Raw genomic sequence first — 72,089 nt, forward strand, 5'->3', positions numbered from 1 at the left:
ATCAGCTGTGTCCAATCACAGCTGATCAAATGTAAACAGGGAAATGCCGGTTATCGGCATTTCTCTCCTCTCGAGCTGTCAGCTCGAGAGGAGAGGAAGAGCCGGAAATCGGCATTCCGCGGAGGGGACATGTACACTGATCATCAGGGCACTGATGATCAGTGTGCCTTGATGATCAGTGTGGCCCCAGAAGTGCCACCTGTCAGTGTCCATCAGTGCCAGGTGTCAGTGCTGAACAGTGCCACGTGCCAGTGCCCATCAGTGCCACATCAATGCCACATATCAGTCCCTACCACTGCACATCAATGCCACATATTGGTGCCCATCTGAGCTGCCTTTCAGTGTCACCCATCAGTGCCAGTCAGTGCCACCTATCAATGCCAATCAGTGCATCCTATCAGTGCTACAATCAGTGCCACCTATCAGTGCCAGTCAGTGCCGCCTATCAGTGCCCATCAGTGCTGCCTAACAGTGCCAGTCAGTGCCACCTAACAGTCCCAGTCAGTGTCACCTATCAGTGCCATATATCAGTGGCATATATCAGTGCTGCCTTTCAGTGTCCATCAGTGATGCCTGTCAAGGCCCATCATGTGCCACCTACCAGTGCCTCCTCATCAGTGCCCATCAGTGCCACCTATCTGTGTCCATCAGTGCAGTCTATCAGTGCCCATCACTGCAGCCTCATTAGCGCACATCAGTGAAGAAGAAAAATCAACTTATTTACAAAATTGTATAGCACAAACTAAGAAAAAAAATTTTTTTTCAAAATTTTCTGTGGTTTTTGGTTTGTTTAAGAGAAAATAAAAAACCCAGAGGTGATTAAATACCACTAAAATAAAGCTCTATCTGTCACAAAAAAATGATAACATTTTCATATGGGTACAATGTTGCATGACCGCGCAATTGGCATTCAAAGTGTGACAGCGCTGAGAGCTGGAAAATGGCCTGGGCAGGAAGGGGGCATAAGTGCCCTGTAGGCGAGGGGTTAGTATTGGTGCTGGTGGCATCTTTTGGCTCTTATTATTGCAAATGAAAAGAAATTGAGCAGTTTCTTGTTTAGTTGATTTAGTATTTTTTACTGTTTTCAAATCATATTTTTTTTGGGGGGGGAGGGCACAAGTAGCTGGTCTTGCCTAGGGTGCAAAATAGTCAAGCATCGGCCCTGATTCTATTAGAACACACGCATGAGAAACCTCCAGAAACCTGCGATGGGGGCCTCAGAATTTTGACTACCTAGGGGCCTCCACAAACCTTAATCCGGTACTACTTGTGAATTTTAATGAAATGTTCAAAGTATGAATCTTTATGATCTAGAGAACAGTACTCTGAGACAATAAGAGGTATAAATAAGTGATATAGAGAAGAACTAAATCAAGATAACAATGGGCACGTTATGTTCCGAAGGCACATTATTTTATCAACGTTCAGTCTGAGGTCAGTGTAAAGTTCTACTTGACTTACTAATAGGTATGATTAAAGAACTGTGTTTTAAATTGACTGCGCTGTATTTTTCCAGGCATGAAAGTGGATTAAATTACATTTGACATTTCTTTTACTTAAATACAAAAAAATTGCTAAATCAGATTTCTTTCATTGCCTAAGTCATTTTATCTAGAAGAAAATACCTTTCACAGATTTCAGGACCTTTAACCTTGAATTAAAGTGCATATAAAAGCTGACAATGAACTTCTCGTTTATCATCCATTTATTCTTTTAAATATACCATTGAAAATAATTTGTAAAATCCTGTTCTGTAAAAAAACAGCAAAAAAAAACTGTTGATTCTAACAGAAATCTTGCACATTGAGACCTTCCTGTGTCTGCTGCTATCAGTTACAGTCCATTATTCCCAAGTATCTTTTTGAACTATAAAACACCTGGTGTCATTGTTATGGAGGTGGGGGGAGTAAGGTGTACTGTAGTATCTAAACATGCTTCCTATGTTTTGTTTAGATACATATATTACTATAAAATCATTAAAGAACAACTTACGCCAAATTGTTTTTTATCAGTTTTGGATAAAAAGTTGAAAGGTTAAAGACTTTATCTTTTCTATTGCTGCCTTTTTGCCCATTTGGGAAATTTTACCACACTTTCTGTCAATTTGAAGGATGTTAAAAGAGGAAGAGAGGGGAAATCTCCCCAATTTCTGTCTTTTTGATGGGTGTCAGATGAGGAAGTGAAGGGGGGGTTGAATCTCCCCAATTCCTGTTTTCTTGATGGATGTCATAGAACAGGAAGTGAGGGGACATCTCCCCAGTTCTTGCCTTTTTGATAGGTGTCAGAAGAAGTGATGGTAGTGGTGGTAAAAATCCCCAATTTCAGTCTTTTTGATAGGTGTCTTTAAGCGATGGGAAATTTCACCACCAGGAACACAGACAGCAATAAAAATAAAGTGTCATTAAATCCAGGCTATGAAAAACTCTCATTACTTGCAATAAAACAGAGTGTGCATACTCACAAAGTCACTAAGGCATGTGTAGAGTGTAATTTGTATAGAATGAAATATACCTGGTTGATCCTGCCTTCAGCTGTCCCTCCCATCTTCTCTGTGTCACCACTGCAGGTTGGGATTGTGCAGACCAGCTGTTGTCATCTACTGAGAATGCTCCAGTTTCAATTCTCTTTTAAATTTTTATTTCCTCCTTTGACTTATCTGTGCAGCCCATGTGATTATAGAGTCACACAGGTGGGTATATACACAATGGTAAATGACACTCCCCTCCCTCTATCCTCCTTTATATCCCTATCCCTATTGCTAAACACAGTGTAGGCGGGATATAGTATGCTGATTGATTACATTCACTAAGCAACTTACAAACAAGCTTAGTTTTATTTATAAATCAGTATTAAATATATCAAATGTGATTGCTAACACTTGTAAAAAATAGCCTTGGATAAAGATGCCATCTGAACAAAATAAAAGATAGTGGCAATCATCTTACCTTAACCCTTAATACACCATATTAATGCACAAAAAATACACATTTGTTGTATGAGATTTATAGGGAGCTGATTATTTTGACTTTGATATCAACATTATTTAACCACTTGCCCTTCAGAGGATTTATCCCCCTTCCTGACCAGGCTTTTTTTTTTTAGATACGGCGCAGTGTTGCTTTAATTGACAATTGTGTGGTCGTTCAACACTGCACCCAAATGAAGTTTATGTTCTTTTTTTTCCCACAAATAGAGCTTTCTTTCGTTGGTAATTGACTGCCTCTGTGTTTTTTATTTTTTGTGCTATAAACAAAAAAGGACCGACAATTTTGAAAAAAAAAACCAAATATTTTTGACTTTTTGCTATAAAACATCCAGAAAAAAAAGTAAAACAAATTTCGTCATACATTTAGGCCAAAATGTATTCTGCTCCATGTCTTTGCTAAAAAAAATCCCAATACATGTAAATTAATTGGTTTACGTGAAAGTTATATCACCTACAAATGACGGTACAAATACTGGATTTATTATTTTTTTTATGCTAGTAATGGTGGCGATCAGCAACTTATAGCAGGACTGCGGGACTGAGGCGGGCGTTCTAACACTTGGGGGAACTGACTAACTGCCACTGACATCCCAATGACACTAACACAGTGATCAGTGCTAATAAAAAGCACTGACACTGTACTAATGACACTGGGTAGGAAGGGGTTAACATCTGGGGCAATCAAAGGGTTAACTGTGTGCTGTTTTACTGTGTGTGCTTTACTAGGGAAACATGCTGCTGTGTATAAGAATTATTATTATTATTTTACAGGATTTACACAGCAGCATGTTACTGCTGGCAGGAGAGAGACCTGTACCTGCAAAAAAAATGTGTATTTATCATTTTTTACTAAAAGGTGAACTTATCCTTTAACATATTTTATATATGTTATTTACCTGTAAAAGCCTACTGTCAGATGTCTGTGATAGTGAGCATTTGTAGATTGCCAAAATCAGGGGTTCCCCAGGGCGTGAAGTCCCAGCCTTTTTCTTCACCAGGACAGCCGATGGTGGGGATGGCCTTGAAGCAAGCTGAAACCAGGTCGTAGCCCCCCGGGTACACCCAACTGAGGATGCAGAGACCACTCGTGTGTGCAAAGTACAAATGGAAGGCGATTCAGAGCAAAAATCCAAGAACAGGGTGGATAGCAGGCAAGCACAGATGGTACACGAAGCCAGGGTTGGTACACAGGAAGTCAGACACAGAATAAATGGAATGGTAAGCAAACAGGAGCTAAGAGAACTGGGAAGTTGCTCAGGCAACATAGGCTGCACGGAGCATGTCTTATATAGGGAAGCAAAATGGGAGGTGGGCCACAAAGTGATGGAAAGGAAATATAAACCAACAGCAGGGACAGCATAGATGAGCACTGAAACCAAACATGTGAAAGGAATAAGGTCTAACAGAGGCACTGCAGCAATGAGGTAAGAATGACACAGGCAGGAAATCTTACCTTGCAGGATAAATCATGACACCTCCCTTGTGTAGGTATCCTAAAGCCCTGAGACAGCTGTTGGGTGCCACCATCTTGGATGTGATGTCAGCAGACTCAGGGCTGTTATTCTGTCCTTCCCTGGCAGCAACTTTAAAGGTTATGTCAGGAGGTGAAGATAGAGGAAGAGGAGTTGGGCCAGCACAGATTCCAGAAGATGAGGCAGTCATGAAATCCAAGGAAGGAGGGGGCTGTGCTAGGGAATTGACTCCTCCTGAAGTAGTCAAATTTTCTAGCAGGTTCAAAAGCACATTGCAAGTAAATAACAAAAATATTTTTTTGAAAAGAAAAATCAAGTATTTCAAATGCAAACTAAGCAAACTAATTGGGAATAGATAATCTCCTGCATCCAGAAAATTACAGTAACTGTAAGTATATAGATGCATACCAGTATGGAAGTATTATAAACTTTCTATGACAAAAGATTAGTAATAGTACATACATCAACTATACAAACATATGAACCCAACAGAAACCCTGATGGAGTCAGTCTATCTACATTGCTTCTTAGTTCCTAAACTACCATGCAAATGGGTCTCCAACTACCTATGATCATCAGGTGCCTATTCTGGCTCTACTGTATGAGCCCTGAGTCAGGGCTGAATTTTTACCGCTCCCCCCCACACCAACTTCTGCCCTTTGAAGGAAGGGATGGAGGGATGGAAGGAAGGAAGGTAGGAAGGGTAGGTGGAAGGAAGAAAGGAAGGGTAGGTGGAAAGAAGGAAGGAAAGGGTGGATTGGAGGAAGGAAGGGAGGGGTGGGTGAAAAGAAGGAAGGGGTGGATGGAAAGAAGGAAGGGGTGGATGGAAGGAAGGGGTGGATGGAAGGAAGGGAGGGGTGGGTGGAAAGAAGGAAGGAAGGGGTGGATAGAAGGAAGAAAGGGAGGGGTGGGTGGAAGAAGGAAGGAAGGGGTGGGTGGAAGAAGGAAGGAAGGGGTGGATGGAAGGAAGGGAGGGGTGGGTTGAAGGAAGGAAGGAGTGAATGGAAGGGAGGGGTGGGTGGAAGGAAGGAAGGGGTGGATGGAAGGAAGGCAGGGAGGGGAGGGTGTGTGAAAAGAAGGAAGGAAGGGGTGGATGGAAGGAAGGAAGGGGTAGGTGGAAGGAAGGAAGGGGTGGATGATAGGAAGGGGTGGATGGAAGGAAGGTTGGAAGGAAGGGAGGGAGGGAGGGGTGGAAGAAGGAAGGGTGGGTGGAAGTAAGGGGTGGGTGGAAGAAAGGGAGGGGTGGGTGGTAGGCAGGGTGGAAGGAAAGGAGGAGTGGGTGGAAGGAAGGGAGGTGTGGGTGGAAAGAAGGGAGAGTGGGTGGCTGGAAGGAGAGGAAGAAGGGAGTGGTTGGTGGAAAGAGGGGAGGGGAGGGGTGGGTGGGTGGAAGGAAGGAAGGGAGGGGTCAACAGGATTAGTGTCCCCATTGGAGGATTTCCCCACTATTAGTGTTTTGATGTCAACCCAATAGTTGGCGTTCTCTTTTACTTTCACTTTACATGATAAAAGTAAAGGCCTCTTGCACACGGTACTGATGTTTGAGCATCTGCTTTTTTGGATGTAATTTCAGGTGTTTGTATTTGTGCGCATGTGACCATCCGCGCAAATACACAATATATTTTTTTGAAAATTAATTATAATTTATGCTCATATGCACGTATTTGTGCGCATTTGCGTGCACGCGGGGTAAATTACTGACCAAAAATGCAGATTTCCGTATTTTTTTTTCACTGAGGAATACGTGGCGCTTGTTTATGTTCCTGTGTACAAAGGCACATTGGAAATAATGGGCTACATTTTACCTCAAAAAAAAAAAAAAAAAGCTCTACTGAGCTTTTTTAAGCTGCAGTGTGAAAGAGGCCTAACAGGAGCAAAATACAGCAACAAAAGCTGACAGGTGTTCCAATCCCTCTCCACTCTATTTGAAAATAAACCAAAACATTTTGCATTTAGTTACTTTAATTGTGCCTAAACAGTACCCTGAAAATCAACCTTTTATCTTGAATTCCCCATGAAAAATAGCAGAGCACTTCCTGGCATGTGAAAGTGAATACGCCCTACTGTGCCTTTTGCCTCATGGGTGATTATCTGCAGTGTGAGATCTAAGGCATTGCTATTCTCAGGAGATTTGCAGTGAGATTTGGTGATGTCACTACTATGTGGCTCACTGTTCTCCTTGCTGGAGTGAAAGCTGCACCTGAGGATCTGCAGTGCAAGCATCTCCCTGATTCTGCTTTAATAATTCTGTGGATCTGTGCCTCCTCCACCTTTTCTGTTTCTTGAATATCCTTCCACCAGTCATCAAACTACCGATCACCAGGAGGGCAACCCTGACTTGAGGAAGCCAAGCCCTGCCTCTAATATGGCATGGTAAGCCAGTAAAGACAGACATGGAGTAAAATAAAATAAAATTTGAACTTAGGACTGGGGTTAAAAGGGAATTCCTATGAGTTTTAATTAAAATAAGTTGGAGGAGACTTACTTGATTGGTGTCCAGGTTAGGAACGGATGGAGCTCGGGTGGTCTGACAGAGTGTGGCAGGGGGTCTTCTATTGGAAGGCAGGTCAGTTGTGGGAAACTTCCCTCCCGCCTGCCCCTCTTTCCCTTTGTTGTTGGGTGAGTTTGGTTGTTCAAGTGTTTGTTGTCATACAGCCACTGAAGTACAACGTTCTTGTAGATTAGTATGGACACAGATGTACTCTGTAGGGACCCATCTGAGCTATGGCTCCCTGTTGTTTGGATGGTTGTATATGCAATTTGTTGTCATCGAGTCTGGAGGCCTAATTTAAGTTGGATGCAGGAGCTTTCTTCTCTTGATGCCTACAAGGACCTTGAAGTTCCACATACTGTGTTTATATTGTTATTTTGGCCATTTAACTCCAGCTTGTTGTCATGTGTGGCTATTTACGGGCGGTAAAAGGCAAGTGATGGTCAGTGCAGACTGGAGACAAGACATCTTTAGTACCCTAGTTATGGGGATATGATAAGGAGCTTACAGGTAATACTGGTGACAAGCCCTCTGCCTGCCTTTTTGGTAATGGTAATTGGGGGAGTTTGTTCAACCTAGAAAACGCAAGGTGGCTGTAATGATAGATTTCGCATTCTTTGCTAAATTCCCCTTGTGTGACTTTCTCTGAAGCTACAGATTTTACATTCTGATTCAACCTTGTGTCAGGGTAAGTAATGATGATTAAAATAACTTCTGGAAAGTTTGCAATTTTTTGGTGAGCTATCAAAGTAGAAGCAGCCGGTTGGGCTCAGATCAGGAAGCTTGTTGTGTGTGTTCTGCTGCACGTTCCTCTGATACTTGCATACCACAATAAATGTGAGATTACAGCATCTCTCTGACAAAGACTGTAGACCAGCGCTGAACCTGTACACAATTAGCTTCTAAAATGTCTTATAGTTGTGCGCAAACTGGTTTATGATTCTGGTTGATGTATTTTGATATAATACTCTGGTGGCTTTAAAAGTTTTACGGATGTTACATGTGGACCCTGGGGCACTGGGAAAATTCTATGCACATTCCCTATTTAAAACGGCAATCATTTACTGAAACTAAAGTTTTAAGGGATAGGGGAGGACGATACCTCCTGGTGAAGGGTCATTTAGGGGATAAGATGGTGTCTTTTCTTATTTACTATGACCCCCAAGATGAACCAGGTGGCCTTTTTCTGTTCTCTGTTCAAATCTGTTTAAAGAACTAGAGAGAGATGTGATTTTGGCAGGGGACTCAAATCTAGCTTTAGACCATATACTCGAAAAATCCCATGTAATTAAACTTAAATCACCTTCTAAACAAAGCCGTGATTTTGCACGTCTTTTTTATCACTATGACCTCATTGATGTGTGGAAGGAGGCCAATCCCACCTCTAAAGACTACTCTTACTTTTCAAGGGCTCATAGACATTATTCTTGTATAGATCATGTTTTCCTTCGCTCGGATATGATCACTAAGTTACATTCAGCTAAAATTATATCGACTCCTTGGTCAGACCACGACCCTGTACTTTTAACACTCTCTAATTTGACGGTTAAAATGGTTAAACCACACTGGCAATTAAACGAGTCCTTACTAAGTGATGAAGCCTGTTGCTTGGAAGTGGGTGAACATCACAAGTACTATTTAGCAATTAACAAAGCGGAGGATACGAATCCCTCCATTAATTGGGCAGCCCATAAAGCATTTGTTCTAGGTTTTTTATCCAGCTTTTCTCCAGAATTAAAAAATCCCAAGAAGAGTTGAGATAATCCAGAGAATATGAATCGTGCATGGTCTGTGCATACCATCAAGGAACATAAAGAAGATGACCTCTGCACACCTGTGGGACATCATTTCGCACAACCAGACCACACAATGGGAGACCTCAATATCTTAGTTCTTAAAGGAAATTTCAAATCCATTCAGGAAAGAAAAACGTTTGCACTAAGAATGATAATTCTATTTGACACAAGAGATAACGGCCTGAATTTGGACATGGGATTCCTCAATCATTATCCAACAGTTTTATGACTATCAGCTCAAGCTTGACTCCCTCTGTGATGTGAGTGTTGTCTTACCCCCCTCCCCCCCCACCCTTTGCTTTTGCTGTGTCATATCTGTAGCCTTTTTTTTTTTTCCATCTCTTCTAACATTCTGCTAAAACTTTGTGATTTGTATAGTACTGCTTGGACCTTGAAGAAGGGGACACTCCCTGAAAGCTTGTCCTCAAAATTGTATGTTAGTGCAAATTAAAAAAGTATCATGGACAGTACTCAATGGTTTCTGTCACAAATGCACTAATACGGCTACAATCACCTGACACATATACATGTAAGCAGAGCATTCACAGATATACAGAGTTCACCGTGCAGCTGATATTTTTTTATGACATTAGCAATACCACATTTTTGATGCAACACAGTGGATGGCAAGGCATGGATTTGACACTGTGTGACCCAAAAAAAGAAAATTGTCTCGTCGTTTTGGCGCATAGGAAAAAGCTAGCTGAAACAATACATGGAGATTGATAAGACATGAAACTACAAAATGCAGACACAACCCATCATTACAAGGTAGGTAAAACAAACAAGCAGCACAGGGAATATAATAAAACCAATACCTAGTTAAAACAAAAAAAAAAAAAACATTTGAAAGAGTACAACACCTTTAAGAACAGTATGAAATTTATTTTAAATATTGACATGATTACAATGTGTTTGTCATAACTCATGACTACATTGCATCCAAATTAAATTTGAATTACATTTGTGACTTGTGCAACAAAAATAGGTAATATACAAGTTAAAAGGATATAGTGCAGAAAGTGATGTGACCTCCCAGAATTCTCTGGTGTTGGATAGTATATATAACCACATGCTGTGTGATTCAGGGAGCATTCCAGATCAACCTTCATGTGTCCCCATGATGAAGTTGCAGTCTTCCCGGTTCACGCTGTGTAGAAGATCATTTCAGCATGTTTAATGATGGTAAATTCTGCTGATTGTTAAAAGAAAATGTCTCTGAAATTGTTGATATTAAGAAAAGGGCTTCTGTTGCATCTTTGTACAAAATACATCTACAGAGGACGCCGGATTATTGAAATATGCTGACTGCGAATCGACAAACTCAGCGTGTCATTTTGTGCTGATATTTTAATGCTCACACAGCTTCATACAAAACCAAGCTTGACTATATTGCTGTTGTGTGCGCCTCTAGAATAAATCTGATTAAACTGAACTCAAGGCAAAACAGCTAAATACACAGATGGACAGACTATATACACTCACATGAACTTTAATGACATCCCAGTCTTAGTCCATAGGGTTCAGTATTAAGTTGACCCATCCTTTGCAGCTATAACAGCTTCAGCTCTTCTGGGAAGGCTGTCCAAAAGGTTTAGAAGTGTGTTTATGTCATACGAGAAGGCCTACCTTGCAGTCTCCGCTCTAATTCATCCCAAAGGTGTTCTATCAGGTTGAGGTCAGGTCTCTCTGCAGGCCCCTCAAGTTCCTCCACCCCAAACTCGCTCAGCCATGTCTATATGGACCTTGCTTTGTGCACTGGTGCGCAGTCATGTTGGAACAGGAAGGGGCCATCCCCAAACTGTTCCCACAAAATGGAGTGCATGAAATTTTCTAAAATGTCTTGGTATGCTGACGCTCCCTTCACAGGAACAAGCCCAACTCCTAAACAACAACCCCACATCATAATCCCTCTTCACCAAACTTTACAATTGGCAAACTGCAGTCAGGCAAGTACCGTTCTCCTGCCAACAGCCAAACTCAGACACGTCCATCGGATTTCCAGATAGAGAAGCATGATTGGTCACTCCAGAGAACACGTCTCCACTGCTCTAGAGTCCAGTGGCAGCATGCTTTACACCACTGCATCCGACACTTTGCATTGCACTTGATGATGTAAGGCTTGGATGCAGCTGCTCAGCCATGGAAACCTTTTCCATGAAGCTCTGTACGCACTGCTGTTGTGCTAATCTGTAGGCCACATGAGGTTTGGAGGTCTTTAACTATTGACTCTGCAGACAGTTGGCGACTTCTGTGCACTGTGCACTTCAGCATGCGCTGACCCCGCTCTGTCATTTTAGTGGCCTACCACTTTGTTGCTGAGTTGTTGTTGTTGCCAATTTACGGATGGACTTATTACACAGGTAACAACCTATCACGGTACCATGCTTGAATTCATGAAGCTCCTGAGAGCGACCCATTCTTTCACAAATGTTTGTAGAAGCAGTCTGCATGCCTAGGTGCTTGATTTTATACACCAGTGGTTATGAATGTGATTGGAACACCTGAATCCACTGATTTGGAGGGGTGTCCCAATACTTTTGGCAATATAGTGTATATACAAAGAGAGAGAGAGAGAGAAAGAGAGAAAGAGAGAGAGAAACGCACACACTGATCATCCATAACATAATGACCACCCACCATGACAATATGACCACCTATCTAATATTGGGTATGTAGCCCAGTGCTGGCTAGACTGCTCGTGTCATCGTGAGACATTCTCAGCAAAGACTGCTTTGAGTTTGTTTCCTTCTAGCATTCAGCCTAACCATTGTGACATCACTTCCTGGAAACAGAGGGAGAGATAGACCACTTCTGAGAGTAGGGGATCATGGGACATGTAGTCCAGACAGCCAGGTTTTACATGGAGCCAGTGTTGCCGCAAACTCCAAGTTCCATCTGGCTGGGGAGAGAAGGAGGAATGCTGGGAGAAAATGTAAATAGTCCAGCCTGGGAAAAGTTTGCTCTCTTGGGACCATGGCCTTTATCTGAGAGGAGGAACCTCGCGGCCCGGACAGCGGGGAGAGTCTTCAGTGAGTGTGTCATACACCTGCAGGAAGATCCTTCAGCTCCATGTTGACTGCATGACTGTCGAGTGGAACAGTGTTGCCAATCTACCAGATTGAAATTCACTGATACGATACCCAAGTTTTAATGGCAATGACACAAGTTTTTACTGGCATTTCCAAATGTTAGAAATCAACAGTTGTAATTGCAAATTTCAGTATTTAAGCTACGAACAAGTGCAATATACAATTAGCAATGTGATGTAAGGTAGATATTAAGGCAAAATGAAGTTTTATTTTCAATATCCTGAGTTCTATCCTGAACTCAGCGGCAATACTCGTCCACCTTACCAACCACTCCATATCCGCCACCCCCCTCTGTCATTCCCTCCACTGGCTTCCGATTGCCCAACGCATAAAATTCAAACTACTAACATTGACGTACAAAGCTATTCATAATACTGCCCCAAACTACCTCACCGACCTGATATCCAAATACCACCCAACACGTACTCTCCGCTCCTCACAAGACCTCCTATTATCTAGCTCCCTGGTCTCCTCCTCCAATGCCCGACTCCAGGACTTCTCCAGGTCTTCCTCCATCCTCTGGAACTCACTACCCCAATCCATCAGACTGTCACCTACCCTCCTCACCTTTAGGCGCACCCTGAAAACCCATCTCTTCAGTGAAGCCTACCCCGCCCTCACCTAACAGCCGATCTCCTCCACTCCTCCTACCACTCCATCCCCCACAGCCATTTCTTCCTGTACCACTATCCCCTACCTCCTAGATTGTAAGCTCCAATGAGCAGTGCCCTCTAACCCCTCGTGTACTGTATTGTTACTGTATTGTCTCATGTACTGTCTCCCACTATAATGTACAGCACTGAGCAAACTTTTTGGCGCTATATAAATTCTGTATAATAATAATATAGTAAGTAGCTCAGGAACAGGACTCAGGAGGGCAAGAAATTGGAATGGGCAGGTACACACACATAAAAGTGACCCTCACAGTGACACTGACAGCCAGGGATGTTTTTAATATTGAATGGACCCTGGGCAAACATATTCTTGGGCCTCCCCATGCAATTTTGCTCTCAACCGCAACATCCCAAAAAACAAACATACACACACATAGGCTTGTCTCAAAAAACTTTAATAATGTAAATATAAAGAACTGGTCCACACTCACTGATTGGTGCAGGCTCACTGACTGGTTGCTAGAGGTTACTGCTTATCAATATCACTCACTGATTGGTTTCTAGATCTTACAGCACATCCTTACCATTCACTGATTGGTTGCTAGAGGTTACATCACATCATTACTGCTCACTGATTGGTTGCTAGTGGTTACAGTACATCATTATTGTTCACTAATGGGTTGCTAGAGGTTACATTGTGATGGAATGCAGCGTCTGACCCCTGCCCTTCTCACCAACTCATGACCGAAGGACCATCCAATCTCGTACCGCGCTGTCAATGCCACTCTCAGCTGCGCCGTGCGCAAAGATTTTCCAGCTCACGGGACTACAATCTATGTACCAGCAGCCTGAGAGCAATTGTTACTGGGTCAAGTTAATTACGCAATTAAGCCTTCACACTGCCACCCCCACCTTTTTACAGAGAAGGAGGAAACTCACAAATTCTAGAAGGAACACTATGATATTAGCATAAGTGTCTGTAATACACACTGTCACCACAGACAGATATATTCAGAGGATTATTACATACAGTAGCACTCTTCAAGAGACAGGGATTCTTTAGTTTGCATTAAAAGCTTTAGAGACAGTTTCAACACTTTTCAAAATAGGATTTATTACTAAAAAGGTCAAAATGGTACAATTCAAATATTTACAGAAAAAGATGTTATAAAGATATAAAGAGAACAATAAAACAACAGAAATAAAATAAAGGAGTTCAGAAGGCAAAATACTTGCAATGCCCTTGTTTGACCAGAGTCCAATTGTCCGAACAAAAAGATTGCCTTGGCTCTCAAGTCCGTTAGATGTTTCCTGATTGATGTTAAACGAAAGCTGTCTTTTCTCCAGCCTGTCAGTCTTTTTCTATCATATTAAAGGGGTGTCGCCTGAGAACGAATGACCAATCATCCAGTGTGGGCATGGGTGTTAGGCGGTAACCAAGGTTATGACCAAGTCGCCTTCCAATTTCCTACTAAGGTTAAAAACCTCCAATAGGTACAGGTAGCATCCTAGCAACTGGCAGATTAATATTCAGAATTATATTTCAAACCCAGCGATACCAAACACAGCATACCCTTGTCACCCAGGAGGAAAGAGACTGCTTTCTTCTCTCTTGTAGGTGCTAATATAGTCATGTAAGGTCTTGTGTGACTCATATTAAAATGATCTATCCAAATATTTACCTAATATTAATGTGCCCAGTTCCTGCTGAACTTTATTAATTGTGTGAAAAATGTCTCATGTGGAATGTACATTTTATGGCACGCTCTAGCCCTAATGGCCTAACAGGTCATGACTAAGTAATTGTTTTACGATCTGGCAGAGGAAAGTGGTTTTCAAAGCAGACCCCTTGAATCAGACTAATTAGTGGTTTACATCCCTGGAGCTTTATCTAGCTGTGTTTTATGTAGGATAAGAGGCCCTTTTGACCTCCGTTCAACTTACAGCTATAAATTTCATTCAAGAGGGAGGGGGGAGGACAGGAGAGACAACATGGCTGAGACCTAACAAGATGGCTGTCATGTACAGCATGCATGTCTCTATTGCGCACAATCACATACATCACATCATTACTGCTCACTGATTGGTTGCTAGAAGTTACAGCACATAATTTTCACTCACTGATTTGTTGCTAGAAGTTACATCACATCATTACTTCTCGCTGATTGGTTGCTAGAGGTTACAGTACATCAGTATTGTTCACTGATTGGTTGCTAGAGATTACAGCAGATCATTGTTGTTCACTGATTGGTTGCTAGAGGTTACAGCACATCTTTACCAATCACTGATTGATTGCTAGAGGTTACAACACATCAATTTTCAAAAAGATATGGGTGTGCCCCTGAGGACGTGTTATTACACAAAACACATTGGGTGGTCTAGACGCTGCTGCAGAGGAGCAGCGGCCATCTTGGTACTCTATTTTATTGATTTTTGTTACTCCACGCGGATACTTTTATGTTACTTGCTCTCATTACTATAATAAAATACTACACCATAAGCACCTTTCTGGCTCCTGTGGCTGAGCTGATTCCTCCCCAGGACCACCAGGCACCCACCCTGACGGATGGATAACCCTGTAGCTGCCAGCATACCGCTGCACCCCCAGATGTGTGATGTAGTATAACCCATGCGCACGATTATTTATGGTCTGGTGAGTGTACCTCCGTCCCAAGGGTGGATTTCCTTTCACAAGTTCTTGCACCATTGTCCTGCATGGATAACTTCACGTGCCAACCATAGGCACTACTTCAGCTGATATGTTTGCACAAAAGACATTTTAATATTCACGAATAAGTCTACGAACACCTTTTATTGCTTTTTACGTCATTTTGAATTATTTATATTGATATTGCACTTTTTGCGCTTTATTCACATGTGTTTATGGAGCTCAATTCACATGCGTTTATGAAATTGTGACATGCATTGTTAGCACTGCACTATTATTTTAGAGATAACACATCAATATTGCTCACTGATTGGTTGCTAGAGGTTACAGCAGATGACTAATGTTCACTGACTGGTTGCTAGAAGCAGGGCCAGTGCAAGGTTTTTTGTCTACATTTGTCTTGGCATTTTGCTGTCCCCCCCCCACCCCACTGTCCTCTCAGGTGTGGTTGGATTAAAATGAATATTGGGCATGGCTTAATACAACATAGATTCTGAGTATAAACAATGAAGAAATCTGAGGTTTAGCCCAAATTAAATTCACCAACTATGCACACAGTCCCCCTTTCCCCTGCACATTGTCCTCTACACACACTGCACCTCCCCCCCCCCCGTGTAAACACTGCCCCATACACATTGCCCCCCTGCAAACATGCAAATATTGGGGGGGGGGGGGGTTAAATGATAACTTCCCTTTTTAACAAAAAATGATAAATGCACATTTTTTGCAGGTAAAAAACTTGCATTTACTATTTTTGTTTTAGGAACCCGGAAAGCATTGCACTAGCTGATCGCCTGTCGCCATGCAAATCTCCTGCAGACTATCAGTGTATGCTGTACGATGTATGGGCAGGCAGTTTGACATTGATAGGAAGATTCAATGAACTACCATGGCACTCAAAAGCACCGTGGCAGTTGATTGAAAATTAAAAGGCGACATCACACCTGTCTTCAGCCCTGCAGAACATCACACCTGTCTCTCCTCTCCCTGTCCTGCAGAACAGCATTCCTGTCTCACTGCAGAACATAACACCTGTCTCCCCTCTCCCTGTCCTGCAGAGCATCACACCTGTCTCCCTCCTCCCACCCCTGCCTCCCTTCTCCCAGCCCTGCAGAGCATCATACCTGTCTCCCTCCTCCCACCCCTGCCTCCTTCCTCCCAGCCCTGCAGAGCATCAGAAGAGGGAAGGGGAGACAAAGCACTGTCAGGTACTTGCCATAGTTCTTACCTTGCTGCCCCCCCATACCATGGAGCTCCCCAGACCCGCCTCCAGATGGCTGGAAAAGCTCTCAGTTGGAGCTCTGTTCTTCAGCAGTGCTACCACCTTCTCCACCCGCAGGACAAGGTAGGAACAGCAGCAAACCAGGAGGAAGGGACAAGGTGAAGCCTGGAGCATGATTATATTAATGTGTAGCAGGGTGCCGGAGTTTTACCCCCACCCATCCCTGCTCCAGACTTTCCTGGGCAGCGCGGACTGAAGCGGCACCTGCTTTGGGCCCCACAACAATGACAGGGCCCAGGGCAGCTGCCCCTTTTGCCCTGCATTAAATATGGCCCTGCTGACAGCAGTGTGCAGCAGCACAGATGATGATGACACCTCACCAACATGACACATCCCCTCTTGAATCACAGTGACAGGCTCTCCACGGCTGATGGTCCCTTCAGTCCACTCTAGACCAAACAGAACTTACAGTCCTGCTCCCGGCTTGCCTTGCTGCTATCCCGAAAACCCAGACACGAGGCTCTGGCCGCTCAAATCGGCACCTTTGTACCATGACATCATACAACAAGCTCAGGCACCCCCTCTGCCAGACCCAAACACACTGTAACAGGCACGTAAATGTATTTTATTGGGATTTGAGGAGATAGACCAACTCAAAGTGGCACATAATTGTGAGGAAGGAAAATGAGAAATGGTTTTCAAAATTTTTAACAAATAAATATGTGAAAAGTGTGGCGGCATTTGTATTCAGCCCCCCGGAGTCAATACTTTGTGGGACCCCCTTTGACTGCAATTCCAGCTGCAAGTCTTTTTGGGGATGTCTCTACCAGCTGTGCACATCTAGAGAGTGACATCTCTGCCCATTCTTCTTTGCAGAATCACTCAAGCTCTGTCAGATTGGATAGAGAGCGTCTGTGAACAGCAATGTTCAAGTCTTGCCACAGATTCTCCATTGGATTTAGGTCTGGACTTTGACTGGGCCATTCTAACACATGAATATGCTTTGATCTAAACCATTCCATTATATATATATATATTTAGTACCATTATATATATACAGTAAATTTAGTATGTGTTTTGATAGGTACATTTAGTTGTCACACTGTAGTTGGTGTGGTTGTGATTGTTGTTAGGTAAAGCCATAACTTGCACACTATAATCAGTGTTGCTGTGTTCTGCTAGTCAGGTCTGCTGAGCGTGTTCAACTGCTGCCAGACTGATAGCTCCCTCTGCATTCAAAACGTAAGAAGTTCCATAAGATTCTTCAGAAGATCATCGGTATGCAGCTGTGCAGATGGCAGCATGAATATTGATACAGCCTTGGCCTATACCAGAGAGGCAGGCTCTGATGGCATCCTGGGTAACTGTATATATTCAGTGAGTACACTGGGATCTGTATAGGATTGGTCCAGCCGGGAGGGGGCATGCTGCCCTCCTAGGCAAGGCTGCTGCATCTGCTGTGCGAAGGCTCAGGTGGCTGACCTGAGGGCCTGTATGCTGCAACCCGAGTACTTTTAAGACCTGACAGAGGGGGTCTAATGAAGATCTGGTCTGGTATCACGGAGGAAGGCAACCAGCTATCCTTGGGCCTTGTGAGTACAGACACTTCTGAAGGATCTTAGAGACTTTGTGCTGTTAATACACTTCTGGTGCTAGAGTCAGCTGTGGGTCTAGTTAAAGGGGACACAGGCTGGTGTCCTGAAGAGTTTTGTCTTCTTAATCTCCAACTTGAAGGGACTCTGCTGTAGGTGACTACTACTAATACTACTACCCTAAAGCTGAAGTCTACTGTTTGTTTCAAGCAGGGACTTTGTCATAGCTTTTTCCGAAGAATACCTAAGTCCTCAACTGTACATAGATCTTGTTTTTGGAGTATCCCGCCTAATTCCCTCAACCCTATCCAAGTTCTCAAAAAATAAAAACAACACCCCATTGAAGAAATGTGTGAATGAGCCTATGTGTCTGGCTGGGGGGCAAAGTTTGTGGGGAGAACCTGAACAGTATTTCCGTAACATCTACGGGTGTAGCCCTACATACGTTATATATACTGTATATCTGTTCTACCTGTCAAGGGAGTTAATTTCAACCCATCTAGTCCTGAGAATTACACAGCCTCTCTGCCGTAAAGTAACACTCAGTGCAGTGGTGTGAATAGAGCATAGAGAAAAACTCCAAACGTAAATCTTTAGATTTGGAGAACTTTGATTTGCTTTCACACAATACAAAAGTACCCAGGCCACCATAATGTAATCTACGTGTTGCTGTTAAAGGAAACCTATGGTCACAGCACATTTGTTTGTTATTTAAAGTGTATTAAACACAAATCCAAAAATGTAATATTTTGCAGCTCCCAATCATTAAAGATAGTGGCTGCATTAGTTTCTGAGTGCTGGTACCTGGGCTGGTAGCCTCTGAACAGGTAAGGAAGACACATATTATTTCTTCCCTCTGGAGGGGAGCATTACACAAAGTAGATGTATGGACAGTAGGGCACTTATACAATTCCACCACAATTCAAGTGTGCAAGTCTTACATTACAAGTATGCTGCTTTAACCGGGTACCCTTGAGACCCAGGTATTGGGGCTCCAGATGGGGTGCTGCACTGATGGTGTAAGCTTCCAAGAAGCACAAATCTGGATAGCAAACTGAGTAGCAAAGTTCTGATCCAAACCAAGTAAATTCCAGAGGTCCACAGGACCAACACTAAGCTGATCCATCTCCACAGTAACCTTTCTTTAATGCTAGGCCTAGCTTTCCCTCTCCAGCAGATCTTTGTCCCTATCTCAACTCTCCGCACTGTAAGGCGCACCAAAAATATCTGAGTAGGGGCTATATTGAGCCTTTTTAGGGAAAATATTGTTGCCCAAAACTTGGGAGTGCTCTGTGTATAAATAGACACAGACTCACCCAAGATGGCCACCAGGAGCCCAGTGAGGAGGACAAGTCAGTCATCATGGGGTTTCCCTAGTGTTTACTTCTGACAGGCAATCAGGAGGTGAATTGGTGGTCTTTATATCATGTCTCACTTTCCATGCTGACCCCTACCTTGGTGGCAAGTCTCAGCAGAACAGCAGCAGCATCCAGAAAAACCCTCCTAAATTTAAATAACCAGCTTTAATAATGATATAGTCCTCGTTGTCTTCAAACACTTTTGATCTTTGGGAAACTGGGTTCAGGTTTGTGTTCTTCTTTAAAGTGCTCCTGTGTCCAAAAATTCAACAAAAATCTTAACAATTATTAATGTAGTAGCCATTGGTGGTATTTATATTCAAATCCATTACTGCAATCTGCAGTAATCTTTGGCACTATATTCGTATAGCAACAAACTATAAACAATGCTGTCAGTTGCTAGGCTGGAGGTGGCGTACTCAGCTGCTCCCACGTATATGTCAGCACTTTCCTCTCCATGTCATCTGCACTTTCATGATTCTGCCAGGAGAAGACCTGACGGATCTCAGAGTCACACTTCTGAAATTAGGAGATAAACAACCTATTACCACAGGGCAATCCTAAAGCCTCCACCTGTTCTAGGATTGCCCCGGGGAATGGATTTCTATATAAATAGTATCAATGGTAAACCTATTACTATATAGTATATACTTTTTATATTATTAATTGCTAATGCTTGCCTGTGTGAGATTTGTGGACACAGGTGCACTTTTTTTTAATAATTAACAATTTTTATTGATTTTCAAAAGAAGTATCTTGTACAACATTCAACAAAATTTCAAGGGATGATGGCCATGCGCAGGCGGACAAAAATTATAACAGCATCTGATGGATAATAGTCATAGCAATAGCAAATATAGAGAAAGTTTAGCACAGAAGAGGCAACCCTGGGTCATAGATGTTGCATTTAATCACATTTCTCTTTTCTGCAGGTTATCAATAACAGAGACAATATGACCATCCACCTCAAAAACAAAGTACTAGATGCATGTCTTATAAACAATAATGAACAAAAAGAAAAAGATAGAGAAAGAAAGAAAAGAAAGAGATGTAGGACTTTCTATTCTCTGGAAGTTATCTGTTTCTACCAGCTGGGAGAGACCAGAAACCCTCCCAAAAAAAAAAAAATAAAATCACGGGTCTTCAGTGGAATGCCAGAGCCCCCAGACCTTATTGTGTTTGTCAAGGTTATTAGTGAGGTGTGCCGTAAGGGACTCCATATGTTCAACATCCTTGATTCTGGCAGAAAGCTCAACAGAGGTAGGAGGTTCTCTTTATTTCCAGTGAAAGGCCACTAAACACCTTGCCGCAGTCAAAATGTGACATGCTAATTTTTTGGAGGTGTTAGATGGAATGGGTGGAAATAAGCCAAGCAAAAATACTTTAGGAAGAAGGGAAAATTCATGTCAAATAGACGTCAGAGCAAGTGGTGAACCTCCTGCCAATACTGCCTAAGGGAGAAGTATTGCCAGTACACATGTAGTAGAGAGCTTCATTCTCTGAGACATCTCCAGCATCAATCGCTGGTCGTTGGATAAATGGCGTGTAAGTGTGAAGGCATCAGATACCAGGAGTAGAGGACTTTATAAGTATTTTCCTTATAGAGGGTGCATACTGTTTGCTGCTTGGGACCAAATTACCCCCCATATCTCCAAGGGCAGTTCCTCAACAATTGCTCCTTCTCATTTTTGCATATAAGCATGCTTGCTCTGAGATTGCATTGGGAAAGAATTAAGGATTTTGTAAATATTATATATTAAGCCTGGTTGAGATGAGCCTGCTAAAACTAATTTCTCAAATGGTGACAGGTGCAATTTTAATGTTTGAAGTCTGCTGTGTTTTTGTGGTCAGGACTGTTCTGTCTGTCTGCACTGATCGTCACATTTCAGCCTCTGCCTGTTCTTGTATTTTGGTTTGGCCTTTCTATGTTTTATATTCTGATTTGACTCGTGTTATCTTTTATCCTGTCCATCTTAGGCGCCCTAGTGGAGGACACTAGAACTACACTCGCCAGCTGTCTGGGTTTTAGGAAGGGGAAAGCGGGAATGTAAAATCAGCATTAAAGCATAGCTCCAGAGTTAGAAGTAAGCCGCAACGAACACAGTTAACCGTCTAGCAACCCAAAGCTAACTGACTGTACTGTTAACACTAAGCACTACAGACACTACCACAGTAACTCCCATGTACACAGCACTTAGGAACCAGTACCACAGAGTCTGTACCAACCAAGCAATTCCTGTCACCTCATTCCCAGTGACATGTCCACGGTTAATAATGGACACAGGGAATTACCTTCACTCTGTAACTAAGTGCTTGCTTCTCTCTTTCTCCAAGGGACCCCTCTATACAACATCTCAGGCTAGGTCCCTAGGTACTCTGTGTCGCAGGTGCGATTCCAAAATGTGGGGAACCGGCTGCTAGTGAAGGGGACAAACACAACACCCCTTCACTATCAGAGTAGCTGTCACCCAACCCCAAGGCACCCATTCCCTGGCTGGTTGGCTGCTTCAGCAATGATACATACACAGATGTCCCTAGCAATGGCAATATAGCCTGCGCTAGACAGCAGACTACATGATGGACTAAAATATACTGTATCTACTTTAACCTACAGTCCCCAAGTTACAAGCTCTGTTCTATAGATACACCATGACATACACCACTTAAAGAGAGAAACTTCAGACCTAGTATTCAACAGTTATTGGTAATTTTATGAAGAAAAGCACAATTACAGAAACAGTTAAAGCAACTACTCTCATGAAAATCCTGTACATAGTTCTCCAGTGCCCCATAAAGTGTAACTTAGGCAGATGGCAAGTCCATAAAATACTTTTTAGGCAAGAGTCCAGTCAGGCAATAAATCCAAAAAGGCAGTAATAGTCCCTCAAGAGTCTATGAAAGAAAGAAAGGAAAGAAAGAGAGAGAAAGAAAGAAGTGATAGTCCCTCAAGAGTCTGTGGTTGGCAGTAATCCATGAAGGCATGAAAAAAGAAAGAGGGTGAGAAAGAGGGAAAGAAAGAAAGAAAGAAAGAGAAACAGGAGGAGAGGTTGGGGGGGGGGGGGGCAGAGCCATCTTTCTCTCAACTCTGTACTGTGTGGTGGTGGTGGATCCCCTGCAGCAGCCTCAGGGAGGGGGAAGCGCTGCAGTGGATGAGAGGGGCCAGCACATAGAGGAACCGGTCCATGCATTTCTTGCCTACCGCCGCTGAATGCCTGCAGGAGGAAGAGGAGGAGAAGTGGGTATTCAGTGGATGCAGAACTGAAATGCCCAGATCAATTCCCCTCCTATCCATCTCCTGTTGCACTGGGCTCCTGTATACTCCCCCGGCTGCTGCCCCCCCACCCCCCCCCCATGGTAATCTGGGCCTGCTCCTTCTATTCCAACGTTGAATCCCTTCCTGAACACCTGTTTCAGCACTGAAGAACAAACAATACCTCTGATGCCTCTTCCACCTGCCTAAACGCTCCTTCCTCTGTTGCTTCCAGGTAGGGTGGAGCCAAATGACGTGGCTGCTACCAAGAGGTCCAGGCTCAGTGGATGGATGATTTAATAAAAGCCAGCCAGAGATCACAGAGAGCAGCAGCACTGACAGCAGAGTCTCTCAGCTAGTGTAGTCCCATCCTGTGAGATCAGAACACAGCACGTTCACCGCAGGACAACTATCTGAAAGACAGGCCCGCATGGAGCATGGGCAGGTTCGCCATTGCAACCCCTGACGCTACGCTAGTGCTTGTAGTGTCCTTTCTGCCTTTTGGTGGTGCCGCCCCCCTGAAAAATGCTGCCCAAGGCAAGTGCCTTGTTTGCCTCACAGTAGATACGTCCCTGCTCCCACCTCCTCCACAGTCCGGCTCTCCAGTGAGCACTGGAGGGGCAGAGCACAGAACAGTGACTGACTGTCAAGCAGGGAGAAGGAACAAAGAGATTTCTAGTAAAAAGCAGCACATAATGCAAACATTAACACTTGTTAGGCACACATTTAACCCCTTGATTTCACAAGTGTCAGCCAGTGTTATTAGTACAGTGACAGTGTATAGTATTATCACTGATCACTGTATTAGTGCCAATGGAGATGTCAGTGTCAGTCAATTCCCACTAAGTGTCATTTAGTGTCAGATTGCCTTCTACACTATCCAGTTCCACTATAAGTCGCTGATCACCACCATTAGTAGTATAACAATTTTTTTTTTAAATTCCAGTATATATACTATATTTTGTGGACGCTATAACTTTCACGCAAACCAATCAATATACATTTATCAAAGACTTGTAGCAGAATACATTTTGGTCTTTTATTTTTATATTGAACAGGTTTTATAGCAGAAAGTAAAAATTATTATTTTTTTTTTTTTCAAAATTTCCAGTCCTCTTTTCCTTTAAATAATAATAAAAACAATGGTGATCAAATACCACCAGAAGAATATTTGTGTGAAAAAAATGATATAAATTTTGTTTGGGTAGATCGTTGCATGACCGCAGAATTACCAGTTAAATTATCGCAGTACTAAAATAGCAAAAAATGGCCTGGTCATGAAGGGGGTAAAACCATCCGTAGCTCAAGTGGTTAATGGGTGTGGTTATCTAATCTGCCTCCAGGGGAGAACTCCCTCCCAACAAAGATGAAATACACATATGGGGGCTATTTTACCTGCCAAAAAGATTTGCCAATAGATTTTTATTAAGCTTTGAGATTTACAGAACTCTGCCACACAGAAAACATCTGATGTGTCATTTGTCTTTGCCACACTTAAAGTGGTTGTAAATCTCAGACAATATGAACAAAGCATACCCCTCTATAGTGAGTGCTTGTCTCAACCCAGAGCACTAAGTGTCATTTCTGTCTGCTGCTTCACTCCTCTGCTATCAGCATGAGCCACTTCTGACACTGAGAGAAAAATAGTGACAATGGAGGGTCCTCCAGCAGATTGACAGCATCAGCTCAGTTCTTGTGTGCTATGTGAAGGGGGACATGTTTTTTTCTTCAATCAAGTGTAACTTAAGCTCTCCACCCCCTTTTTTCTAAACTCTCAGATAAGCTTTTTAAATTCAGCACTTTGAATAGTTGTGGAGAAGATTGCAGATAAACAGGCACAACTTATGTAGGAGGATTTGTTTCATCACTGCGTATCACCTGATTCTAGTCACTTCACTGGGAATATGGAAGAGTTTACAATCACATTAGGCAACACTTTTACAGTAGATCTTGTCCCTACCCCAGCTTGTGACTGCACAGCAAATGCAGAAGCAGCGTGCCGATTTAGCATGCTCTCTGTCACTCTCCTCTCTTCTTCTATCAAACTGTTCCTTAGAACACAAGCACTGCAGAACAACTGATTGGTTGTTTGTGCTGCTTCTCCCTTTCCTGGCCTGAGCTCTGCTGTACATGGACTGCAAGAAGATAATGCCAAGTCGGATTCAGGTACTTACACAGCTTGCATTTAAAACTACATTTAATGATAGATTAATTATTAAAAAGCTGCATTAGTTTGCATATTCCTGGAGTTCAGATTTAAAGTGTTACTAAACCCAGGACCCTGCATTCACTATATCTGGTCTCCCCGGACCCTGCATTCACTATATCTGGTCTCCCCGGACCCTGCATTCACTATATCTGGTCTCCCCGGACCCTGCATTCACTATATCTGGTCTCCCCGGACCCTGCATTTACTATATCTGGTCTCCCACAGTACACAGAACATGGAAATGCAATTATTTTAGTAAATATAAACTGCTAAATACCTTTTCTCATCAGCAGTATATAGCAGTCTTGTGATCTCTATTAGTGTCCAGATGAGCACTGGTTAAAGCTTGTAGGAGGACTTTTCAATCTTCTCTGACTGCCCTACGAGGCTGCATAATCCCTGACCCTCTGTCTGGACAGTGCTGATTGGCCCTGTGATGATCACATGCACACTCCTAAAGATTAAAAAAACAACTCTCTAGCAATACACACCAAACTGAGCATGTGCAGAGAGACTCCAAGAGCTCTGTACTACCAGCAGATGGATTAGGGACAGTAGAAGAAGGGGAGGATCAGATAAGTCAGGATCAAATAGTTTATTACACAATGCAAAGGATTAACCCCTTAGGTTTCACAGTGAGTATAACAAGCATGCTTTACTGCACATACAGACCGATTTTACTGCTGTGGGTTTAGTAACATTTTAAATTAACTGATCTTCTAGTCACTATATCCATCCTAATTCACACCCTCACTATTTCAAGAATAGTTTTCTTTTTAAAAAGAAAAAAAAATCTTAGCCAAAGCTACAATTTTCCACAATGACAAATCCAGCCCTCGGGCCGCAATTTGGAGACCAATGATCTAAGCCATAGCAGGCATAGCTAGCAAAGGGACATGGTGCAAGAAACAATTAGTAACTTGCTAGATGAAAGGGATACTCAACTCCACCCACCCACCTACGTTTTTCTATCTTACCTGTAGCGCTGTAGTGCTCTTCAAGGCACATACTCACCTGCAGAGTGATTCCAATGTTATCGCACTGCAATTTGCTGTTCCGGTGCCACACAGCAGGTCCTGCGTCATCATTTTGGTGCTCTTCAGCTGGCTGGATCTTTCAGGTGCAGGAAGCCAGTTCCAATGACACAAGAGGGACACATTTTGTAAATATATGTAGGCAAAGCACACACCTAGTTGTAAGGGATTTCCGGCAAGACGAATCGAGATTGGAAATGCGCATGTGCATAGGAATTCCTGGAGAAGAATTACCGGTTGTGAGCATGCGCGCAGAAATGCGTGATCACGCACGTGCATATGCACGCCGAAGATTGGCACCAGACGGCCTATTTAAAGAGTGTCTCTGCCCATGTTGAGTGCTGACTGGTCTTCAGCTCCCCCGTGTCCTGCTTGTTCCTGTGTGATTCCTTTGTTGCTGACCCGGCTTGTTCCTCACCTGACTGATTGCTCTCCTGACTGATACTGGTTCCTGACTTCGGCTCTGCTCCTGACCTTGGCTTCCCTTCTGATTCTGTACCGTGCTGCCCGACTGTTGATGACCCTGGCTATTCCCATGACACTGCTCCTGTCTCTTACCCTCACTACCTGCCTTACTCTGGTGCACGCCTGGCAATCTACAAGACCCGCTCTGCTTGTTATTACTGTGCCTGAATCAGAAGATCATCAGTCTTCCAGAGTCATCATCTGCAAGAGCTGCAAACAACTACTGGCGCTCTTCTTCCCCTGGGCCCTAGACTCCCTCTGTTCCAACTCCAGTGGGGTCAGGGCTAGTGACACAAGTGAGGCCAACCTCGTCATTTCAGTCTCCCATCAGGCACGTGACACACAGCCATCCAGAGCAGTGTGTTCGAGCCGACAGGGAGGACTGTTGGTAAACAAAGCAGCCCTCCTCCCCGTCGAAGATCTTCGGTAATCACCAGGCGCCTGCGGGGAATCACCGGTCGGGACCCTGTGATTGACAGCCGCATCCGCAATGGCGGCCTGGGTAGGGTGCGCACGTGGCTCGCGCGTGCCCCCTACCCGGAAATGTAAAATCATGTATATATATATGTGATTTTGTGCACCCCTGACATTCTGTAGCAGTATTTCTGCTATAGGACGGCGGGGAAGCGGTTAGGGATATGATCTCCATGTATAAATACATCAGTGGTTCATATAGTGAACTTGGTGTAGAACTTTTCATCCTGAGGTCATCACAGAGGACAAGGGGGCACTCTTTACGTCTGGAGGACAAGAAATTTAATCTCAAAACACGGAAAGGTTTCATCACAGTGAGAGCTGTGAAAATGTGGAATAGACTCCCGCAAGAGTTGGTTCTGACCAGCTCAGTGGATTGCTTTATAAAAGGCCTGGATTCTTTCTTGGATACACAGAATATAACTGGATACTAACATTTATAGGTAAAGTTGATCCAGGGAATATCCGATTGCCTCTCGTGGAATCAGGAAGGAATTTTTCCCCCTGTAGGAGCAAATTGTATCACCCTTTGCTGTTTTTTTGCCTTCCTCTGGATGAACTGTGGGTGCAGGATTACAACTTTTGTTTTGTAATGGTTGATCTGGATGGCCGTTTGTCTTTTTTCAGCCAGACTAACTATCTAACTATATGTAACTACTTGCAATACATTAAGATGGACATTAGATGGCGGTGGCCTGCCATTCAGGGTCACTCACCTGGACAGAAAAGCCCTCTGGCACTTGTATGCTGTATAGCAGGACTCAGCTGATGAGCAGGGCAGTCAGGGACTACATTTCCCAAGAGAGGTAGCGTGTGGGCGGGGGCATACAGTATAAATATCAATATATCAGGAGATTGGGCAGGGGAGTGCAGGGAGAGACTGAAGGAGAAGGAAGTATGCTGATGGCTGAAGTGCTGAACTAGGCCGTGGAGCTGGAGTTGGAGAGAAAGGAAGAACAACAAGAGCCTACTGACCACCTGGTCTGCCACACTGTCCAGCAGGCCCATCTGACAGCAGGAGACCAGATGAGACACCGAGTCTGAACTGGAGAGTCTGTGAACTGAACCTGTCCACAGGGAAGGATGACTGCTACGATCTGCTGGACCATTTGATCAGTGAGAGAGATACATGCCCCCACTAACCAAGTGAATACTGACAGTTTGTCACCTCAGCCATCTACCTACACATAGTTGTGAGCATTACATTTAGTTGCTACACTTTGCAACCTAGTTCTCCCAGCCACCATTGTTGGGGTACATCTGCATTACAATGAATCAGACCAGCTGGCCACAGGACATACAGTTGCAGGATAGGATACAGCAGTGCCAAATGAAACAAGAAGTTTCCCTTTTTTTCAACAAAGTAGGATTCTTACTACTGTTCATTTCACATTTGATATTCAGAGGGAGTTGTCTTTGTCCATAGACACTTATGGCAATTGTTGCTATTCATCACTTCAAGCCTGCTCTATGTTCAGTGCTTTAAAAGGGGACCCCGCAATAATTTGGTGTCAGTGGGGGGGGGGAGGAATAGTATCCCATCATTGGTGTCAGTGGGGGTGGAATAGTGCCCCATCATTGGTTTCAGTGGGGGGTGGAATAGTGCCCCATCATTGGTGTCAGTGGGGGGGGGGGAATAGTGCCCAATCGTTGGTGTCAGTAAGAGGAATAGTATCCCATCATTGGTGTCAGTGGGGGGGGGGAGGAATAGTGCCCAATCGTTGGTGTCAGTGGGGGGGGGGGAGGAATAGTGCCCCATCGTTGGTGTCAGTGGGAGGAATAGTGCCCCATCATTGGTATCAGTGACACCAACGATGGGGCACTATTCCTCCCACTGACACTTGCTGACCCCTGTTCTAGTACGGTGCTGCTGCAGCCAGCATATGTGGTTGCAGCAGCACCTAAGCACGGCACACTTACCTGCATCTCCACTCGATTTTCGCGGGGCCGCTCAGCTCCGCCTCCTCGCCGGTGATTGGCCGCCTGTGTGCCTTTCCTGAGCTACAGTTCTGGCGGCCAATCACCGGTGAGGAGGCGGAGCCGAGCAGCCTTGCGAACATCCAGTGGATGAACCGAAGGAAGGAGCAGCCGCTTCCTGGACCGGATCGTCGTGGGACCAGAGCCAGGTAAGAGATAGCAGCCCCTGACCACCCCTGTACTTAGTGTCCCTTCTGTTGGAAGGGGGGGGGCGTTGGCACCGCGCCGCCCCCCTAAAAAGTGTCAGCATGCCGTTACCGGCGTATAAGACGACCCCCGACTTTTGAGAAGATTTTCAAGGGGTAAAAAGTCGTCTTATACGCTGGAAAATACAGTACTTTATGGCAGAAAATAAGAAATATATATATTAAATTATCCGTCATTTTGATTTGTAGCGCAAAGAAATTAAAAACCCAGTGGTGATCAAATACCACCTAAAGAAAGCTCTATTTGTGGGGGAAAAAATTATATAAATTTCATTTATGTACAGTGCTGCGTGACCAGGGAATTGTCAGTTAAATTAACGTAGTGCCATATAGCAAAAAATGGCCTGGTCATGAAGGGGGGGTAACTCTACCGGAGGTCAAGTGAATATTATAAAAAGAAATTATTTTTTTTCAGTTCCTGGCACACCTTAAATTATATTAAAGTTTTCCCTCTGCACATTATTTTTCAATGCTAAGAAACGATTGCCTTTTTATTGCATCGTTACCATATAATTAGTCATAATATTTTATTTTCCTTTATCATCATGTTCTAGATCTTTAGATGTTTCTTAAGAGAAATGAATAATACATGCAGAGTTCAGCAATCTGATTACTTTAATTTTCCTAACAATTTCACCTGCACTAACATGGCCGGGTTCGCTGTGCAGAAAACAGTGTACTTACTGTATATTGTCATTTCTTGTTTCATCACGTTGGTTGGTTGTGTAATACTATGCCTGTTGCACAAGAAGACTTCTAGCCCAAAGTGTTTTGGAAACAATGATTTAGTTAAACAAGAACTACAATTAAAAGCTTATAAAGGTAGTTCTCTGGTCAAATGTTAAAAATCCTTTTGGCCTTTGGTTTTGTATTTTTTTAAACCTGAACTCTCAGCTGGTTTAATGTTTAACCCTCCCTCTCTTGCATTGCAGAGAAGAGCTCCTTTGTCTAGGGCAGAGGTCTGCAAACTTTTTCGTACAAGGGCCACAATATATAATTTACACACATTTGTGGGCTGAAAAAAAATTCCGTTTTATAAACCAGTGAATAATACATAAATGGATGTTTTGCTCGGATCTTTTTTGGATTCAGCACGATTTGATTCAGAACAAAAGAGAAAGAACTTCAGTAAAGCAAAGTCACCCCTTACATGAGGGTCCCGATCAGAGCCTCCCTTATATGAGGGTCCCCATCTGAGCCCCCCTTTCTTCAGAGTCCACATTAGGAGAACCCCATCAGAGCCCCCATTACATTAGAGGCCTAACCACAGACCCCTTACATCAGGTTCCACATCAAAGCCCCCCTATATTGGGGTCTCCATTAGAGCTGCCCTTACATCAGAGTTCATCTTAGAGTCCCCACTTTCATTAGAGCTCCACCTTACATAAGGGACCCAATCAGAGCCGCCTTTGCATCAGGGTCCACCTTAGAGTTCCCCCTTACATCAGCGTCCCCATCAGAGCCCCACTTACATCACAATCTGCTCTAGACTTCCTCCGTACATTAGGGTCCTCATCAAAGCCCCTGAGGGTCACCATTGAAGCCCCCCTTTGATCAGAGCCCGCATTAGGAGTTCCACTTACATCAGGGTCTCCATCAGAGCCCCCCTTGCATCAGGGTCCACCTTCGAGTCCCCTCTGACACCAGAGTCTCCATGCAAGCTCCCCCTATACATTAGAGTCTTCCTTAGAGTCCCCCATACTTCAGGGTCTCCATCAGAAGCACCTTTACATCAGGGTCCCCTTCAGTTGTCCTAGGAACCAACTGATCAGATGTTCACAGCACAGTGGGGGAACCTGACCCAAGCTGCTGGCTGAATGCAATATTGTAGCAGGCTGGATTTGGCTCGCAGGCCATACTTTGAAGACTGCTGGTCTGGGGGGGGTGATGAATAAATACAAACACCTACCTTATTTCTTGCTACCATTAGGGCAGACACTCTCTTCCATTCTCTGACACTTCCAGGCTGCGGACATCCTCATAGTTGTTGGAGAACTTCTGACAGATGGAACATAGTCTTGCAACCAGGAGAAAGCCTCTGGGAGCATGAAATGGTAACTATATGTATATATTCTAATCCCCTTAGAGCAGCCCTTCTCAACCAAGGTCCCGTGGAACCATAGGGCTCCTCCAGAGGTTACTAATGGTTCCTTGAACAATGAGCAGTTTCTGCCTCTCAGGTAAGTAACTGTTGACACCATTGATCTTTTTAGCTCTGTAAGGGGGGATTTCTTCCCAATGACCATAAATGTAAGGAGCATTCTTCCCAATGACCAGGATGCTGATGTAACATGACCTGTAGATATAGTAACGCTTATGAAGGGATCCCTGGGACAGGAAAGTTATTTAAAGGGTTATTTCATGTTACCAAGGTTGAAAAAGGCTGCTCTAAAGCAATACGCCTTTAAGCCATGTAGTGCTGCATGGTTATATCTTAGAGCAGACCAACGTTGGGCTATAAGTGACGGTCAATGAAATGCCAATTTACTCTTTTAGTCAATTGCTATCTAGCAGCTGCTTGAAAGCTGTGACATTAGCGAGGGAAGACTATGTTACTTACAAAACCCTCTATGTACAGATACTGCTAGATTGATGCTATCAATCTGTACTGTGAGGAGGGAGAGAGTTTAGAGAGCCGCTGCTCTTATGCACAACACTGGATGGAGATTGGGCTAATGCAAGTATAAAGGGGGAGATTAGAGGGAGCGATCCTGTAGCACAGAAGGTTTTTTACCTTAATGCATAGAATCCAATTAAGGTATAAAGCCTTAAGGCTTTAGAACCACTTTAACCATGAACTTCTCTTATTTGCTCCCTTTTTGTCTGTTAATATACACTTAAAACCATTTTATTTATATCTTGTGAACCGATAACTTTCTGGACTGCACTGTTATATGAATCTGTTTTCAGTTTCTTCTGTGAACTACAGAGCTTCTCCCCCCATGTTATAGAAATGAGAACGGGAGTCCTTGCACACTTCTTGCCATAGGTGACAATGCTGATCTTCCATAGATACAATACAGCAAGTGAGAGTTGTCACCTTAGGACAGGAAATGTTTTACTGGCAGGATCACCAGGTGAAAATAAAAGAAAAAAGTTAATGATAAGAGGAAATATAGTCATTTATTATCAATAACATTTATTATATTGCATGGATGCCTTCATTTTCTTTTTTATGCTTTGTTTCTTTTTTTCACCTGGTGATCTGGCCAGTAAGCCTGCTGTTTTTCAACACAATGAGCTGTCCTGCAAATGTATTAGTTAAAGTGTTACTAAACCCCGGACCCTGCATTCACTATATCTGATCTCCCACAGTACACACAACATGGAAATGCAATTATTTTATTAACTATAAACTGCTAAATACCTTTTTTCATCAACAGTTAGAGCAGTCATTTGACTTCTAACAGTGTCCAGCAGAGCACTGGTTAAAGCTTGTAGGAGGAGTTTTCATTCTCCCTTGATTGTCCTGTAAGGCTTCAGGACCCTTGACCCTTTGCCTGGACAGTGCTGATTGGCCCTGTACTGATCACATGCACTCTCCCAAGAAAAGAAACACTCTCAGGCAATACATACCACACTGAGCATGCGCAGCTTGCCCCCAAGGCTCTGTTATATCAGGAGATGGATTAGGGACAGTGAAAGAAGAAGGGGAGGATCAGAGAAGACAGGATCAAACAGCCATTTTTGCACAATGCAGAGGATTAACCCCTTACATTCCACAATGAGTATAACAAGTATGCTTTACTGCATATACTGCATCCCAACTATGGCACCACCTGCCTGGAGTTTCCATGTTCTCCCTGTGCCTGCGTGGGTTTCCTCCGGGTACTCCGGTTTCCTCTCATACTTCAAAGACATGCTGGTAGGTGAATTGGATCTTGTCTAAATTGTCCCTAGTATGTGTATGTATGAATGTAAGTTAAGGACCTTAGATTGTATTCCCCTTGAGGGTTAGGGACTAATGTGAATGTACAATATATATGTAAAGTGCTGCGTAAAATTGACGGCGCTATATAAGTACCTGAAATAAATAAATATACAGACTGATTTTACTGTTGAGGGTTTAGTAACACTTTAGGAGTGTTGAGACAAACCATTTACCACAGACAGGGGTTCTTACAATGATCACCTTTACCCCCCCCTCCCAAAAAAAAAAAAGTCGTAAATGTCTTAACTGCTTGCGGAACTGCCAGCTGAGTTGGAGTTGGCTTAAATTTTTTAATGTATCTAAATCTGCTAGTTCATCTAATACTCCCCTCCCCCCAGACTGACAATGCTACTGTCCAAAGGTGTCCCCTGTGCTCCTTCATCCAGAGTGAAGAGACTCTAATACAGGAAGTGTGTTACTGGCCAGATCACCAGATGAAAACAGAGGGGGAAAAGCCATAAAAAAAGAAAACTAATGCAACCTGTGTCTAATGATGGGTAAGCTGCAATATATTAAGTTTTTGATTGTGGGTTTAATACCCCACGCAAGTTATTTCCCCTTTAAGTTCATGGACTGTTCACTGACTGTGGATGCAAGTGTGGAAAATGCATGTTGCCTGGATGTGCAAAGCTTAGTGGGACCCAGAAACACAGCGACCCTCGAGAGGGTAGCGCTGCAGGTACATAGTACAGCAGGCACCTATCGGGAATATGAAATGTTGGGGTAACATATTCTTTAACCTCCCTGGCGGTATTCCCGAGTGTAGCTCGGGGTAAAGTTTCAGTACCAAAAGCGGTATCCCCGAGCTACACTCAAGCTTACCATGCGGCGCTGCATAGGGATTCCCTGCAGAGCTTACCTTGTCCTTCGCTCCCGCGATGTGTCCCCTGCAGCGTCCCCGGCCATCTCCTCCGGCCGATGCCGGCATGCGGCTTCTGTGTTCCGGTCCCTGTGACGTCGGGACGTACAGGTGCCGCCGCCGGTGGCGGGAAATTTGAAAATTTTAAAAAATGTCATTTTTTTCCAAACAAATTTTACATAGTAAAACATTGCTGTTTCAACCCATTTCACATACATTTTGTCCCTAGTGATTTGTCCTGTGCCCTGCCTGCATTTTGTCTGTTATTTCTGCCTGGAAACTGACAAAACGTCTATGGCGTCCAAAAAGTGTCCCTTTAGGTCAAAAGCGGGTTTAGACCAGCTAGAGAACAGCGATAGTAAATCAGAACCACTTGCAGAATTGAGTGATAATGATTCGTGGGGAAATTCGTCATCAGACACTGAAAACGATTTTGCAACTTTGCTCAGCAATGTGCGAACTTGGCGCTCTATTTCAAATTTCAGTGTTTTCGGTTTGATTATATTATTGGTTTAAATGTATTATTATATTATTATTTTTTATGATTATTTATTAAATTATAATTTATGATTTCATGTTTCAAATTTTATCATACCCGGGATGTTTAATAGACTCTTGTTCGGACAGATTTCAGTGAGTTATTCCTAAAAAGTACAGCCTACAATAAAAAACTACATATTTACATGCAAAATAATGGTACCGCTTTCAGCACCAAAAATCTGAAATAATCATACCATTAGGGAGGTTAAAATCAATAAAATTTCATTGGCTATTTGTATGGCAAAATTTGTAGTGTTATGTTATCAATTGTTATATTTGTTGAGTTTGGGTGCCACGTACAGTCCTGTGCAGCCACCATATCTAAAGCCTAGCTGAAATATATGAATCTATTGTTTTGGTTTTACAGACATTATAACTATGTATGTATAAAAATGTATCTATGAAGCATACTGTTACAATACCAACAGAAAAAAGCTCCTGTAAAAACTACAAACTGGCAGAGTGCAGAACATATCTGTATTGACCCGTGCCTTCGCACTTGGGAATGAATCAGAAATGTGACAGACTTGTCTGGGGGCTCAGAGTCGCTCAAGCATGCTGCTGTCTTTCTCTTGACTCCTGGAAACCTAAAGTTCTCACAGCAGTAGTCATAGGTGACACAATGACGTTCAAGGATCAATTCTACAATACAGCTAACATCACAAACTGGAAAGAAGAAAGAAATTGTAATATTCATTTTCAGTTGCCGCATTAAAGTTGTGGAAACTTAAAGAAGACCTACCATCTAAATTTAAAAACCCTGGTATATGTTGTCCGTCCAGTAGTAATACCAGGCAGCACAGTGACTATAATGGTTAGCACTTCTGCCTGGCAGTAGTGCGCAGGGGTGGACTGACAACTCATGGGGCCCCCGGGCAATAGGGGATCATGGGGCCCTTGTGTCCTTGCCCAAACTCAAAAAAGCTTAGGAAAAAGGTACCAGGGGTATCTCATGGGGCCCCCTACTGACCCCGGAACCTCAACCAGTGCCCGAGTTCCCAAATGGTCAGTCCATCCCTGGTAGTAGGGATGTTGGTTTGAATCCCAACCACAGCACCTCCTGCCTGGAGTTTGCATGTTCTCCCTGTGCTTACATGGGTTTCCTCCAGGTACTCCGGTTTCCTCCCACACTCCAAAGACATGCTGGTAGGTTAATTGGATCCTGTCTACAATTGGCCCTGGTATGTGTATGTATGAATGTGAGTTAGGGACCTTAGATTGTACACCCCTTCAGGGTTAGTGACTGATGTGAATGTACAAAAATATATATATGTAAAGCACTGCATAAATTGATATTATATATCAGTTATATACAGGGGCGGACTGACCATTGGGGAACTCGGGCACTGCCGAGGGCCTGGGTTCAGTAGGGGGCCCCATGAGATGTCCCTGGTACCTTTCTTAGGCTTTTTTGGGTGTGGTTTGAGTGTGGGCAAGGACACGGGGGCCCCATGATCCCCTATTGCCCGGGGGCCCCATGAGTTGTCAGTCCTCCCCTGGTTATATAAGTACCTGTAATAAATAAATGCTGCATAGGTTAGTTTAATTACCTTTATTAGTCAAAAAGATGGTGACTCCCCTAAAACTAACCGGTCTTAAAGTGAATACAAAGCTAATTTTTTTTCCTTTTTTAAACTTTCAGATTACTTTTAAATTACATTCATTCAGTATGGCAATACATGGCAATACTCTGGGGTTTAATAAAACTGCGAAAACTGGAGAGTGCAAAATCTGGGGCAGCTCAGCATAGACACCAATCAGCTTCCAGGTTTTATTGCCAAAGCTTTATTGAACAAACTGAAGTTGGAAGCTAGTTGGCTACCATTCACAGCTGCACCTAATTCTGAGTGCACCAGTTTTAGTAAATCGAGCCCTCTGTGTTGTGATAAAATGTATGTCTGTATCATTTTATCAAAACACACCAGCAGAGCGCACACACTGCACTGCGCATTGGGGGTTACCATGATGCATAGGTGTGAAGCTAACCTACAGATTTTTAGTGTAACTAGCTTATTGTGTAAGTAGCTTATTTACATTTTTGCCATCTCAAAAAAAGGCAGAATTTAACCACTTGCCCTTCAGAGGATTTACCCCAGTTCCTGACCAGGCCATTTTTTGTGATATGGCACTGCGTTACTTTAACTGACAATTGCGCAGTCATGCAACGATGTACATAAATTAAATTTATGTCATTTTTGTTCCCCACAAATAGAGCTTTCTTTCTGTGGTATTTGATCACCTCTGCAATTTTTATTTTTTAAAAAATCTAATTTCGTCATAAATTTAGGTCAAAATGTATTCTGCTACATGTCTTTACTAAAATAAAAATCCCAATAATTGTATATTAAATGGTTTACGTGATAGTTATAGCGTTTACAAATGGCGGTATATATACTGTAATTTTTGTTTTTATACTAGTAATGGCAGCGATCAGTGACTTATAGCGGGACTGTGGCAGGCATTCTGACACTGGGTGGGAACTGACTAACTGCCACTGACATCCCCAGTGACACTAATGCAGTGATCAGTGTTAATAAAGAGCATTGACACTCGGCAGGAAGGGGTTAACATGTGGGGCAATCAACGGGTTAACAGTGTGCTGTGTGTTTTAATATGTGCACTGTGTTGCGTTTTACTTTGGAGACATGCTGTTTGTATCTCTTTGCTGTGCAGAGAGATACAAAGCAGCATGTCCACACTGACAGGAGAGAGACCTAAGTTGTTTACACACAGGTCTCTCTGTTGTCAGTTTTGCCGACAATGACCAAGTACCAGCTGGGAATCCCCAGCCAGGACCCGGTGATTGACATCCATAGTCGCCAGTAGTGGCGTGAGCAGGGTGACACATGCGCGAGCTCCCTAAGTGCAAATCACATATATACACGTTATTTTGCATAGCCATGCTGCCCTGTAGCAGTACTTCTGCTATAGGGCGGAGGGCAAGTGGTTAAATTTTACAAATATTTATTTTTTAAGTCGGTACAGTTTTCTGTTTTGGATTTACACTCACCGGCCACTTTATTAGGTACACCTTGCTACTACCGGGTTGGACCCTCTTTTGCCTTCAGAAAAGCTTTAATTCTTCGTGGCATAGTTTCAACAAGGTGTTGGAAACAATCCTCAGAGATTTTGGTCCATATTGACATAAGTTACTGTTACCTTTCTATCATCTCAAACCAGTTTTCCCATTCTTCTCTGACCTCTGACATCAACAAGGCATTTTCATCCACACAACTGCTGTTCACTTTATATTTTCTCTTTTTTGGACCATTCTCTGCAAACCCTAGAGATGGTTGTGCGTGAAAATCCCAGTAGATTAGCAGTTTTTGAAATACTCAGACCAGACAATCTGGCACCAACAACCATGCCATGTTCAAAGTCACTTAAAACTCCTTTCTTCACCATTCTCATGCTTGGTTTGAATTTCAGCAAGTCGTCTTCACCACGTCTAGATGCCTAAATGCATTGAGTTGCTACCATGTGATTGGCTGGTTAGCAATTTGTGTTAATAAGAAATTGAACAGGTGTACCTAACAAAGTGGTTCGTGAGTGTAGAAGGAATTGTGTGAGCTATGTTATGTGCACTAATAATAATTTTAGTGTATTTTTATCAAAATTTGCTTTTTATAAACATTTGTGTAATTATCATGGGACCTACAAAATCAGTAGGGAGGGTCTTTTACAAACTCTGATGAAAGCTATAAGTAAAAAGTAATGATAAAAAAAATCAATGGAAAAATTGCAGAAATGGTCTGGCCGTCTGGGGTCAAAAGTGGAGAACAGGGACTGGCAATGAAAGAGGTAAACAATATGAAACAGGAGCCGGAATAGTTATAAATGTGCTTACAGAGGGATCCACAGAGGATGACATCAATCAAAGCTTCGAGCAGTGTGACAGACCTCCATGAAGAGTGGTGAGGATTGATGCTGAAATTACTGCCTCCAAGCAAGTTATTTGTTGCCTAAAAGAAATAATCTTCTGTTGTCTAAAAAAGTAAATGCAAGACATATTTCTTTGAGTGTATGTTAAAGTAGAACTAAAGGTAAAATGTCTGTTTTTGGATAGAGAAGATCTCCCTCTATTAAAGTTCTGGTGATAACCCAACATTTTGAGCTTTCCTTCCACTTTCACTCTTGGTGATAATGGTGAACATGGTAAATATAGATGGTGAATCTTCCTAATGGAGGAGAGAGACAGCAATAAAAACCTGACAGGTGTTCTAATCCCTCTTCATTCTATCTAAAACTAAAAAAAAAAAAAAAGTTCTGTCTTTAGTTATGCTATACTATACTAATATTCATTCATCCATTACACCTTTCTGTGGTGAACTGGTGAAGGGGTCTTTTTGATCCCTTATTTTTTACCAGAGTGTGTGATTAGTTAAAAGGTATAACAAGAGAAAAAATATGCTGTACAATACACACACATTTCCTCTTGTTTTGTCCCTTTAAAGACTCAGAAAGTACTGAAGAATACCCATTAATCTGGTAGAAATGCACTTTGTTTGTAAAGGTGAAATTTAGCTAACATTTTTACCTACTGCCGCAATCACATAACTTAACTGTAATGAAGAATGTACCACGTCTTATAGGCTGATGGCTCCTTAAGAAATCCTGTAATGCCCTGTCCTCTTCCCAGTTCAGAACTTCGAGTGATGTGAGGGTTGACAGCTTTGAATCAAACATTTCAATGCATTGCAAAAACTCCCAATGGCAGCCTGCCCCCTCTTCCCCTTTCCTCCCCCTTCACTTGATCCCAACCTGCAACCACTTGTTATCAACCTGGCTTATTTACTGACTACGCTTCTGTTTGATCCCTACCTGCTCACCTTCTGGTGTGGCGATCCTGAGAACCGCAACCTGGCACTAGTATGCAGTGAAACTCACCTCCACCATTAGGAGCTCTGGTGAAGATTGTTTAGCGCTAAGACCCTGCACCTTGGGAGAGCCCAGGTCATGCACCAGGGTGACCTACTTGTGTACTTATCCTACCGGTCGGTATGAACCTTTCTTCTGCTACTGCTACTGGTCATCCTACCTGACCGTGACAGAATAATCTGACACAAACATGGAGGCCACTAGCAACTTCTGTAGCTTCTTTCGGGCCACAAATAGCTGAGCTGCAAGAGTTTGATGTTACCTACCAAATTTTTTTAAATGGAAAAAGGCCAAAAACAGGAAATCCATGCTATGCAGACAATTGCTGGACCTGCTAATGCACGTATGCCTCTGCCAAGTTCAATGCCACTATTACAGTGATTTCTTTAACTAATGGTACATATATTTCCAAATGCAACCCCCTGCATTTTATTCTGAGAAAAAGGACATATTGTTTGTTATCAAGCTCCTGACTGAGGAAGCCCTAACTGGGCCTCCACTTATATAGAACAAGACAGCACAAGTCTGAATATATTTGCAACTTTTGTGACCATGATTAATCAAGTTTTTGATGATCCCAACCACTGCTCTACTGCTGAGGCAAAGTTGCATAGTTTGCAGCAGGGTAGATGTTCTGCTGCAGAGTACACAGTTGAATTCTGGTGTTGGATCTCAAATACCACTTGGAACCCAGCAGCACAAAAAAACTCAGTTCCACCAAGGGCTCTCTGAACAGGTAAGAGATTAGCTCGCCAGAGGAGAAACTCCTAATGATCTTGAGGCTTTCATTTAATATGTATCCAAATTGATGAGAGACTTACAAATAAGGAGGAAGCAGAGATTTGGAACGTTTTGAAGTAGTAATGGCATTCATATGCCTGCTAGTCAATTTGTTCAGAAGGGCCCACCAGTTTCTCTGGATTATTACACTCCTGAACCTGTGCAGGTTGATGCTATTATATTATCCATTTCTACTCAGGAGAACGAGGAAGATGTTCAGAGAATTTATGTCTAGATTGTGGGGACACTGGGCATTATGCAGTTAACTGTCCCAAAAAAGTTAAACAGACCATTACTGCGATTGATGTTAGTGCCTAAACAAATAAACTTCATTACCCATCCCCACTGATTCAGGAAGAAAGAAAAGTTAATTCTCTGCTACCTCATTTTGTCATCCATATTAAACTTATCACTGAAGGCTGTCAAATTCCTTGTTCTGCAATACTGGATTCCAGGGCTGGGGGGAAGGTTATGGATATAGAATTCACCCAAAGCAGTAATATTCAAATGAGAAATAAACCAACCCCTGTTGATTTGGAGACGGTTGATGGCTCACCTGTATCTTCAGGACCTGTTACCCATGAAACAGTTCCTCCTCAACTCCAATTGAGGCTGACCATTATGAGACTATTAGCTTTCAGCTGATTACATCACCCAAATTTCTTGTCATCTGGGGCATTCCTTGGTTTTCTACCCATAATCTCTCCATTAACTGGGGAGCACAGACCATACCATTTAATCCCCACCATTGCAAGAAACATTGTAAAGAACCTTGTCAAACACGTTCTCCACTGATCAAGGAATCACAAGTTGATGCGTTAACTACCCAGTCATATGACAACCTGGCTCCACAGTACCACAAGTTCCGGGATATCTGTGATATAAAGAATACAGATCAGTTACCTCCTCATCACACATATGATTGTCCAGTTGAACTGCCCTCAGGGGTAGAAATACCTTTTGGTCTCATTTTTTTCTCTGGTTGAAACTGAATTAAAGGTGCTCAGGGAGTGGCTTGATGAGAATCTAGAGGAGGGCCTTAGCAGACACTTAGCATCTCCTGCAGGGGCAGCCCTGTTCTTTGTTGAAAAATAATGACTCCATGTTGTGTCCGTACATCGATTACAGGGATTTGATTAAAATAATTATTAAAAACCATTATCCTCTTCCCTTAATCTCTGAAATGTTGGAAAGACTCACCCTGACAAAGTCCTTACCAAATTAGACTCACAGAAGGCATATAACCTTGTCCACATTTGTCAAGAAGACAAATAGAAGACTGATTTTAGAACGAGACATGGCCATTTTGAGTCTTTGGTCATGCCTTTTGGGCTTTGCAATGCTCCTGCATCTTTTCAAAATTTAATTAACGATGTCCTGCTGTGTTTGTTGCATCAATTTGTTATTGCCTTCTTGGATGATATCTTTATCTTTTCTGGTAATCTAGAGGAGCATCGTAAACATGTTTCCACTGTTTTTGAAAGACTGAGTGAAAATGGAGAAATGTGAATTAGAAAAAACCCAGGTCCAGTTCTTGGGTTGCATCAATTCTTATGAAGGAGTGAGCATGGATGCTGATAAGATCAAAGAAGTGGTGGAGTGGCCTGCCTCTAGAAACGTTAAGGAGATACAACAATTTGTTGGATTTGCCAACTTCTACAGAAAATTTAATATGAAACTTCTCTAAAGGCGATAGGACCAATTATGCAGCTGACAAAGAAAGAAATGCCCTTTGTGTGGTCATCTGAGGCACAGGCTGCCTTTAGTAAGCTACTATTTTCACTTCTGCACCAATATTGGTACATACTGATCCAGAACTGACTTTTATCATGAAAGTGGAAGCTTCAGACTCAGCAAAAGGGGAGAAAATATGCAGCTTCATCCTTTTTGCTTACTTCTTTCATTTAATGTCTTCAGCTGAAAAAAATGATGACATTGGGAATAAAGAACTGCTGGCAATTAAGGAAGCCTTCACTGAATAGAGGCATCTGCTGGAAGAGGCTAATCATTCTGTAACTGTTCCCACTGATCAAAAAATGTAGAATTAATTTGTTCTGTCAAGAGATTGTGTTTAGAACAAAATCTTTTGACAGAACAAATGGTCTTTATTCTTTTTCAGGTTCAATTTTTTCATCTCATATTAACCTGAGTCAAGGAATGGTAAGACTGATGCCTTATTGCACATGTTGTCTGTGCCTTCCCAGGAAAACAACTCTGAATGCATGATCTTGCCTCAAAAGTACTTCATAAGGGCCATGAGCTTCAAAACATTTTAAATCTGCATCACCCACTTCTCAACCATTCTAAAAAGGACATTAACCTTGATTATAAGAATGGCTTTTGGATTCAAGCGCATAGTCTCTATGGAAATTAATCTGTATGGCTAGCAGCCCTCAGGTTGGTGCATGACTCTAAACTTGCAGGACATTGTAGAGTTTCTAAAATAGAAGACCTTTTGTCACATTCCTTTTGGTGGCCGGGTTACAAAAAAGATGTCAAAAGCTAAGTGGCCTTGTGCCTGACCCGTGCATGCAATGAGACATCCCAATCTTCTCCTTTGTAGTTGCTCCAGCTACTCCCTTTTCCATCAAGACCATGGGGGTCAGTTTTTATGAACTTTGTGGTTGATCTACCTCCCTTTAAAGAAATAACCACTATCTTGGTAGTCATCGATCGTCTCACTAAGATGGCTCATTTTATACCAGTTAAGTGGTTACTCTTTCCTGAACATGCTGCAGATCTGATGGTTTGGGAAATCTTTACAGTACATGGAATTCCTGATGATGTAGTGTCTGACAGAGAAGTACAGTTTACTTTGAAAATCTGGAAAAGCTTTTGCTCAGCTTTAGGTGTTACAATTAATCCTCTGCTTCTCATTCTCAGTTTAATGGTCAGACAGAGCAGATCAATCAATGGAGCAGTACCTTCAATGTTTTGTCAGTTGTCTTCAGGATGATCGAGTGGATTATCCTCCAACGGCAGAATTCACTTTTAACAATTCTAGACATAGCTCCCCTTCTCAAAGTTCTTTGAGATTTTGAAGGCGGCTGCTGACAGACTTCGCAGATCACTTTCTACATTTCACATGGCTGATAAATTTTGATTATTTTTATTTATTTTAGGTACTTGGTGCGCTGTCAACTTACGTACCGCTTTGCACATATTATTATACATTCACATCAGTCCCTGCCCTCAAGATGCTTACAATCTAAGGTCCCTAATTCACATTCATAAATACACATACTATGGTCAATTGAGACAGAAGCCAGTTAACCTACCAGCATGTCTTTTGGAGGGTGAAAGGAAACCAGAATACCTGCAGGAAACCTATGCAGTCACAGGGAGAACAGGCAAAACTCAAGCCAGGTAGTGCTGTGGCTGGGATTCAAACCAATGACCCTATTGTTGCTAGGCAGAAGTGCTATCCTCTTAGCCACTGTGCTGCTCATGTTAGCTACTAAAAAATGTAAATCTTTTATCTTCTAGGTTGGGCCAAAAGTTTGTGGGGCCTCTTCAGATTTCTGCCTAAATCAATCTGGTAACATTTTGCTTAAAACTTCCTGACAGTATGAAGATTTGCCCTGTTTTTCAAATATCATTACCTAAACTATTTAATGAATACCTTGTCTGAGAGAATTCTCCCACCCCATCCACCCGTTGAGGTACAGGGAGAACAAGATTTTGTTGTTGAAAGAATTGTTGATTTCAGTATCTTTAGGAACAATTACGGTATCTGGTTCAATGGGAAGGATATGGACCAGAGGACAATTCTAGGGAATCATTCATGCCCCCAGATTGACAGGAGAATTCCAAAAGAAGTTTCCTCAAAAACCTGGCCCTAAGACATCGAGAAGCCATCTTGAAAGAAGGAGAGTACTGTCAGGATCCAGATCTGAACAGGAAACTTCTGTGGTGTCTGGCTGTGTTTCTCTTATCACTGTGCCTCTTGAGATGCTGGCAAATAACTTGCTTCATTCCTTGGACAACCTTGTGTCTTATTTCTGGTGAACCTGGAACCCTTTGCTCCTCCCATGAAGTTTCTGATTTAAGCTTTGTCTTTGCATTCCCTCTTTGCCAGATTATTGTGATCCTCTCCAGCCAATATCTTGCTCCATTCACCCCTGCTGCCACCCGTGTCTTCACTACCACTCGTTACCTCCTGTACCTTTTGGCTTGGTCCTTGATTATGCTTCCCCTTGATCCCAACCTGCAATCATTTGTTACCGACCTTAAGATTTTTTCTCAACTACGATTTTGCTTAATCCCAATTGCAACCACTTGTTGCCAACCTTTGGCTTGTTTATTGACTATGCTTCTGCTTGATCCCTCCCTGCGCTATCTACCACAGGAGCCCGGCTTGCTCACCTTCTGGTGGTGCGATCCTGAGGACCACAACTCGGCACTAGCACACAGAAAAACCTATATCCACAATAGCACACAGTAAAGCCTATATCCACAATCAGGAGCTCTGGTTAGTGTTTAGACCCTATTCCTCGGATGAGCTTGCGTCCTCTGTCAAGGTGACCTGCTTGTGTACTCCTGCTGGTTGCTGTAAACCTCTCCACTGCTTTATCCACTGGTCTTCGAGCCAGACCCCTGAGCATGACAACTATAGTATATCATAGTATGTTAGGATATGCAGTGCAGTATTGTAGCTTTACCACTTTTACATTGTTTGAAGACAAAATTATTTAAAGCTGAGATGTACAGGATACACATTATTGCAGCTCTCTAATTAATGATACATCATTCATTTTTTAAATGCACCGAATGTGACCTGATATCAGCTTCTTGCAGTCCCTGTATAGGCAGAGTTGGAGTATAAAATGAAGATGCAGCACAAGCAGCTAGTAGTAGAGTGCAGAGTGACAGAATGAGGGGCTCATCACTGTGCTGCTTCTCCTTTCACTGACCAGCCACTGGCTGGGGGAGTCCAGGATGACCTGGGGTTAGAGGAAGTGGTTTGAAAGATGCTGGAGAACATAGAGGATCTAGCGGCTGGGAAAATTACAGCAGGAAATATCTCTGGATTGAAGCTGAATATTGAAGCTGTTTTTTTTAGGCTATTTATGTTGGTCTTTTTATTTTGGTTTGAATTAAAGTATTTTCTAAACCTATAACAGTAAAATCATTATATGTATGCAGTAAAGCATGCTTTTTATACTCACTGTGGAACCTAAGGAGTTAATACTCTGTATTGAGTAAAAAGGCTGTTTGACCCTGTCTTCTCTGATCCTCCCATTCTTCTGCAGTTCCTAATCCATCTGCTGACAGTACAGAGCCCTAGGAGTCACTCTGCACATGCTGTGCCTGGTATATATTGCTAGAGAGTTTTTTTTGGGGGGTGCATGAGATCAGCACAGGGCCAATCAGTTCTGTCTGGACATAGAGCCAGGGGTCATGAAGCCCCATAAGACAGTCAGAGGAGAATGAAAACTGCACCTACAAGATTAACCAGTGCTCGGCCGGTCACTGATAGAAGTCACAAGACTGCTGTATACTGCTGATGAGAAAAGGTATTTAGCAGTTTATATTTACTAAGATAATTACATTTCAATGTTCTGTGTACTGTGGGAGACCAGATATAGTGAACGCAGGGTCCGGGGAGACCAGATATAGTGGATGCAGGGTCCGGGGAGACCAGATATAGTGGGTGCAGGGTCCGGGGAGACCAGATATAGTGAATGCAGGGTCCGGGGAGACCAGATATAGTTAATGCAGGGTCCGGGGAGACCAGATATAGGGAATGCAGGGTCCGGCGAGACCGGATATAGGGAATGCAGGGTCCGGGGAGACCGGATATAGGGAATGCAGGGTCCGGGGAGACCAGATATAGTGAATGCAGGGTCCGGGGAGACCAGATATAGTGAATGCAGGGTCTGGGGAGACCAGATATAGTAGATGCAGGGTCCGGGGAGACCAGACATAGTGGATGCAGGGTCCGGGGAGACCAGATATAGTGAATGCAGGGTCCGGGGAGACCAGATATAGTGAATGCAGGGTCCTGGGTTTATTAACACTTTACGGTTTAAACTTCAATTGCTCTTTAAATTGGTAGGCTCAGTAGTGCCTCACCCTAAAACTTCCAGTAATAGTGACAGGTATTCTTTATATGACACATGATGGGGTTGATTTACTTAAACTGGTGCACTCAGAATCTGGTGCAGCTGTGCATAGTAGCCAATCAGCTTGTTCAATTAAGCTTTGTCAATAAAACCTGGAAGCTGATTGGATTCTATGCATAAGTGCACCTGATTTTGCACTCTCCAGCTTTAGTAAATAAACCCCTATGTCTAGCCACTATTTATGATGCCATGGCTACCTCAAAATAAAGACTACACAACAATGTGTTAGTATTAATAGCAGCTTTCGTGCTATACAGTACCGCAATAAACACAGATCAGATGGTGAGAAATTCTGGACCTTCCTACTAAACTAATTGCCAGCAGTTAGCATTTAATTGTGAGCCATAAACAGACCTTGAAGGAACTTTGGTATTAAAGTTTAAAAGTATGGAATTTTTTGCTGAATACAATTACAGGGGTTGGACAAAATTATGGAAACACCAGGTAAAAGAACAAAATTGTTACCTAATATGGTGTTGGAGTGCCTTTAGCATCCAAAATGGCCTGAATGCTACTGGGAATTGACAATAATAAGTCTTGAATGGTGGATAATGGAATCTGATACCACTCTTCATGCAAAAATCAACCCAGCCCTTGCAGATGTAAGCCGTGTACTGGGGTGGGCGCCCCAGGATACAGTGAAGTCACGAACGAGGAAAGCAACCCCAACACCAGCTTTTGCCACAACAGAATTTTACTTAGATGTGGCAAATAAACACAACCACAAATGCTGAAACATACAATAAATTTACATACACCCAGCCCAAAGGCTGAGACCCTTGTGCTGCACAGCACGGCGCCTTCTGATGGATGAAGGTAGAAAGTGAAGTAATTTACCTACTGGTGGGCACAACTAAGCTGCCACACCTTACCTGTTATTACCCTAAAAGAGCAGGAATCAGTGTATGGGTGTATGGTATGGGCTAGCCTGCGGTGCAGCACAACAGCTTACAATCTTACACAAATCTACAGTATTCCCCCTCCCATAACTGGTCCTGTAGCACATGCCTGAGTATTCCTTCTGAGCAAAACGCCAGTCTGGCTTGAGTTTGTGGGTTTTTACCAGCTCTCCAATGTGAAATGTCACTTTAAGTTGTGGAGTCCTTCCAATGATCAGTAATAACACTTGTGGCCTGACACAAACAGAGACCCTAACTAACTAACTATAGGCGCCAACACTGAAATGAGGTGCGTGCACGATCTTCCCGACCCAGGTCTGCAGTGACTCTGAACAGAACAAATGTCTCTCCAACAAGCATGCGGTATCGCAGTGTATGTTGCTTTGTTCCTCTGCTCTCATCAGCATTCCTGGCAGCAATCTTCCTTTCTCTGAACAGGATCAGGGTCTTGGACACGATCAGCTTCACTTAGCTGCAGCTCTGGTTACTGAGGGATGTTCTCACACCTGGATGCCATCAGATTCTCTGCTCACACGGCTCCTGCATTCACCATCCTCTAAACATGGCTGCTGTCTCTCTCCTTCCTGTTCTCTAAACTGAGTGTGAAAACCCCCCTCTTCATGAATATAGAAATATCTATGCAGTCTGAGGCTGTGTTAGGAAAACAGTGGCATCTTGTGGCTAAACCGCAGAATGTCATTCCAGAACATTTAATTTACTCCACACAATAATTTACTGCACACAAACAGTGTTCAAACAATGAGAGCTGTTTCCCCATCTCACACAGATATGCCGGAGGCGGAAAACGAGCCAGAACTTTGTTCTCCAAAATAGACCATAGTGGCTATGATATTGAGGTTCATCTGCATGCTCATCAAACCATGATTTGACAACACCAGCTGTGTGAATTGGAGCATTACCGTCTTGGAAAACAATGTTTGCACCATGGGGTGTACATAGTCGGCCAATATTTGTCCATAGTCATTGGCGGTGACTCTACCCTTCAAGGTGATGATGGGGCCTGCAGATTACCAAGATAAGGCTGCCCAAACCATGATTGTGCCACCACCAAGCTTTACCTTTGACCCAAGACAGTCCTGGTCATAAGCTTGGGACAGTGTTCACCACACATAAACACATTTGGTGGTTGGGAACATTGTGAAGATCCATTCATCGGACCATATTACAGTCTTCCTTTGATTGATAGTCCATGATTTATGGGTGTTGCACCACTCGCTCTTCTTCTGAGCATTAATATCGGTCACTAGTGGTTTGGCAATTGCAGCTCGCCAGTGAATGTTTTGCTTATGGAGTTCTCTCCACAGTTTTTGTGGACATGGGCTTTGGAAGACTGAGATTGACTACTACAGTCACTTTTGCAGCAGTTGTTTTCTTACTCAGGGTCAAAAACCTGTTCAATGTCCTTTTGCCTCCTTCGGTCAGTTGACCGTGTTGACCGCGCTTATGCTTATTAGATGACGTTTTCCCGGAAACTGTATACACCGTCATAATATTTGATACGTTACCTCATGAGACAGCAAAGAAATTGTCAAATTCAGTCACAGAGGCACCAGCTAAGCGGCACCAACAATTTACCTTCTTTGCAACTCAGTAAGCTCTGACATGACTCCGTATTACTAACAGTGAACGCAGTGAATGACGAAAGTGAGGCTCCCCCCCCCCCCGTTAACTAGGTGTCTCATCACACTGCAGAATCAAAAGAATGTTACATCACTTCCGCTTTTAACACGAAACATGTCATCACTTTCACACCTGCAAATCTTGTAGTGTTTCCATATTTTTGTCCAACCCCACTATGTGATTTCCACAACAATACAGCAAGATAAATGTTATGTGATCACACAAATATCCGTTGTGTTTTCTCTGTATTCATGTGTAATAAACTCCCTGATTCTTATATATTAGAAGTGTTCTAAAGAAAGAAATGTTCTTATTACCCATACCAACCAATCTGATTCCTTAATCCATTTTGATAACTGGTCTGTAAAATGATAGATGGAACCTGATTGGTTGATCAGGCAAACGGGCACCTATTCTATAGAGCAGTTTTCATCCATGAAGCCCACTATGCTCCTATTGTTTCATGCACACTAATTAAAGTGGAAGTAAACTCCCACTGGACACTTGTACCTACATGCAAGCTTACAGTATGATACAGTTTACCTGTAGGCAGGGGCGGACTGACCATTTGGAAACTTGGGCACTGCCCGAGGGCCCAGGGTCAGTAGGGGGCCCCATGAGATGCCCCTGGTACCTTTTTCATAGGCTTTTTTGAGTTTGGGCAAGGACACAGGGGCCCCATGATCCCCTATTGCCCGGGGGCCCCATGTGTTGTCAGTCCACCCCTGCCTGTAGGTACAAGGAATATCTTCTAAACATGCACCATTTAGGAGATATTCAGTGTCCCTGCAGTCAATGATGTCACTGCGCTCTGAAGGAACAGAATACTCCTGCCATTTCTCCAGAGCTCTGTGCCGCAGCTGAGACACTCACGCACATGTGTGGGAGTGATGTCATTGGAGCTCAGCCAATCAAGCTTCCTTTTTGTGACGTTTCTTGCAAAAATTAAATTATTTTCTATGCACACCATACAAAAAAAAAGAACAAAATTTTAAAAACACATTATTTTCTTTTTTAAACACTTGTCTACTGGGCATTTTTATCCCCTTCCTGCCAGGCCAATTTTCAGCTTTCAGCGCTGTCACACCTTGAATGACAACTATGCTCTCATGCAACATTGTACCCATATAACATTTTTATCATTTTTTTCACACAAATAGAGCTTTCTTTTGGTGGTATTTAATCACCACTTTTTTTTTGCACTATAAATGAAAAAAAGAGTGAACATTTTGAAAATAGAAAAGTTTTCTTTCTTTCTATTATACAAATTTGCAAACAGGTAATTTTTCTCCATCACCGATGTGCATTGATGAGGCTGCACTGATAGGCAGCACTGATGGGCACTGATAGGCAGCACTGAGGGGCACTGATAGGCAGCACTGATGGGCACTGATAGGCTGCACAGATGAGGTGGCACTGATGAGGCAGCACTGGTGGGGATTGATGAGGAGGCACTGATGATGATGATGCACTGATATGCAGCACTGATAGGCGGCACTGATGAGCACTAATAGGTAGCACTGAAGGGCATTGACTGGTGGCACTGACTGGCGGTACTGACTGGCACTGGCTGGTGACACAGGTTAGCAGCACTGCTGGACAGCACTGTTGGGAATTGATGAGCAGCACTATTGGGAGCTGATGGCAGCACTGCTGGGCACTGATGGGCAGCAGTGCCGGGCTCTAATGGGCAACACTGTTGGGCACTGATGGGCAGTACTGTTGGACAGTGTTGGGGCTGTACTGATAATCGGGGCACTGATAATCAGTGCCCTGATTATCAGTGCAGATGTCTGCTTTAACAGTTGCCGGTTACTGGCAGCACTTTACTCATGCTGTGACAGTGTACTTACATAGTGGTCAGCTGTGATTGGACACAGATGATCACGTGGTAAAAGGCCGCTGGGATTGGCCTTTTACCATGTCATGTGATCAGCTATGTCAAAAGGACACAGCAATCACAAAAAAACGCTGGGGGCGCGCCACTAGGGGCGCGCCACTGGGGGCGTGTTCTGGGAGGATGTCATATGACACCCTCCCAGAACTGAACGACCACGCTATAGCCATCATTTGCCATCATTTGGCTATAGCGTTGTAGTAAAGTGATTAATCAGTGTTAGTTTAAAAAAGATAGTGTTACAGTAGAAAAATAATACACGTTTTATTCTAGAATTTGTTCAGTTTATAATAGCACTATATTTATGAATCTATAGCAGAAGCATTGCAATGTTATTTATTAATAAAATAAAGGTTTTTTTTTTCAATTTTGCACTTTTCTAAAACAACACTACAAAAAAAACAAGAAAAAACAAGATTACTAAAAATAGAAACAAAAAAAGTTAAAATATTAATGAATTGAATGTAATTTATTAAATTAATAAAATTATTTTTAAAAAAAGCATTAGGGTTGTCAGTTTGAATCGCAACCATGGCACTACCTGCCTGGAATTGCATGTTCTCCCTGTGCCTGTGTGGATTTCTTCCCACAGTTCAAAAACATGCTGGTAGGTTAATTGGCTGATGTCTAAACTGGCCCTAGCATGTGTATGCATAAATGTGGGTTAGGGACCTTACACTGTACGCTTCTTGAGGGCAGGGACTGATATGAATGAACAATATACACTATATTGCCAAAAATATTGGGCCAGCCCTCCAAATCATTGGATTCAGGTGTTCCAATCACCTCCATGGCCACAGGTGTATAAAATCAAGCACCTAGGCATGCAGACTGCTTCTACAAATATTTGTGAAAGAATGGATCGCTCTCAGGAGCTCAGTGAATTCAAGCGTGGTTCCGTGATAGGTTGCCATCTGTGCAATAAGTCTATCTGTGACATTTCCTGGCTAATAAATATTCCACGATCAACTGTTAGTGGTATTATAACAAAGTTGAGGCAACTGGGAACAACAGCAACTCAGCCACCAAGTGGTAGGCCACATAAAATGACAGAGCGGGGTCAGCACATGCTGAAGCGCACAGTGCACAGAAGTCACCAACTGTCTGCAGAATCAATAGTTAAAGACCTCCAAACTTCATGTGGCCATCAGATTAGCACAACAACAGTGTGTAGAGAGTTTCATGGAATGGGTTTCCATGGCCGAGCAGCTGCATCCAAGTCTTACATCACCAAGTGCAATGCAAAGCATCAGATGCAGTGGTGTAAAGCACACCACCACTGGACTCTAGAGCAGTGGAGACGTGTTCTCTGGAGTGTTGAATCACGTTTCTCTGTCTGGCAATCCGATGGACATGTCTGGGTTTGGCGGTTGCCAGGAGAACGGTACTTGCCTGACTGCATTGTGCCAATTGTAAAGTTTAGTGGAGGGGGGATTATGGTGTGGGGTTGTTTTTCAGGAGTTGGGCTTGGCCCCTTAGTTCCAGTGAAGGAAACTCTTAAGGCATCAGCATACTAAGACCTTTTGGACAATTTCATGCTCCCAACTTTGTGGGAACAGTTTGGGGATGGCCCCTTTCTGTTCCAACATGATTGCACACTAACTCACAAAACAAGGTCCATAAAGACATGGATGAGAGAGTTTGGGGTGGAGGAACTTGACTGGCCTGCACAGAGTCCTGATCTCAACCCGATAGAACACCTTTGGGATGAATTAGAGTGGAGACTGTGAGCCAGGCCTTCTCGTCTGACATCAGTGCCTGACCTGACAAATGTGCTTCTGGAAGAATGGTCAAACCTTCCCATAGACACCCTCCTAAACCTTGTGGACAGCCTTCCCAGAAGAGTTGAAGCTGTTATAGCTGCAAAGGGTGGGTTAACGCAATATTGAACCCTATGGACTAAGACTGGGATGCCAAACAAGTAAATATGCCCAAATATTATGTCATATAGCCCTATGCACCTGTACATGCATTTTAACAAATAATGTTTTATAAATGAAATAGATATTTCTGGAGTACAGCATTAGAGTGATTTGTACAGAAGGAGGGGAAAAGTCTCTGATTCTTTACACATCTGTCTACATTTCTGCTTATGTTATTGAGCTCTATAAACAACAGGCTTTTAATAGCAAGAGGTAAGAAGGAATTGGAAAACATGTGTCACTGAGCCATGAGTTTTACCTTCTGCCTGGATATAAAAATTCTAAATTTTCATACACAATCATGCACATTCGATGACTAAAATATAGACCTGACAGGTAGCTTTAGACATGAAGCCTCCTGTGGAAGCTTTAGATTGTACAGCATCAAGACTTAAAGTGGTATTAAATCCAAAATTTAAAAAATGTAATATATTGCAGCTTATCAAAAAACAAATGGGGTGGCTGCATTCCTTTTATTTTTTCCTACTGCTTTCACCTGGTGATCTGGCCAGTAACACACCTCCTGTATTAGAGTGCCCCCACTGTGGATAAAGGAGCACAGCAGCATTGTTAATCTGGATGGAGGAGAGTGTTAGATGCACTAGCGGATTTAGATACACTAACAAACTGAAGCTGGCCAGATCGCCAGGTGAAAATAAAGGACATAGCATAAAAAATTTAAACAAATGCAGCCACCACATCTAAGAATTAGTAAGCTGCAAAAGAATAATTGTTTGCTTTTGGGTTTAATATTGTTTAGAAAACATAAACCTAGTGTAGCACCCTCCTATTGTATTGTGCTAAGAAATTTAGTTTTTGGCTCCTTCTGCAGTTAAGGGAGTCATGATCGTTTGTCCTGGTCAGGGGCGGACTGACAACTCATGGGGCCCCTGGGCAATAGGGGATCATGGGGCCCCTATGTCCTTGCACAAACTCAAAAAAACCTATGAAAAAGATACCAGGGGCATCTCATGGGGCCCCCTACTGACCCCAGGCCCTCGGGCAGTGCCCGAGTTTCCAAATTGTCAGTCCACCCCTGGTCCTGGTCTATTCAGGGCTTCACAGTCTGGGAGTTTGATTGCTTCCCCCTGTCTCTGGAAGAAACCCAAAAGCTTATGGAGAGAAATGCAAATAACTAGCTTTAAAATGTATCATGCTCCAGCCAATCCCTGGAGAGGAGTGTCCAAAAAGGGGTTGGAAAGGTGATAAATAGTCTGAAGAGAGCTAGATTCTTTCTCTCCCGGAGGGTTCCAGAGCTGCCCTGAGACCGCCAATGGACTGTGTAGCTGTTCTAGAAGCTTCAGTGGTGTCAGGGCTGTGGCCTGGAAGGATCTTTCTAGAAGCTGATTGCAGAACCTCACCAAAAGGCATCTGGTCTGGAGAGGTTCTGTCTCACTCACTGGACCATGTCTGGAGCAAGCTGGAAGGTGAACTTTAAACTGATCCCTATAACAGTGCAGTGTTGTGGAAATCGCATTAGCTACCAATAGTTGTGCATAGGTACAAGGTAACCAAATGCTGGAGAAACTTGCCTCATGGTCCTCAGCTGTGAGGCCTTAGACTGCTCAGATACTCACAATAAAGTAAGAAGATTGTCCTCTAACTGCTACGTGTTATTTGTTTTGGAGTATCCCATGCCCCGGGGTTGCTCAACGTTTTGAAGAGCAAGCGCCACTTAAGTGATCTGGTAACCAATCGCAGACCACAATGAAATGAAATGGTTCAGAATTTAAATGTTTTTATTTTAAATAGCAGAAAGAAAATTTTCCTGCTGTAGTTGCTGAATGTTAGCGGGAATGAGAGAAAGAGAAGTTCTTGTATATGCCCCCCCCCCAACACCCCTTCTGTCCAAATGTAAAACAGAATGTGACAGAGAGGCCGCATAGGGCCCCTGGACATGGGGCAGGGTTATCATTGCAACCTCTGATGCTACACCAATGGTTGTGGGGGGTGGTGTTAACACATTTCACTATGGGGTTTTACTGCCCCCCAAGCTGCAAATGTAAATGAGCCCTTACTGTCCTGAGCCCCTTATAAGGCTGCTTGCACACTGATGAACTGCAGTTTACCTGTACCTAGGGTTCAGCGCAGTGCACTGGGTTCCTGCTGGTTAACTGCACTTTGCCATAGACATCTATTATATCTTGCAGGTGTGGTCTAAAACCACACCAAAACTCCTGTATTCAGAAAGTGCACCAAACCCGCAGGATATGTTAGAAGTATATGACTCTAAGTGCAGCTAACCAGCATGAAAGCCACAGGTGCACTACCCTGCAACTGCGGATCAGTATGAAAGCAGCCTGATAATCCTTTTTTAAAAGTGCTCATATGCCCATTGCAAAACTATGTGATGCAGGGGCAGAATGACAACTCATGGGGCCCCCGGGCAATAGGGGATCATGAGGCCCCCGTGTCCTCGCCCAAACTCAAAAAAGCCTATGAAAAAGGTACCAGGGGCATCTCATAGGGCCCCCTACTGACCCCGGGCCCTCGGGCAGTGCCCAGGTTTCTAAATGGTCAGTCCGCCCCTGATGTGATGTTTAATAAACTGAACTTTTTCTCTTCCAGCTTCTGCTGGTATCGCTCTCCAGGCTGCTGGAAAGGTCCCAGATAAAGTGTACTTGGTGTCACTCTGCCTGGGACAGGAGACTGTGCTACAGACGAAGCATCAGCTTATACAGCGCCTGCTTCCTCTGCTGGCAGCTCTGGCTCCATGAACTCTGATGCTCTGGAATGGCAGGTTGGCAACCCTTGATATGTGCCTGCCGACCTGCCATCCCAGAGTATGAGGTTGCAGGCCACATAAGAGGGCTACTCGGGCCACATGTGGCCCTCAGGCCGCAGGTTGAGAACCCCTGTGCTAACACCTCTAAACATAAATCTAAAAAAGACATCCCCTAGACTAGCGATGGCAAACCTATGGCACGCATGCCATAGCTGGCATGCAGATCCCTCTCTGGGCACTAGATCCTTCACACACACAGCCAGCTTCCAGACCCAGCAAAGCGGTGTCCCTTGCTGCACAGCGGTATCCATGAGGATTTCTTACCTGGGCAGCGTGCCCTGTTGTTCCACAGGATGTTGGACTATGGCAATGCCTATATCTGTCTACAAAAATGTAAGTTGCTCTCGTACAGATTTGTATATAGCCACATTTGGAAAACATTTACAGACATATCTTATATGCAGGGCTGCTGTTAGAACCCATGGGGCCCCATACAGCCAACCTGACAGGACCCACTCGAAAAAAAGTTTACTATGCTTCATTTATGAATGAACGGAGTAAGCGATTGGTACCAATCACTCGTGTTCATTCAGGAAAGGAAGGGGCTGGTAAATGTGACATATTTACTGGATCTTTTCCTAGTCTCCATCCTGAAGGATCTTATTGCATAACTGCAGCTGGGAAGGAGAGGAGGGAAGCCAGCAGCATTGCAGGGGTGAGGGCACACAGGGGGGCTTGGGTATCAGGGGAAAATGTATGGTGCACAGGGAGGGGGATGGTTGCCATGGAGGCAATTTACTGGAATTGACACCCTGTATGGCTCCCTCTGCAACAGCTGAAAGCCAGCAGGAGGGAGAAGAGAAGAATCCAGCTTTCAGCTGCTGCAGAGAGCCATGCAGGGGATCAGTTCCAGTAATTGCCCTGCCATGTTAATAACCCCACCTTCCCACATTCATTTCACTCAGCTGCCTGGGCCCCCCTGCTGTCCTGGGCCCTGTACAGGAGGACAGGTGGTACCCCCTTATCCACGGCCCTGCTTATATGGGTGGAGTTAGTAAATCATTTTTGTTATTTTTGTGTTTTTCTAGACTCCAAGTGTTGAACAGCAAAAAATTAGCACAACAAAAAAAGCAAAACTGAAAACAGATAATGGAGAATCATTCCAAGTGGCCTGGACAGAGTCATTTGGAAAAATACATGCACATGTAGAAATTATGTTTTTTTTCAATAAAAAAACTGTTTGTATCATTGAAAGCTTTGTTATTGTGTTTTTCTTTTAAGACAAAAGATGCAAATTAGTTCAGACAACTGTATGAGTTGTTTTTTCTAAACTAAAACCTCAGTATTCAGGTTAATTGCAGTGTTGGCACTTTGAAATAAATATTTGTTTTTTGTGTTGCAGTTTGGGCACTCGGGCTCAAAAAGGTTTGCCATCACTGCCCTAGACTGTGTTACTGGAGCCGATGTGAATGGACTGATGCTTGGGGTGGTGGGCAGACTCTGTACTTTTGGGGAAGAACCAGTTAAAATCAGTGGCTCCTACAGGGGTAGCACTACACTAGCATCTGAAATGTTCTTTATGGCAGTTAAATGACATCCAATAGTACATTCCAATACAGAGATTGCTTTGAAAAGGAACATCTTGTGAAGGTTAGGTATTCATTAAATAATGTTTTCAGTTTTTGTCAAAAGGGGGTTTTATGAAAGCAAGTACTACATGTGCATGAGAACTAAGGATGATAATGTAGAAGGACAAAACTGAACTGATAGAAAACTCAAAAACAATGCAAAACTTATTCTACATTGCATGGTAGAACCCTCATTCCTGTTTTCTCTTGTTATTTTTTTTTTGTTTACAGACTATTTTATTAGTCAAGTTCAATCAAACAGACACATGTACAAAAATGTCATAAGGTACCGAATACAGAGAAGTCAGAGTTAAACAATATCACCTAAATATCAAGAGACATCCACTTAAGGGACAAAGATATAGCAAAAGCTCATTACATAGATACTGATTGACTCAAGTACAGATTATATTTATAGTACATAAACCACTGATTAAGGTAGATGATATAAAGAAAACTTTTGAGACAATTATGCAAATAAATATATAAAGTTATGGTGTATCCCAACTGGTCCATTTTATTTAAATATGTGTAAATTATCATATAGTCATATATCATCCTTATCAGTTTATAATTGAGGTGGAGAAAAGTGCTCATTTGACTATCTCCCTATAAATTTAGACCAGCTTATGGGGGGAGATCACTGATGGGGTGGCACAGTTACTAATGGGGTGCTGCATTGCGTGAGTGCTGCGTTGATGGAGTGCAAAGAAGCAGTTAAACACAGCAGTTGAACTAAAGCAGGAGAACTCAAGCAGCAGGAAGATACAACAACAGCAAGCAAGTCTAGTGCATGCTGGACAGACCGCAAGCAAACACCCTGGGAAACATCTCTTACAAGTCTGAGTCCCACTCCGTGTACATTTTTAATATGTCCCCTCTACTCCTCCTTTTCATATTACTTTCCTGCGTTCCCAAAATCTCACTTCTTTATCCCTCTGCTCCACCCCAAAACTTGTACATCTCACCCTCACTGCTACCATCTCCCTACTACTGCTCTCATCACCTCCTGCTGATACTTCACTCTCCTGCTGACCCAAACACCAGGACTCGAAGGCATGTGCACTTGTGTACATCCCGCTCCCATGTTACTTTCCTCACCCTTCTTCTTCTCCTAACCTCTGGGGATATCTCCCCAAACCCTGGTCCTCCACTATTTCACCCCCACACCCGGCACCCTCTTTCTTTCGGGAATAGCGGCAAACCCCTCAATTTAATATTGGTCCCCGTGCTCCCAAAAACCACCCTCCCTTTTTCATGTGCGCTCTGGAATGCCCGCTCTGTCTGTAATAAGCTCACCTCTGTCCATCACCTTTTTGTCACCCGCTTCCTTAACCTACTAGCAATTACAGAAACCTGGCTCCAAGCAGCAGATTCTGCTTCCCTGCAGCACTTTCCTATGGAGGCCTCATCTGGACCCACTCACCCAGACCCAGTGGTCGGAAAGGTGGTGGGGTTGGTTTGCTTCTATCCCCACTCAGCACCTTTAAAGTCCTCCCTCTCTATCCTTCTCTTCTTTCGAAACTCACTGCATCCGGCTGTTTTCTCCAATTTCTCTGAGGATTGCAGTGATCTATCAGCCTCCTGGACCCATGTCCCACTTTCTTGATGATTTCTCTGCCTGGCTACCCTACTTTCTCTCCTCTGAACTACCCACTATCATTCTCGGAGATTTTAACATCCCTATTAATGTCAACAACCCGACTACATCCCAACTCTTCAACATAACCTCATCTTTTGTATTAGCACAAAGTATACAGTCCTCCGCGCACTCTGATGGGAATACATTGGACCTTGTTTTCTCCCATCTTTGCACTCCCTACAACCTCACAAACACCCTCTTTCCTCTCTCTGATCACAATCTCATCACCTTCACAGTCTCCTCATCTTCAAACACCTATCCCTCCAAGCAGCAAACAATTACCCGCAGAAACCTTCACAACTTGAACCCTGCTCCTTTCCACTCTGCAACTGACCAACTCTATGACACAATCTCTCCCCTGTCCTGCCCTGACCTGGCCAGTGCTGTCTACAACTGTCAGGGCTCCGAGGTGTGACCAGAGGTATGTGACTGACGCAGGGAAACGCAGGCTTCAGATAAGTTGTAAACAATATAATTTATTTAAGACTAACAATACAAACATAAACGCAGTGCAATACTAAAACATAACACAGTGCAAACGAACCAAACCAAAACCACCCACGGATAACAATACACACAATGCAAGCGTCGTCAGGCAGGCCGGGTCAATAACAATCGAGCAGGTAGGTACAGGGGGTCAGGCAGAGAATGGTCGAGGTCACAAGCCAGGGATGAAACAGGAGAAGTCAGCAAAGGTCCGGATCAGGCAGGGTCAGCAACGAATCAGACAGAGACAGGAACAGGAACAGGAACAGGGATGCAGGAGCAAGATACAGGGCCCAGGAAAAACACACACCAAGGCTGAGACTGCAGGTCTGGCAATCCCTTAAATACACCTGCATGATTAGTCTCAGGTGTTTGGCTGGCTGCAGGGTTGAGTCTCTGATTGCCGGGAGCACCCGCTGGCCAGCCCTGGTACTGCAGCCCACAAGGCAGGTGAGTCCCACCATTACTGGCAAGTCCATTCCTGACAGTACCCCCCCCTCAAGGAGCGGCCTCAGGACGCTCCAAACAGTCCTAGCTGGGCAAATTGTTCCACCGCCCGGGTCTGGTAACTGGCGGGATATCAAAGACTGGCACATCGGGCAGGACTCCGGGCAGCGGCACATCAGGCTGGACTCCGGGCAGCGGCACACCGGGCAGAGGCACATCGAGCTGGACTCCGGGCAGAGGCACATCGGGCGGGACTCCGGGCAGAGGCCCATCGGGCAGGACTCCGGGCAGAGACACATCGGGCAGGACTCTGGGCAGCGGCACATCGGGCAGGACTCCGGGCAGCGGCCAATCGGGCAGGACTCCGGGCAGCGGCCCATCGGGCAGGACTCCGGGCAGCGGCACATCGGGCAGGACTCCGGGCAGCGGCACATCGGGCAGCACTCCGGGCAGCGGCACTTCGGGCAGGACTCCGGGCAGCGGCACATCGGGCAGGACTCCGGGCAGCGGCACATCGGGCAGGACTCCGGGCAGGGGCACAGCGGGCAGAGGCACATCGGGCAGGACTCCGGGCAGCGGCACATCGGGCAGGACTCCGGGCAGCGGCACATTGGGCAGGACTCCGGGCAGCGGCACACCGGGCAGAGGCACATCGGGCAGGACTCCGGGCAGCGGCACATCGGGCAGGACTCCGGGCAGCGGCACATCGGGCAGGACTCCGGGCAGAGGCACATTGAGCTGGACTCCGGGCAGGACTCCGGGCAGAGGCACATCGAGCTGGACTCCGGGCAGAGGCACATTGAGCTGGACACCGGATCACCAGGCGGAGCAGCGGGCGCCGGGCCCCCAGGCAGAGCGGCGGGCGCCGGGCTCCCCGGCGGAGCAGCAGGCACCGGGCCCCCAGGAGGGGCGACAGGCATCGGGCCCCCAGGCGGGGCGACAGGCATCGGGCCACCAGGAGGAGCGACAGGCACCGGGCCACCAGGCGGAGCGACAGGCAGCAGGCCCCCAAGCGGGGCGACAGGCATCGGGCCACCAGGCGGGGCGGCGGGCGCTGGGCCCCACAGGCAGGGCGACAGGCATCGGGCCCCCAGGCGGAGCGGCGGGCACCAGGCCCCCAGGAGGGGCGACAGGCATCGGGCCCCCAGGCGGGGCGACAGGCATCGGGCCCCCAGGCGGGGCGACAGGCATCGGGCCCCCAGGCGGGGTGACAGGCATCGGGCCCCCAGGCGTGGCGACGGGCATTGGGCCCCCAGGCGGAGCGGCGGGCACCGGGCCCCCAGGAGGGGCGACAGGCATCGGGCCCCCAGGCGGGGCGCCGGGCCCCCAGGCGGAGCGGCGGGTGCCGGGCTCTCGGGCGGAGCAGCAGGCACCGGGCCCCCAGGAGGGGCGGCAGACACAGGGCCCCCAGGCGGAGCGGCGGGCACCGGGTCATCAGGCACGACAACGGGCATCGGGTCACCAGGCATCAGGTCATTTGGCTCGCCAGTGGGCACCGCGTCATCTGGCAAGGTAGTGGGCACCGAGTCACCAGGCACGACAGTGGGCTCCGAGTCAACTGGCATGACCGCGGGCACTGGGTCAGACATTGGATCATCTGGCTGGACAGCGGGCATCGGGTCACCAGGCACGACAGTAGGCTCCGAGTCAACTGGCATGACCGTGGGCACTGGGTCAGACATTGGATCGTCTGGCCCGACAGCGGGCATCGGGTCACCAGGCATGACAGCGAGCACTGGGTCATCAGGCATGGCCGCGGGCACTGGGTCAGACATTGGATCGTCTGGCTCGACAGCGGGCATCGGGTCACCAGGCATCAGGTCATTTGGCTCGACAGCGGGCACCGTGTCATCTGGCAAGGCAGTGGGCACCGAGTCACCAGGCACGACAGTGGGCTCTGAGTCAATTGGCACGACAGCGGGTCATCAGGTACCGGATCGTCTGGATCGACAGCGGGCACCGGGTCATCTGGCATTGGATCGTCTGGATCGACAGCAGGCACCGGGTCATCTGGCGTTGGATCATCTGGATCGACAGCGGGCATCGGGTCACCAGGCATAACAGCGGGCACTGGGTCACCAGGCATCAGGTCATTTGGCTCGCCAGCTGGCACCGCATCATCTGGCAAGGCAGTGGGCACCGAGTCACCAGGCTGCACCACGGAAAGCAGGTTCTCAGATGGGAGGCTGACCGGTTTGGATACTGGCAGGATGGTATTGGTTGGAAAGAACTTTCGCATTTTCCTGGTTTTAGTTACCGGAACACTGTAAGTAAGCGCAGGTTTGTAAACGGATGGAGCAGCTGGAGACAGAGAAGAGCTGGAGGATGGAACAGGGGAGGGAACAGTTGCTACAGAGGGCTTCTTTACAGGGTTAAAGGCAGGATAGGTGCAGCGAGTGGGAACAGGGTACTGACATGCGTTAGATAGCAGGGTATACTGGGCTGTAACTGTAGGTGCTGTTGGGAATACAGGAATAGAGCTTTGAAGAAATAGATTAGAAGCAGGACTGGGTTTTTGCAAGTGGACTGAGGCTGGGTGCAACAAGTCTGACCATGTCTGCAGTATGGGTTGAACAAAGCTCAGCTTACACAAAGCCTGTCTGGTCAAAGACTGCACTGCGTTTATACAATCCCTTAATACCTGTGGTGAACATGCAGCATAATGTTCCAAGAAGCAATCCACATCATCCTCTAATAACCATACCAGGGACTCTACCTGGTCTGCACTAAATGGTGGCAAAAAGTCATTCCTGCTTTCAGGGGTACCAGATGAAGCCAACTCTACACAAACCTGAATCAAAGGTTGCACCTCAGAGAACTCTGTGCCCTGATCTACTAGAACATGAGCGATCCGTATACACTCTAGTAGTTGATCCCGGGTGTACTCCCTCAGAGCCTGATAAGCATATTCTTTGTCATCAAAAACCAGCAGCGACAAATACACAACCTCATCAAGATCCATCCTTCCCAGCAACAAGCCAAGATGGCTTCCCTGCGCAGCCACTTCTGGTCAGGATTGGCCTTGGTGTAATGTCAGGGCTCCGAGGTGTGACCAGAGGTATGTGACTGACGCAGGGAAACGCAGGCTTCAGATAAGTTGTAAACAATATAATTTATTTAAGACTAACAATACAAACATAAACGCAGTGCAATACTAAAACATAACACAGTGCAAACGAACCAAACCAAACCACCCACAGATAACAATACACACAATGCAAGCGTCATCAGGCAGGCCGGGTCAATAACAATCGAGCAGGTAGGTACAGGGGGTCAGGCAGAGAATGGTCGAGGTCACAAGCCAGGGATGAAACAGGAGAAGTCAGCAAAGGTCCGGATCAGGCAGGGTCAGCAACGAATCAGACAGAGACAGGAACAGGAACAGGGATGCAGGAGCAAGATACAGGGCCCAGGAAAAACACACACCAAGGCTGAGACTGCAGGTCTGGCAATCCCTTAAATACACCTGCATGATTAGTCTCAGGTGTTTGGCTGGCTGCAGGGTTGAGTCTCTGATTGCCGGGAGCACCCGCTGGCCAGCCCTGGTACTGCAGCCCACAAGGCAGGTGAGTCCCACCATTACTGGCAAGTCCATTCCTGACAACAACAGTTCGCTTTCATCCGCATTAGACTCACTTGCTCCTCTAACAACACTAAGCATCAGGCCCCCGACCGTTACAACCTTGGCAGAGTGACCACACCAGAAATCTTAAACGACATAGTCGTGCGCTGGAGCGATTGTGGCGTTAAACCAAATCCCAGCAAGCATTCACCTTATATAAATCTGCTTTCTGACCATACAATTCCTCCCTTTATGCTGCCAAACAAGCCTACTTTGTCACTTTTATTAATACCTTGTCATCCAGTCCTCGTCGCCTCTTCTCTACTTTTAACTCTCTACTTTCTCCACCTCCACCCAGTACCTCACTCACTGCTCACGAGATTGCAAATCATTTCAAAAGCAAGATTGATGCAATTCATAGGGGCATCGCCACTGCACAGACATCCATCCCACTTAGCATACCTTATACTAAACCTCCCTCAACACTTTCCTCTTTTGACCTTGCTACTCCTGAAGAGGTCACTAAGGTTTTCTCTGAAGTCTGTCTCACTACCTGCCCCCTGGATCCTGTCCCCTCACAACTACTACGGTCACCCTCTTCTTCCATCCTATGCTCCCTCATTCACATCTTCAATCTTTCCCTCTCTACTGGTGCCTTCCCCTCCCCTCTAAAGCATGCACACATCACTCCCAAACTTAAAAAGCCCTCCCTGGACCCCACCAACCTGAACAACTTAAGACCCATCTCCCTGCTGCCATTTACCTCTAAACTTCTAGAACGCTTAGTCTACAATCGCCTGAGCTCCCACCTCACCGACAACAACCTTCTTGACCCTTTACAGTCTGGCTTTCGCTTTCTACACTCCACTGAAACTGCCCTACTAAAACTCACTAATGATCTACTAACTGCTGAAACCAATGGCCACTACTCCTTACTCTTACTACTTGACCTCTCTGCGGCTTTTGATACGGCTGACCACCCCCTCCTCCTCAAAAAACTCCACTCTCTTGGCTTCAGAGACTCTGCTCTCTCCTGGTTCTCCTCCTACCTATCGCAGCGCTCCTTCAGTGTTACCTATAACGCTGCCTCCTCCTCTTCACTCCCTCTTTCTGTAGGGGTCCCTCAAGGTTCTGTCCTTGGACCCCTTCTCTTCTCCATCTACACCTCCTCCCTTAGTCACTTGATAAACTCCCACGGCTTTAAGTACCATCTCTATGCTGATGACACAAATTTATCTACCAAGTGACATATCGGCATGGATGTCACTCCACTTCCTCAAACTCAATCTTTCCAAAACTGAGCTCTTAGTATTCCCTCCAGCCCGTGCCTCCTCCCCTGACTTCTCCATCAAGATCAATAACACTATCATCAATCCCTCCCCTCATGTCAGGGTACCAGGTGTAATCCTAGACTCCCATCTGTCCTTTCAGCCACAAATCCAATCGCTGTCCAAATCTTGTAGAGTTCACCTCCGCAACATCTCCAAGATACGCCCGTTCCTAACCTCGGAAACCACGGAAGCCTTGACTATTGTAACTCCCTCCTCATTGGCCTACCTCATCGCAGGCTATCCCCTCTTCAGTCTATCATGAATGCTGCTGTCAGACTCATCCACCTTACTAACCATTCTGTATCTGCCACCCCTCTCTGCCAATCCCTCCACTGGTTTCCCGTTGCCCAACAGATACAATTCAAAACACTAACAATAACGTATAAAGCCATTTATAACTCTGCCCCAAATTACATCACCGATCTTGTCTCTAAATATCACCCAAACCATACTCTCCGCTCCTCGTAAGCCCTCCTACTCTCTAGCTCCCTTGTCTCCTCCTCCCATGCTCGTCTCCAGGACTTCTCCAGAGCTTCCCCCATCCTCTGGAACTTTCTACCCCAATTTATCAGATTATCACCTACTCTGCTCACTTTTAGGTGATCTCTGAAAACCTATCTCTTCAGAGAAGTCTATCCTGCCCTCAGCTAATAATGGAATCTTCTACTCTTCCAACCAGTCCATCCCCCACAGTTACTACCTTTTGTACCACTAGCCCCTCCCTCCTAGATTGTAAGCTCCAAGGAGCAGGGCCCTCAAATCCCTCTTGTATTGAACTGTATTGTTACTGTATTGTCTCCCGTTATATTGTAAAGCGCTAAGCAAACTGTTGGCGCTATACAAATCCTGTATAATAATAATAATAATATAGTATATGGTGTACGTATTCAGATCATTTAATTGATTCCATCCTCGCAAGCACCTGCGACCATGGGCAGAAGGGGAACGCCAGTTACATGCTATCATCCATTGTATAGAGCAACAGAGTGAATCAATTAACCTAGCATAAGAAATGGGTATATCTGGTATTGAGGCAAATAATAGGCATATTTGCGGAGTTAAGGAAATTGTCTTGCCTGCTTATTGAGATATTTTGGCTGTAGCTTGTAACCACAATGGTCGCAGGAACTTGCAGTTCCAGAATATATGAACCAAGGTTCCTTGTTCTGAACACCCCCTAAAGCAGCAAGGGGAAATCAGAGGATAAAAAGAATGTATCTTGGAAAGGGTCATATACCATCTAGTATGTACCTTAAGAGCTGTTTCTCTGACAGATATTGAGCAAGTACATTTACGTAAGTTATCAATCATGGATTCCCATCCCTTTATAGAAAAAGAGTAAACTAAATCAGATTCCCATTGTAGCATAGGATATGATTTTTCGGAGACAGAGAATTCATTTGAACAGCAGTATATGCAAGAAATGAGTACTTTATCTCTAGGAGATGATATACAAATTTGTTCAAATAGTGAATAAGGAGTTTGAAGAATTAAAGAGTAGTGTTTTGTAAAAAAAATCATTAATTTGTATATATCTTGGAAGGTATGTTATAGGTAAGTTATATTCTGATTGTAATGAGACAAAAGAACTGAACTTATTGTGTCTGGTGAGAGATTTCAGGTTAGTGAGATTATGTTTTTGCCATGACCTAAAAGTGTCTCTGTCTCTAAAAGCAGGAGAGCAATTGGGATCTCCAAGAAATGAGGCTAAAGGAGGAGTGGGAGATATCAAATGAAATTTATTTTATGCCGATCCAACAAATGGTATGAGTTAGCGACTACTGTATTTAGAGAGTAAAACTCACGGGGGAGGATAGATTTAGACCATAGCAACCCTTGTAGATGAAAGGGAAATATTGAATGTATTTCAAAAGAGAGCCAACGAATGTTAGTAGAAGGGGCAATCCATTGGGCTAATTGTGTAAATCTTGCCAATAAATAGTATAACCATAGGTTGGGAAGACCTATACCATCCTTGAGCTGGGATCTGTGCAGGAGAGGCCTACCATACCTGGGCTTTCTATCTTCCCAAATTAATGTATTAATTTCTCTCTGCAGAGAGTCTAAAGTGGTTTTAGAGACCAATGTTGGTAAAGCTCTAAAGTAAAAGAACAATTTTGGTAAAATAACCATCTTGACTGCAACCAATCTCCCGAGAAATGAAATATGGTAAGAAGACCACATTGATAATAACGATTTAATACGTATAAAGAGTGATGGATAATTTGTTTGGAAGAGAGATTTGTATAAAGGTGTAAGGGAAATACGCAGGTAATGAAAGGAATGTGTACACCAAGAAAATGGGAATCTCTCCCGCACAGAGGCCGAGAACAAGGGCGGAAGGTTAATAGGCATCGCTGAACATTTGGATAAATTCACACCCAGCCCTGAGAGATCATGAAAAATATTAAATTCAAATATAAGATTTAGTATGGGTATAAGGGGATCTGATAGGAACAAAACAACATCATCTGCATAAAGACTCAATTTAAATTCCTTTGGACCCTGGGTATATCCTTTGATATTCATATTGTTTCTGATAGCACATGCAAATGGATCAGTTAGAGAAAAAAAATTAGAATTACTACCAGGGAGTTTAATTCTTGTTTGGGGAGCATGATATAGAACTTTAAAGCCTAGTAGGAATTAATTAGAAATGCCATATTTAAGAAGTTGAATATTCAAGTAGGACCAACTAACACTATCAAAAGCCTTGTGTATATCCAGGCTGAATATACAGACTGACCGAGAATGAAGATTAGAATCTTGAATAATATTAGTGGCTAAACGAAGATTATCTGTGATTTGTCTACCTGGGATAAAACCAGTTTGACCTGGTTGAACCAGAAAAGTTGTAACTTTGGCTAGTATGTCAGCTAATAAACGACCAAAATTTTTGAGATCATCATTAATAACAGAAATTGGGCAAAAAGTGTGTGGCAAAGTATGATCTTTATGAGTTTTGGGTAACAGGGACATGTTAGCTAATAGCATTTCTTCAGATAAGTGATTTCCTTGAAAAATAAAGTTATATAATTTGGTTAAACGGTTGAAGAAATTTTTTTATAATAAGTGGTAGAGAAACCATTGCCCAGTGCAGTAGAAGTTTTAAGTGATTTAATAATGTTAATTATCTCTAGGTCAGTACGTGGGGCATTAAGTCTATCAGTTTGTTGTTTAGAGAGTGCAGGAAGTGAAATTCTGTCTAACCACAAATGAGAAGATGAAGTGGGAGATGATTGAGGAGTAGAAAGTAAGTTCTTATAGAAATCTGAAAAGATACTCAATACCTCTTGAGGGTGGGAGACTAGACTTCCCGATACATTTCTAAGTTTGCATACATAAGGAGGTTTAGTTGAATGATTTCATTTTCTGGCAAACATGGTCTAGGGCGAAATTTCTTTTACATAGCAATTCCACATCTACCATCTGAGGGATTTTTCAGTATCAGATGATAATATAGTGTCTAATATAGTGTCTAAAGCCTGCTGTTTATTTTGAATTTAATTAAAAAGGTCTGGAGAGGGAGATTGATTATGTTTATTATATAGATGGTATAATTATCTGGTAAGAATTCTGATATCAGACCAATTTAGCTCTATTTTTTGCAGCAGCCACACTAATAAAAATGTCCTCGCATTACAGCTTTATGTGCGATCCAAAGGGAAGTGGGAGTTATATTAGAATTTGTATTGAGAGTAAAATAATCTTCCATATATGAAGAAAGTTGTGATATAATTTCTGGAGCTGATAAAAAGGAGTCATTAAGGCACCACCTGTATGGAGTAGGAGCTAAACCTATATGGGAGGTGGTGAAGGAAACGATATGATGATCCGACCATGGGCATATGTGTATGTCTGCAGTAGAAGAATTGGCTAATAGTATAGGAGTACCGAAAATATAGACCAAACGGGCGTGTCTCTTGTTATTTCTAAGTACTGATATACAATTATATGTGCATTTTACAGAAAAATGTTGTGTATTGTATTGCCTAGCCATCTTTGTTATTACTTTATACCAGCCTTAGCTCCTAATTAGTACTGATTAGGACGGACTGTTGCTCTTTTGGAACCAAATCCCTCTGTCCCTCTTTCCTCCTCATTTGTCCCTCCTTTTGGTTTAATCTATATACAGTACCTCTATAAAGACGTATTATTTAGGTACCAGAAGTGTTATACTACAATAAACTGTACATCCAACCACTAAATCAGCCTTTCTTAACCTTTTCAACACTGAAAAACTCTTGAAAAAACTTTTCAGTCTCAGGGAACCCCTTCTAAATATAACTATATCTACAACTCATGATACAATGTGATGGTCAGTGGGAAGAATGCTTCTTACACTTGAGGACATTGGGAAGAATCAACCCCTTACAGATAGCTTAAAAGATCAATGATGTCAGTGGGAACTTTTCTGAGAGGCAGAAATTTCTCATTGCTCAAGGAGTTCAGCAACCTCTGGAGTTCCATGGAACCATTGTTGATAAAACCCTGCACTATATAATTTCATTTGTTAGTTTGAAAAGCCAATATATAGAAGTAAAGAAAAAAAATCAATTGTGGGTTTAACCAATCACCTTTTTGACCACCAACCATCACTTTTTAAGGGACCGTGTAACTTGGAGCATCACAGGAATGTGTTCTTTACCTTCATATTTTATACTAAAACTTCTCATCACAGAAGGTTGGGATGTATGTGAAACCTTTACAGTGGTGGTCAGAATTACATCCTTATGAACAGCTAAAAAGATAATTGGTGTTATGCTGCTGGCATTGCCAAGTTGGCCCTGGAATTATGCAGGTGCCATCAGATGGGAGGTTGAATAGCAGCCGCAGCTGAAGGAACACCTAGCGTCCTCCGGAGGAATCCTAGGGTTCCACAGAACCTTATTTGAGAATGACTGTGTTATACTGGGCCACAGGTGATTATCAAACTGTTTAAATCAATGATAATGATATTCTGAACTTGGTGCTGTAAACTATGGTAATGTTAAGATTGCAATGTAAAAAATTAATGGGAATAATTATCCAGAGACACCGTCACCTTGCCCATTCAGGACAAAGTGACAGTGTCTGTCAAAGGCCCCTGACCACCTTATACTCAATTCTTCAGTACTTCCCGCTGTTCCTTCTTCTGTGGTTGCCAGTGCAAAATACCAGGTGCTTTATTAATTATTATTAATTAATTATTTATTAATGGCTATTTGTGAAAATGTGATTTCCTCTCATGATGCTTGGGCCTAGGATAATAAGACTGTCATTCAAGATTGGCTCTGAGGAAGAGGGGATCACCCCTTGAAACCCATCTGCAGTTTGGAAGGTCCTCTCACGTTTGGGAGCTGTCTCGGTGACTAGGTCACTTTGGACTTTAATAAGCTCTTGCTACTGAAGTTGTTTGTGAATATACTTCTATTTTAATAAATCAATAGAGCTACAACTCAGGTAATGCACAAGGCTGGTAACTCTCTTCCTCATTTTACAGTGCTTCTTTTGTGTTTTCCCCCTACCCTTAAAGAGCAGCAAAGCCTGTGCCAGTATTGGAATTGCTGAGGACCTGAAATCCATGTATTACCATTACACCACTCTTGAGTGCAGAGAATTTGTGTGTTTTAGCCCTAGCATTGTCATATGATGAAGGAGGGGATACAAACTTTCCCTTTGAACTTCAATATTGGGTGCGTATAAAAGTATCTCTCTCAAAAGAACTAACACTATTGATGCCCCTTCAGTCAATGTTTTATGCATATTAAGACAAAAGATGTTTATACAGTATGTTCTTATTCATGGAATGGGCTATTGTGAAATATTAACTTATAGTAACATATGTTTTCATACTGTGATTAGTTTAATAATATAACCCTCGTGTTCCCTTCACTTAGTTACCATGCTTAGCATTAGTGATTACCACATCAGACATTTCCACATTTTGTACTGTGGTTACCTTGATTTAATTATTTTTTGTTTTTTCCATAGCTCCAGTATGACAATTTGCTGTTGGATTATAGAAGTGCTGGTTCTATTTGTATATAGCTTTATTTGTGTTTCTAGGACCATTGACCTGTTGAAAGATGACTCTCTACCCCAGACTCCAGACTTTTGCAAACTAAAATAGGTTATTCTTTAGAATTGTCTTGTATCTGACTATATTCATCTGGCCTTTATTCCTGACCAATATCCCTGTCACTGCCAAGGAAAGGCATCCTTACAACATGATGCTTCCATCACCATGCTTCACAGTGGTGATTATGTTCTTAAGATGACCAGCAGAGTTGCTCCATGCCAAAAAAGTTCAGTTTTGGTCTCATCACTTTGGAGAACTTTTTTTCTCATGGGCATTATTCTCACACATGCTTTTTGGCAAGTTTTATTTAGCCATGGCTTACTTCTCCTCTATCTGCCATATACTCAACTTTATTATAGGTATCCTAAAAACAGATTCTCCTATTTCAATAGTAGATCTCAGTAGCTTCTTCAAATTTACCATTGATGCCCCTGTTTGACTAACGTTCTCTTTTTTCTTTATTCATTATTTTTTATTTATTTATTAATAATAATAATAATAATAATAATAATGTAATAATAATGGATTTGATAGTATTCCAAGGATGTATTTTCTTCAAACTGTGGGTCCTCTTGCTTGTGGCCCATGTGTTGTTTGGCATATTATAGATAGTAGAGTGGCAGCAGAGTGTCGAGCACAGAATGCTGTCTGTGCTCCAGCGCTGGACACTGAAAGTGAGCCTGTGCTTCGTGTCAAATTTAGACTTTGGATGACCTGGGGAACTTCAAGTACAGGAGATGGTCACCAAAGACTGCGGACAGGATACAGTAGATGGTCAGAAACTGCGGACAGGATACAGGAGATGGTTAGAGACTGCAGACAGGATACAGGAGATGGTCACAGACACCGGACAGGATACAGGAGATTATTATTATACAGGATTTATATAGCGCCAACAGTTTGCGCAGCGCTTTACAATATAAGAGAGACAGTACAATTACAATACATTTCAGTACAGAAGGAATAGGAGGGCCCTACTCATGGAGTTTACAATCTAAAGGAAGGGGGAGGTGATACAAAAGGTGATAGCTGCGGGGGATGATCTGGCGGAGGTGATTCAAGTACAGTTCTTAGGTGGAGGTGGGGTAGGCTTCCCTGAAGAAGTGAGTATTCAAAGATCGCCTAAAGGCAGACAGGGTGGGTGCTGACCGGACATGCTGTGGTAGGGAGTTCCAGAGGATGGGAGAGGCTCTGCAGAAGTCCTGGAGGCGAGTGTGGGAGGAGGTGATGAGGGAGCTAGAGAGGAGGATATCTTGGGAGGAGCGGAGTGGGCGATTTAGCTGATATCTGGGGATAAGGTTGGTGATGTAGCTAGGGGCAGTGTTGTGGATGGCTTTGTAAGCTGTGGTTAGTATTTTGAATTTTATACGTTGGGTTAGTGGAAGCCAGTGGAGGGATTGGCAGTCGCTGATCGCTTGGTAAGGTGTAGGAGTCTAGCAGCAGCATTCATAATAGACTGAAGGGGGGATAGCCTGTGTAACGGTACACCAGTGAGGAGGGAGTTGCAGTAATCGAGGCGGGATATAACCAAGGCGTGAATATGTTGTTTTGTGGTGTCATTGGTCAGGAAGGGGCGGATTTTCAAAATGTTCCGGGGGTTGAGGCGGCAGGATTTAGCCAGTGAATGGACGTGGGGCCCAAAGGAGAGGTCAATGTCTAGGATTACGCCTAGCACCTTGGCATGAGGGGAAGGACCAATGGTTGTGCTGTTGATCTTAACGGTAAAGTCATGAGTGGGGGATCGGGGAGGAGGAAATATTACAAGCTCAGTTTTTGAAAGATTGAGTTTAACCACTTGAGCTCCTGAGGATTTACCCTCCTTAATGACCAGG

Source organism: Staurois parvus, unplaced genomic scaffold (assembly GCF_062004578.1).
Source record: "Staurois parvus isolate SC_StPar_1 unplaced genomic scaffold, SC_StPar_1.0 ptg000475l, whole genome shotgun sequence".
Taxonomy (NCBI): Eukaryota; Metazoa; Chordata; class Amphibia; order Anura; family Ranidae; genus Staurois; species Staurois parvus.